General features: G+C 48.6%; 1 protein-coding gene across 1 annotated transcript; it reads left to right on the top strand.

Moving 5' to 3' along the window:
• Nucleotides 1–33,382: 33,382 nt before the first annotated feature.
• On the top strand, nucleotides 33,383–60,462 carry LOC147096255 (proline-rich transmembrane protein 1-like). Its single transcript, XM_085973801.1, has 4 exons — nucleotides 33,383–33,437; nucleotides 51,957–52,249; nucleotides 53,201–53,380; nucleotides 59,924–60,462. Exons 1-4 carry the CDS (start codon nucleotides 33,383–33,385, stop codon nucleotides 60,098–60,100), a joined length of 705 nt encoding a protein of 234 aa, XP_085829927.1. The 3' UTR covers nucleotides 60,101–60,462.
• Nucleotides 60,463–72,089: the final 11,627 nt, after the last annotated feature.

Here is a 72,089-nt window from a genome sequence, read left to right as displayed (position 1 = left end):
GTCATAGCTGAGAGGTTTCGGTTCCACAGGCGTAACCAGGAAGAAGGAGAAACAGTGAACATGTTTGTAGCTGCATTAAAAGACTATCAGAGCACTGTGTTTTTAATGACATGCTAAATGATACAATAAGAGACAGGCTAGTGTGTGATATGAGAACTGAAGCCATACGGAAGAGATTATTAACGAAGTGTAATCTGACTCTACAAAAGGCCACTGAAATCAGTATTTCCATGGAATTGGCAGCTAAGGAAGCTCAACAGTTGGGTGCAACAGAAAAAGTGCACAAAGAACAGAGAGCCAAGGGCCATGCTTCCGTTGTGGCAAAACGGGGCATTTTGCGTCTGCATGCTGGTGTGTGGACATGGATTGCCACAGCTGTGGGAAAAAGGGACATAGTCAGCGCGCATGCAGAAATAAAAAGGACACAGAGAAAACGTCAAAGACGGAAGGAAGAAAAAAAACATTCAGACAAAAGACAAAGAAGCATGTCTGCTCTGTAGAACAAGACAAAACAGAGGCAAGTGACACGTCAGAGGAGGAACTATCATTGAACATGCTGACTGTAGCTGGGGATTCGCATGGCTACTGGGTCTCACCCTTGCTAGAGGGGCAGCCTGTGCGAATGCAGATCGATACCGGGGCAGCAGTATCTCTGATACCAGAGACAGTCTACAAAAAGACATTAAAGCACCTTCCACTTCAGCCAGCTAACCTAGCGTTAAAGACATATACCGGTGAAAGAGTAACCGTGATAGGTATCACTGAGGTTGTGGCGGAGCCACCAGGGGGACTCTGATCTAATGTACCTAATTATCTTTAACAAATTATTAGCTACAGAATGAATCTGTATCTTTGTTCATATCATTGCATGTACATAGCGCGGTCCCTTTAAGAATGAGACCAAACGCGATGATGTCATCATGTTGATCACGTGATCCTCCAGCAGCGGGAAAACGTGATGATGTCACGACGTCAGGCTGGGGAGCCGCCCTAGCCAGTCCTCGTGGAGCCAGCATAGAGCACAGTCCTGTAATGTAGTTCTCCTGTGTTTTCATTTTAAACTCTGTTGATTAGTATTAAACATCGTTTGTTTGATAGACTGTTCATTAATAAATATACATTCTTATTATGAACACAGCTAGCTTTTGCTAGTTACTTTATTGAGCCATGTGGACTAGGTACAGCATCTTGTAGAGGCTTCCATCTTGACTGCTGCCTTGTGGGTAGCCTAGCCTCATGGGTAATGTAGTCTTAATACATACAGCTATATACAGCTCTACTGCTCCACCTAGTGTCCACCACAGAATGACATGTTATTGATCACTACATCCCCCTTTCTTTGGAGGTTTAACAAAATCAATATCACTCAACTTTCAAGAAAACAATAAAGATAATATCAGTAACACTTTTGTTAATGCTCTATAAACATAAACATTTTCCTTCACTCTTCATGCCATAATTCTCAATGTAGTCAATGCACTCTCGAAAAACTGCTGGCAGCTGGATCCCATCATACAGCATAGTCCTCTCAGCAGCCTCGGCTAATGGAACACCAAAGATTGGCCTGAGGGAAGAAGGAGTATCCACCGGAACTGCTTCCTGCTCTGGTGCAGGCTTCTTCTTTTTCTTTTTCTCTTTCCACTGCTTAACAACATCTGCTGCAGTTATATCTTTGGACTTTTTCTCCTTGTGTTTTTCCTCTTTGTGCTTTTCTTCCTTTGGCTTCTCTTTGACCTTAAAGTCTTTTTCTTTCTTCTTGGAGAAACTAGGCTTTTTGAAGACATGGATACCCTTTGGCCTTTTCATCCTTGATGGGCTCTCTGCTTCATCACCTGAGTCATCTGGTCTGCTTATGGCACAGTTTATACGGTAGACTCTCTTGACCAGTTCTAAGTCTTCACAAGCTTTGTCACCTAATAGTGAGTCAAGTCTTTCAGCCACAACAGAAAACATGAGATGATGCACTTTGTCTTTGACTGTCACTTTAAGTCTGCATACACCTAAGCTATCTATTTTCTGTCCATTATAGTCCTTCAGTAGTACTGACTTTTTCTGTATTTTTGGCTTTCCTTTCATATTGTTAATGTCACTCATACTGATTAAGTTTGCTTTTGCCCCAGTGTCCAGTTTCAATGTAACTAATGCTCCATTTATCTGCAGTGGGATCATCCATTTGTCCTCTTTTACTGCATTAACTTTATGTTCAGCATTGTCTATTTCTGAGGGCTGCACATTTTCTGTATCTTTTTTGATATCGTCACATGACAGCATTCCTACAAAAAATGTCTCGCTTAAATCAGTGTCCTCAATCACATTAACTTGTTGCCCTTTCGTTGTTTTTACTTTTGAAAAGCATTGTTTGGCAAAGTGATTCTTTCCATTACACTTTGTGCACATTTTTCCAAATGCTGGGCATTGTCTTAACTGGTGTTTGTAACTACAGCGTTTACAATTAAAAATTTCATCCTCCGATTGCTTTTCATTTCTGTTCTGCCCACGTTTCTTCCCCTTGTAGGACACAGCACCGACAGCAGCATTATCACTCATTACATTCGCATCATTATTGATTTCACTGAAAGTCTTCGCGTGATTTCGAGCTAGCTCGCTGGCTTGGCATATTTTCACCGCATTTTCCAAATTTAGTTCGGTTTCTCTCAACAGACGTTCCCTGACTTTTTTATCATGAATACCAAACACAATCTGGTCACGAATCTTGGATGCTTTGAGCTCAGAGAAATTACATGTCTGTGCTTTCAGTTTCAGATCAGTTATAAAGCTATCAAAAGTCTCATTTTGTTGCTGTGTCCGAGAACAGAAGATGTATCTTTCATAGGCCTCATTCTTTTTGGGAGAGCAATGTGCATCAAATTTTTTTAGCACATCTTCTAATTTTTCTCTGTTCTCCACTGGATTAAATACAACTGTATTAAATACCTCTATCACCTGTGGGCCTGCAACCATAAGCAGCAACGCTATCTTCCTTGCGTCTGGCTTCGTACCGAATCCGATGGCTGCAATGTAGAGTTCGAATTGCTGTTTAAAAGTCTGCCAGTTGTAGTCGATTTTTTCTGTGAGATTCAAACGCTCTGGTGGCTTCAAATTCTCCATGTCGCTTTTCACAATTTTCAGCAGATCTTCACCACCCTGGTACCATGTTATGTTCATTAATAAATATACATTCTTATTATGAACACAGCTAGCTTTTGCTAGTTACTTTATTGAGCCATGTGGACTAGGTACAGCATCTTGTAGAGGCTTCCATCTTGACTGCTGCCTTGTGGGTAGCCTAGCCTCATGGGTAATGTAGTCTTAATACATACAGCTATATACAGCTCTACTGCTCCACCTAGTGTCCACCACAGAATGACATGTTATTGATCACTACACCTCAGTCCTTTAGTTAGGAATCTAGCCATTCCTACAGTGGTGACCCCGAATTTTCGTGAACAATTTTTGCGGAAGAAGCGAAGCGCGACGAAACATGGAAGCGAACTCCGTGGCTTTGAAGCTCCCACAGTTTTAGAAACAACAGGCGACCTCCTGGTTCATCCAAGCAGAAGCACAATTCTATCTCCAAAACATCGTTGCAGATCAGACCCGTTACCTTTACGTGGTCTCCGCACTCAACAGCTCCACGGCCTCACGGATCATCAGCCTGCTCGAAAACCCCCTGGTTGACAGCAAGCATAATACTATTAAAGCGCGGTTAATACAGGTCTTCGGGCTCACGAAGGCGGAGCGTGCCCACCGGCTACTCGCTTTGCCCGGACTTGGCGATTCCAAGCCATCTGAGTTAATGAGCCAGATGCTCACGCTCCTTGGCTCAGAACCACAATGTTTCCTCTTTCGGGAGTTATTCCTGAGTCAACTATCTGAGCAGGTTCAGGCTGCCCTCGCCAGATCGGAAGCCACAGATTGCGCAGCACTTGCTGCAGAAGCAGATATGATTTATGCGGTCACGCAGCAATCCTGCGCCACCACGAGGCACTCCTCCCCCGCGAATGCCGCCCCGACGCCTTCATCCCCCGGCTTGTGTTTTTACCACGTCCGTTTCGGCGCAAAAGCCAGAGGCTGACGCCCTGCCTGCAGTTTCGCGCCTAAAAAAAACCCGACTTCAACACCAGCAGCAACTCCAGAAAAGGAGGACCGAGTCTGAGGGACGTTCTGCGGCCGCGATGGCGATTGGAAATTCCAGGAAACTCCTCTACATTACAGATTCCCTCTCAGGCCGGTGCTTTTTATGCGACACCGGGGCGCAGTGTAGCATCCTTCCTGCCTCAGCACTCGATATTCAGTCTGGGAGGCACGGCCTCTCCCTCGTGGCAGCTAATGGCAGGCCCATTCATTCCTTTGGCAAACGATGGGTCCAGGTGTGCTTCGGCGGGCAACGGTTTCAGTGGGAATTTATTACAGCCAAGGTTTCGCAAGCCATCCTCGGCGCGGATTTCTTATGCGCCAACAGCTTCTTGGTGGATGTAAGAAATTGTCGATTGGTCAACGCGGCCACCTTCCACTCCATCCCTTGCTTCTGCAGTTCCGCAACGTCACACACTGTCTCCTGCGCGTTGTCCTCGCCGGACGAGTTCACTCACCTATTAGGTGAATTCCTGGAGCTGACCAAGCCCACTTTCTCCTCCTCGGCCACTAAGCATGGTGTCGAACGCCACATTACTATGACTGGCTCTCCGGTTTACGCGCGAGCTCGGCGCCTGGAACCTGGCAGGCTCGCGGCTGCGAAGGCAGAGTTTGCCACGATGGAACGGCTGGGGATTATTCGCCGGTCGAATAGTCCCTGGTCCTCACCTCTCCACATCGTCCCAAAGCCCGGCGGTGGATGGCGGCCATGCGGGGACTACCGACGCCTTAATGACGCCACTACTCCCGATCGGTACCCGATCCCGCACATACAGGATTTCTCCGCCCATTTGGCGGGAAACTCAATCTTCTCCAAGGTCGACCTCGTCCGTGGCTACCACCAAGTTCCCGTACACCCGCAGGACGTCCAGAAAATGGCTGTCATCACTCCCTTTGGACTGTTCGAGTTTCTACGGATGCCATTTGGGCTCAAGAACGCCGCACAGGCTTTTCAATGACTAATGGACTCGGTCCTGCGGGATCTTCCCTTTTTATTTGTCTACCTTGACGACATCCTGATAGCCAGCTCTACCAAAGAGGAACACGTCTGCCATCTCCGCACCCTCTTTCGGCGCCTCAGCCAACATGGCCTCATAATCAACCCGGCCAAGTGTCAGTTCGGCCTCCAACAGATTGACTTCTTGGGCCACCGCATTACTTCGGAGGGCGCAATTCTGCTGCAGTTAAAGGTCAAAGCAATCACGGCATTCCCAAGGCCGCAGTCTACCAAGGCTCTTCAAGAATTCCTGGGCATGGTGAATTTCTACCACCGCTTTGTGCCCAAGGCAGCACGACTCATGCAGCCCCTCTATGAGGCCCTCAAAGGCAAGGCCAGAAAGGATACAATAGCCTGGACGGTCGAAATGGACAACGCTTTCGACAACACAAAAACCGCTCTAGCCAATGCAACTATGTTGGCGCACCCTCTGCCAGGTGCCACCATCGCCCTTACCACTGACGCTTCCGACTATGCCATAGGCGCTGTGCAGGAACAGTGGGTCAATGGGACGTGGCAACCACTGGCATTTTTCAGCCGCCAACTCCGGCGCAACGAACGCAAATACAGCACTTTCGACCGGGAGTTGCTGGCGTTGTTCCTGGCTATCCGCCATTGCCGTTTTTTGTTAGAAGGATGTCCCTTCACTGCGTTTGTAGATCACAAACCACTGACCTTTGCCATGGCCAGGACCGCCGAACCGTGGTCAGCTCGACAGCAGCGACAGCTAACTTTCATTTCAGAATTCATGACAGACGTCCAACACGTAGCTGGCAAGGACAACTTGGTAGCTGATTGCCTTTCTCGCGCAATCGTACGGGCGGTCCAGCTGGGCATCGATTATGCCCTCATGGCCACCGATCAGGCATCTGACCCTGAAACACAGGCATATCGCACTGACATCTCTAGCCTCCAACCGACCGACGTGCAATTCCACGCTGCAGGCACCTCGTTACTCTGCGATGTCTCCATGGGAGATCCCTGCCCGATCGTTCCAGTTGCCTGGCGCCGCAAAGTTTTCGACGCCATACATGGGCTTTCGCATCCTGGCGTGAAGGCATCTCAAAAATTAATGTCGGCTAAGTTCGTCTGGAGAGGAATGCGTAAGGATATCCACGACTGGGCTAACACCTGCGTCGTCTGTCAAACATCTAAGGTGCAATGTCACGTTAAGGCCCCATTGGCCACGTTCGCAGTACCAGAACGTCGATTCGACCATGTCAACGTGGACCTCGTCAGGCCGCTTCCACCGTCGCAGGGGTTCACACACATCCTCACCATGGTCGATCGTACTACTAGATGGCCAGAGGCAGTTCCTCTGGCGTCTACTACGTCCGCTGATGTCGCCAGAGCATTCCTCTCCTCGTGGGTCGCACGTTACGGCGTTCCGGCGGACATTTCTTCAGACCGCAGTCCACAGTTCTCTTCCGAGCTCTGGAACGCTGTGGCCCAGGGTCTCGGCACCAAGCTTCACCGCACCACGGCCTATCACCTGCAAGCAAATGGTTTGTGCAAACGTTTCCACAGATCGTTAAAGGCATCGCTGAGGGCCAGCCTCCAAGGCGCCGGATGGGTGGATAAGCTTCCGTGGGTCATGTTGGGTCTCCGCATGGCACCCAAAGAGGACCTGCAATCGTCCGCCGCAGAGCTCGTGTACAGCCAGCCACTCCGCGTACCGGGAGATTTCCTGCCGCTTCCAACTGAGCCGTGGTCCACAGCCGAACAACTCAGCAGCCACCGGGAAACAGCCAGGGCTTTTGCGCCTATCCCAACTTCGCATCATGGCCTTCCATCTTCACACGTACCAGCAGAGCTAAAGAATGCTGAATTTGTATTCATTCATCATGAAAAAGCGGGTAGTCAAAACTGCCCAACGCATTACCGGCACCCGGCTACTGACCATAGAACATATATATCAGAAACGCTGCCTATGGAGGGCACGGTCCATCATCAAAGACCCTACCCACCCCAGCCACAGTCTGTTCACCCTCCTACCATCTGGAAGACGCTACAGATGCATTCGCACCCGTACGACCAGATTTAGGAACAGCTTCTTTCCCAGGGCTGTCATCCTACTGAACTCCACAAATAAACACTAAAGCCTGCACATCTACCGATGCACTTTATTATGGTCATATTTATGCTAATATATATGTACAAATGTATGTTGAAATGTTTAAGTGTCCTAATCCAAATTGTACACTCTCGGGAGCCGCAAGCCTACATTTCATTGTACTGCACTGTGCACTAACAATGACAATAAAAGTTGATTTGATTTGATTTGATTTGATAGGGATCCACTCAAGGCCCTTTTCGCGTACTGGAGACAGGCGACAAGAGTTTCTCTGTAGACATCGGTGGTAAACCCGACCACATATCCATTGACCGTCTCAAACCGGCACACCTGGACATCAACCGGCCGGTAGAGACTGCACAGCCACCATGACGTGGTCGACCTCCCGCTGCATCCACGCCAGACCGAAGGCTTCCATCCGCCAGCCCACCCGCTGTTCAGCAACATCCACTCCAAGAATACAGGAGTCGCTCTGACAGGCTTGTCAGACCTCCTAGTCGATTGACTTTTACTGTTAAAGACAATTCTGGGGGGGCGCATGTGGCGGAGCCACCAGGGGGACTCTGATCTAATGTACATAATTATCTTTAACAAATTATTAGCTACAGAATGAATCTGTATCTTTGTTCATATCATTGCATGTACATAGCGCGGTCCCTTTAAGAATGAGACCAAACGTGATGACGTCATCACGTTGATCACGTGATCCTCCAGTGGCGGGAAAACGTGATGACGTCACGACGTCAGGCTGGGGAGCCGCCCTAGCCAGTCCTCATGGAGCCAGCATAGAGTACAGACCTGTAATGTAGTTCTCCTGTGAGTGAATGGGCAACGCCCATCGTACCAGTGCTCAAGAAAGGGGGTGGAGTTAGGATATGTGGAGATTTTAAAGTAACTGTTAACCCTGTATTGTCAGTGGAGCAATATCCGCTTCCCCATATTGATGATTTGTTTGCGGGACTTGCTGGGGGCCAGAAGTTTAGCACAATCGACCTCTGTCAAGCCTACCTGCAAATGCATGTGAATGAACAGTCATGAGAAATGCTGACTATTGTGACGCACAAGGGCCTATTTAGGTATCGTCGACTTCCTTTCGGAATTACATCAGCACCAGCGCTTTTCCAAAACTGAGATGAGGAGAAACTTCTTCACTCAGAGGGTAGTAAATCTATGGAATTTGCTACCCCAGAGAGCTGTGGAAGCTGCAACATTAAATACATTTAAAATGGAGATAGACAGTTTCCTAGCAGATAAGGGAATTAGGGGTTACGGGGAGAGGGCAGGGAAGTGGACGTGAGTCTAGATTCGGATCAGCCATGATCCTATTGAATGGCGGAGCAGGCCCGAGGGGCCGTATGGCCTACTCCTGCTCCTGCTTCTTATGTTCTTATGTGCTATGGACCAGATCCTTAGAGGATTGCCTGGAGTCCAGTGCTACTTAGATGATATCTTAGTTACTAGGTGTGATGACCAAGACCATCTGCGTAACTTGGACACAACGCTACAGAGACTGAGGGATTATGGACTCCGAGTTCGCAGGGATAAATGCAATTTTTTTCAGGCATCAGTTGAGTACCTCGGTCATGTGATCGATGCCACAGGCCTTCACAAGGCACCGTCCAAGACCAAGGCAATCGTGGATGCCCCAGCACCTGAAAATATCAGCCAGCTGCGTTCTTTTCTAGGGTTACTGAACTACTATGGACGGTTCATACCGAACCTAGCCTCGATGCTGAGGCCGCTGCATTGGTTGCTATGTAAAGACAAGAAGTGGGAATGGACTAACAAGTGCCAGGAGGCATTCATGACAGCAAAGGACACGCTCCTGAAGTCAGAGGCTTTGACGCATTTTAACCCTTCATTACCAATACAGTTAGCTTGTGATGCATCGTCATATGGTGTGGGAGCGGTCGGTTCTCATATCATGCCAAACGGAGAAGAGAAGCCGATAGCATTCGCATCTAGGACTTTGAACAGAGCTGAAACTAACTACGCCCAAATAGAACGAGAAGCACTGAGTTTTTGGCGTTCGCAAGTTTCACCATTATTTGTACGGGAGACAGTTCACCCTATGAACAGATCACCGCCCTCTCACGACCATCTTCGGGCCACATACAGGGATTCCGTCACTTACTGCGAGCAGAATGCAAAGGTGGGCGCTGCTGTTGTCTGCACACACCTTTGACATTAGATATCGCAAGTCTGACCTGCACGGCAACGCCGACGGTCTTTCCAGGTTGCCGCTGCCTGTCACCAAGCCTATGACGCGTAGCATGGACATCTGCTATTTTAGGCAGGTGGAGAATGCGCCAGTTACTTCAACACAGGTCCGACGAAACACCAGAAATGACTCAGTGTTGTCTGCAGTGCTGTACATTATCATCAGGGGCAAGCTTGACAGCGATGACCCAAACCTGAAACCATATCTCTTAAGGAGAAATGAACTGTCGGTGCAGTTTGGATGTTTGCTGTGGGGGAGGAGAGTGGTTATTCCACCATCGCTACAGAAACCAGTGTTACAGCAACTACACTCCGGACACTGCGGAATGGTTCGTATGAAAGAAATAGCGAGGAGCTACTTCTGGTGGCTGGGTATGAATGGACAGATTGAGGACAAAGCTAAAACCTGTTCCTCATGTCAGAGAGTTCGTAATGTGCCACAGCTTGCACCTCTTCACCTCTGGGACTTTCCGGAGGAAGCATGGCACCGCATTCATGCAGACTTTGCAGGTCCATTCGAGGAGAGAATGTTCCTGGTGGCTGTTGACGCGCACAGTAAGTGGCCAGAGGTTGTTATAATGATGTCCACCACCGCTGAGAAGACCATCGAGAAGTTAGGTGAGGTGTTCAGCCGATTTGGATCTCCGATGCAACTTGTCTCAGACAACGGTCCACAGTGGGTGTCACAAGAAATGGCTACATTCCTGCAGGTGAATGGCGTACAACATATCAGGGCTGCACAATACCACCCTGCGACCAATGGTCTAGCTGAGAGGTTTGTTCAGACCATGAAACACTCTCTAAAGGCATCGCAAGGCCAGGGAACGCTTCATCAGCACCTGAATAGTTTCCTGTTGAGTTACAGGAACACACCACATGCGACCACAAAAGCATCACCTGCCACTCTACTGCTCAAAAGAGAGCTATGAACCAACTTCGACCTGCTGAAACCGCCAAAGGTGAAAGACGTAGTACAGTATCAGCAGGACAAGCAGATCAAGCGACGTGAACAACGCTCCAAAGACAGAGTCTTCAGTCCAGGTTAACATGTGTTGGCACGGAACTACAGTGGTGGACCTAAGTGGGTTCCTGCTACTGTCATTGCACAGACTGGTCCAGTATCCTACACTGTACAGACACCCGAGGACATTGTCTGGAAGAGACACACCGATCAGCTTCTACAAAGTGCAGCAACACCCACTGAACCTCCAACAGCAGTTTATCTGCCATTGGGTGACGCTGTGGGTCATCCGCCTTCTACACCGAGAGGCTCACCTTCTGAGGAAGCAGCCACTTCAGCCCCTATCTCTGCAGCAAGGGAGACCTGTATACAGGCACCCCAGCCGCCTACACCTGTGGTGACGTCACCTGTGAGAGACAATGAACTGGAGAGCCAGGTTGACCGACGGTATCCTACCAGAGAGCGGCCGGCCCCTATACGTATGAACTTATAGTTCAGAGACTTACCCTTTGAGGAGGAGTCAGCCGAGGCATGTCCAGGCATGTACACAGTGGAATACAAACAGTGGTTTACCACACCCTTTATCTGGGGCAGAATAATCCCCATGGGTATAACAGGTTATTGTGTTTTAAAAATTGTGTGGTTCTATTGGGACATCTAATGTAAGAGGGGAGGAGATGTTGTGTATTTTGAATGTTGTATGTGAATTGTCCCACATAGCTTACCGTAGTTGTGATGTGCAATGCACTATGGGAAATAGAGTGCATCAAGTGAGAGATTCTTCTGGAAGTAAAGATGGCTGTTAACTGAACTCTGTCTTCTGCGTACTCTTTTAATTGTTATACAAGCAAGGTTATTAACCTCTTGAGATATAACAGTAATAATAGAATTTTTTTTCAATTATGAAGGGGTTTGATAGATTGAATAGAGAAAAAGTATTTATTCTGATTGGGGAATCTGTAATGAAGTATTTAAAATTGCCTTTAAAATAGTGAGGAGAGAGGTTAGGAGAAAGTTCTTTAATCAGAGGATTGTTGGAACATGGAATGGTTTGCCACTGGGAGTAGTTGCGGGAAAGACCATTGCATCTTCTGACGGGGAATTGGATAAATATTTGAAGCAGAGGTTGACACAGGGGAGAGCGTTGGATTGTGGGATTAGCTTTTGATTGCTCGCTAAGATTTGGCACAATGGGCCAAATGGCCTTCTTTTGTGCTGTAAACATCTACAGTCATTTTGCATGGCTAAACTACAGGCTTCATAGGAAGGCCGAGTGAAAACTGGTAGGTGTTGGCGTGCCGCAGTTTAATCATGAACAATCTAATGAAGATACATTGCATTTTGGAGATCACGCTGGGTACCGATCACTTCGTCCCGTCACTTTTGAAAATGCAAAATACCAGAATAATGCCTGCAATCTAGGCTAACAGTGCAGTACTGAGGGTGTGCTGCATTGTTGAATGTGCCGTCTTTCCGATGAGATGTTAAACTGAGGTTCCGTCTGCCCACTCAGGTGGACATAAAAGATCCCATTGCAATATTTTGAAGAAGAGCAGAGGAGGTCTTCCTGGTGTCTTGCCCAATATTTATCCATCTCCTGAGGCCGTGAAAGACTCTATATAAATACAAGTCTTTCTTTTCACAGGCTAAAATTAGCTGGTCAGATTTATTAAACTAACTGATCACCCTTGCCTTTGCACACAGAGCGTCAAGACTAAGTGTAACCTTCATGTGAAGCTGAGTTAGGGTTGTATTCCCTGGAATTTAGGAGGTTAAGGGGAGATTTTATCGATGTTTTCAAGGGGAAACTGAAAGGGTAGATAGAGAGAAACTATTTTCGCTGGTTGGGAAATCTAGGACTAGGCAACATAGCCTAAAAATTAGAGCCAGGCCATTCAGGAGTGAAGTTAGGAAACACTTCTACACGCGATAGAAGTTTGGAGCTCTCTTCCGCAAATGCTGGATCAATTGTTAATTTTAAATCTCAGATTGATAGATTTTTGTTAACCAAAGGTATTAAGGGATTGTGGAGCAAAGGCAGGTAGACGGAGTTAGGTCACAGATCAGCCATGATCTCATTGAATTGCTGAATGGCCTCCTCCTGTTCCTACGTCCCTAGAAGGTGTGGGATAATTGGACCTGGGCGTACAGACGTAATTCAGTCCCCTTTTGAAAGTTGTACATTCTGTCCTTATTATTATTTTTCTATTGTAAGTTTCCATCTCCCCATTTATAATGGAAAGAGCTTACATAAACGTATCGTGCTTAATACACCCTCCCACCAGTAGGCCAAGTTTACACAGACATATCCCGTTTTAAATAGGGATTTATAATGGAGGAACATTGAAATGATGTGCGTGTAGGTGTAAGGTTTTTAATGTATTATATTATAGATAACACCAGGAGTAGAATAGACAAGCAAGATACTAAAACGGTTCATCGAACAAACTTATACAACAGGATGATATTCAGCGTCTGCAGGGAGCATTGCCCAAACCAGCCAAGGCTTCTTTGACAGCACCTCCCAAACCCACAACCTCTACCACCTAGACGGGCAAGAGAAGCAGGCGCATGGGAACACCATCACCTCCAAATCGCTCACCATTCCGACTTAGAAATATATCGCCAATCCTTCATCGTCGCTGGGTCAGAATCCTGGAACTCCATCCGTAACAGCACTGTGGGAGTACCTTCACCACACGGACTGCAGCGGTTCAAGAAGGCAGCTCACCACCACCTTCTCAAGGGCAATTAGGGATGGGCAATAAATGCTGGCCTTGCCGGCGACGCCCACATCCCATGAACAAATTTTTTTAAATGGGACTTTGAGCGCCGGATGCCGGCGATTTTCCAAACATTAAAATGAACGTTTGGAAATTCAGTGCATGCTTGAGTTTCCGCTTTGCATGGCTGGTTAGGGAGCCTCGGCCACCAGTGCACAGATGGATTCCCATGCTCGCCGCCCGTGCAGTAACTTGGCGGAGCAAATGACCCGCCCGATATATAGAAGTGCCCGATTTTTGTTGTGTTTAAATCCGTGGGACTAAAATCAGGCGGGTTCTATAACGGGTGTTTTTCCCCAGATTACTGCACGGGTGGTGAAAGTGAAAAAACAACCCCATAAAATGAAACCGAGTCAATTCTTTAAAAACTGAAGAAACAAAATCCCGCGCAAGATATCACAGGTGCAAAGCCTCGGTCCTGCCACCTCAAAGGTCCATTTATTTAAAGGGATATTGTTGTAGTGTATGTACCTTTAAGGGGAGAACTACTTTTTACAGCTCCTGTATACTGTAGTACCGGCAGTGACCACACCTGTATATAAACCCTGAGTAGGGATCTGTACAGTTAGTTTTAGAGTAACCCTCATCTAGTAAACACCTGTTGATTGTTCCTTGCAGTCTCTTGTCTAATTATTGAAGGACACACAGCATCAAGATATACGGATCTAACATTGGCGACGAGAAGATTCAAACCTACCTGCAACTCTGCATCACCTCCCAGGGATTCGCTCCTGGAGAACAGTGAAAGAAGAAGGCCGAGTCCAGAAGAACGGGCGTCGACCATCCAGCGGAGACTTGAGCATCGCAAGGGAGGCTGTTGCGAGCTGGGCTTGGTTCTCCAGTCACGGTGGTCCAGCGAAACGGGCTGGCAACAGGTACGGCGCAGACCCTTCCCAGACAGCGGCGGCCAGAGCTGACCGACGGCACAGAAAAAGGCCGAGCAGCGTCGACGGGAGAAGAGAGAGGGTAGAGCGCACAGGGCGCAGCCGGTGTTCAGGACCGAGCGGCGTCAACGAGAGAGAGCAGAGCGTAGCCGGTGTTCAAGGGCCGAGCAGCGACAGCGGAGAAGAAAGGAAAGCATGGGAGACGCCATTGTGAGCCGCAGCGGAGAAGAAGGGAGAGCATGGGAGATGCCATTTTGAGCCACAGCGGAGAAGAAGGGAGTGCGCGGGAGACGCCATTTTGAGCTGCAGCGGAGAAGAAGGGAGAGCGCAGGAGGCGCCATTTTGAGCCACAGCGGAGAAGAAGGGAGAGCGCGGGAGACACCATTTTGAGCCAGTCTAACCACACCCAGGGATGCCGAAGAGTGGCAGTGTCACAGCATTCGACAATGAAGTCGAACATTGGACGACATATGTCGAACGCATAGAAGTGTACTGCAAGGCGAATGAAGTGCCAGATGACAGGAAAGCGCTGGTATTGTTGAATTCAATGGGTGCAAAAACGTATGGCTTACTACGAAACCTAGTAACCCCAGAGAAGCCAGTGGAAAAGGATTTTGAAAACATAGTGTCAATCCTACAGGACCACTTAAACCCCACACCGCTGCTGATAGCAGAAAGATTTAAGTTTCACAAAAGGAACCAGCATAAAGATGAAAGTAATGCTGAGTATTTAACGGAACTGCGCAAGCTATCGAAACACTGCCAGTTTGGAACGGGACTAGCAGATACTTTAAGGGACAAGTTTGTGTGTGGGCTTCAAAGTGAAGGAACCCAGAAACGGCTTCTATCAGAAAAGGATCTTACGCTGGACAAGGCTTTCAGCATGGCAGTATCACACGAAGCAGCCGCACGGGGCGCTGCAGAGATACAACGGAGACCGCAAGAATATGGCACATATGAAATGTCATACGGAACAGTGAAGTGCTATCGCTGCGGCAGAACAACACACGACCATAATGATTGCTGGTTCAAGGACAAAGTGTGCAGACAGTGTGGAAAAGTCGGACACATAGCAAGAGTCTGCAGGTCGGGAAAGAAAACCAGCAGCAAGGAATCTCCACAGGAGAAGTACAAGAAGGTACATAAGGTGATGGAGAGTAGTTCAGACGAACAGAAAAGTGATACAGACTCCGGAAGCAAGGAGCTGGGTTGTCTGAAACTAAATAAGGTGATCCAAACGGAGGATCACCAAACTATCTGGGTCACGCTCAAGATAGCTGGAGTCCAAGTGAAAATGGAATTGGACACAGGATCAGCCCTAACAGTCATAAACCGAAGGGACTACAAGCGGCTATTCTCACATATACCCTTGAGAGATACAGAGATTGTCTTGAAGACATACACGGGGCAAAAAGTCTACCCCAAAGGAAAAATAAGGGTGAACGTTATATATAACGGCAAGGAAACACCAAAAATGGACCTATATGTATTGCCAGATGGGGGACCACCACTGCTAGGACGTGAATGGATCCGGAAGATACAGCTAGATTGGCATTCCATACAAGCACTGACTGTAGATGCCAAAAAGGATGACGATGTCACACCTGGACGACTGTCAAAAATGCTAACTGATGCACAAGAAGTGTTCCAGGAGGGACTCGGAACACTAAAAGGCATAACAGCGACGATCAAAATAGAGGAAAATGCAAGCCCAAAGTTTTTAAGGCCAGACCGGTGCCTTATGCGATCCGCCCAGCCGTCGAAGCAGAGCTGGAAGGTTTGGAACGTTCAGGAGTACTGTCCAAAGTGGACTGGAGTGAGTGGGCTACACCCATCGTTCCTGTAATGAAGAGGTCGTTGAGTAATACGCCTGGGGAACCAAAGAAGGTTCGCATCTGTGGGGACTTTAAGGTGACAGTGAACCCAGTCCTTCACACGGTACAATATCCGCTTCCGCGGATTGAAGACATTTTCGCCTCGCTATCTGGAGGGAAATGCTTCACTAAGATTGATCTGGCCCAGGCGTACCTGCAAATGGAGGTAGAAGAAGCCTCAAAACAGTACCTCACGATCAACACTCATAAAGGTCTCTACCAATACAACCGGCTGGTGTTCGGGGTAGCATCAGCTCCGGCTATTTGGCAAAGGGCAATGGATCAAGTCCTGCAAGGGATTCCAGGGACCCAGTGTTATTTGGACGACATCCTGGTCACGGGCGAAAATGACAGTGATCACCTCGCCAACCTGGAGCAGGTGCTCACTAGATTGAAGGAATATGGGCTCCGAGCTAATTACCACAAATGCGAGTTTTTCCAGAAGCAGATCTCGTATTGTGGCCATGTTATTGATGAAGAGGGGTTACCTAAGTCCCCTGAAAAGATTGAGGCAGTAGTCAAGGCTCCAGCACCGGAAAATGTGTCACAACTGAGGTCGTTCCTTGGGCTGGTGAACTACTACCATAAGTTCTTGTCGAATTTGTCTACAGTACTACACCCACTGAACACCCTACTGCAAACGGGGGTACCATGGAAGTGGAATGATGAATGTAAACGAGCTTTCCAGAAGTGCAAAGAATTGATCACATCAAAAGAGGTGTTGGCTCATTTCAACCCAGCACTACCAATTCGGTTGGCGTGTGACGCATCACCCTATGGCATTGGAGCGGTGCTGTCGCACAAATTCCCGGACGGCTCGGAGAGGCCAGTAGCCTTTGCGTCTCGGTCACTAACCTCAGCCGAGCGTAACTACGCCCAGATTGACAGGGAGGCCCTCAGCCTAGTGTGGGAGTGAAAAAGTTCAACTACTATCTGCACGGGCAGAAGTTCACCTTGCTGACTGACCACCAACCACTTGTCTCCATCTTTAATCCAAAGAAGGGCGTTCCGGTGATGACTGCGCAACGGCTACAAAGATGGTCCCTTTTTCTAGGGGCTAACCAATATGAAATCGAGTATTGGAAACAGCATGGAAATGCCGATGGGCTATCACGCCTGCCACTGCCTACTGCGGAGGAAGCACCAGCAGTGGACCCTGTCGAAATATTTTATTCGACTATAATTGAACGCTTGCCAGTAACTATCGCTGATATAGAGAAGGAGACCCGAAATGACCCGACACTGTCTCGGGTATATGACTTGACGGTGAAGGGATGGCCAACACATGGCGATTCACTGTCGCCAGCATTCTCATCCAGAAGAGAACAGCTGTCAGTATGCCAGGTGTTAAGTCTGTGTGTTATAGTGAGAATTACTACACAGACCACAAGAGTAAATTCAACAGGTCTTTACTGGTTGGAGGTCGGACTATACTGAATACAATATTATTACACTGTGCTTATATACCGGTGTGGTCACCACCGGTATTACGTATACAGCAGCCGAAGAAAGTAGTACCTTTCTTAAGGTGGACCAGGCTTAAGTTCTCTTAAGGTGGAACAGGTTACATACACCACAATCCTCCCTTTTTAGCTTAACAGTCATATCCCCAAATAAACATAACATATATACATATATAACTTCAGGTATAACAGTTCAAAGGTTCAGTCTCTCAGGAGGCTTTCTGATTCGGCTTGGATAACGCCTTTCAGTGGTCTCTGATTCTTGTTGTTGAGGTGCCTCCTCTAGTTGGTTGCCAATGTATTGGGTGTCATCATCATCAAGTACATTCTCGGCCGAGGTAGATGCTTCAGGTTCATGAACGTCTTCCACAGCTGTCTCTGTCACAACCATGGGTTCGACCCTTGCTCTCGACTCTACCAGTTGATCCGCATGACGCCTTATCACATTATGACCAATATCTACGGTGTACATCAGAGGTCCTTGTCTGGCCCGGATTGTTCCGGACTGCCATTTTTCGTTTCCATAGCCCCTTGCCATCACTGGTTGTCCTACGTCAAAAGTTCGAGTGGTCTTGCTGTTAATATGCCGAAACTATTTGTTTTCCACTTCCCTCCGCACATTTGGTTTTAACAAGTCCAACTTGGACCGCAACCTCCTGTTATAAAACATCATAGCAGGACTTTGGTTAGTCACGACATGATCGGCGTTTCTATATGACATCAGGAACTTATCGACCTTGTGTTGCAGCGGAATCTGATCATCATTCATGGCCTTAATAGCCTTTTTGAATGTCTGGACAAATCTTTCAGCCAACCCGTTTGTCGCCGGATGATATGGGGCAGAGGTATAATGTTTAACTCCATTCTTCTTTAAGAATTGTTGGAAGTCTTCCGATACAAACTGTGGTACGTTGTCCGAACAGATCTGTTCTGGCAATCCGTTCCTTGCGAATATTGTTCTTAACACCGCAATTGTCTTTTCTGAAGTAGTGGTATTCATCTTGATGACTTCTGGCCATTTGGAATGTGCGTCCACCGCGATTAGGAACATGGAGTCCATGAATGGACCAGCAAAGTCAATGTGTACGCGTTGCCATGGGGCTGAAGGCCATTCCCATGGGTGTAGCGGTGCTATCGGAGGTGCATTTTGCACTTTTTGACACCCAGCGCAGCTTTTCGTTAACTCCTCAATCTGTTGGTCAATACCCGGCCACCATACGTAAGCCCTAGCAAGACTTTTCATTTTAACTCCCCCCAGATGACCTTCATGTAGTTCTTTTAAAACTCTTTCCCTTAACTTGGGAGGAATAATCACTCTTGTCCCGTACATCAAAGTACCATGGCAGACGGACAGCTGGTCTCGCCTTGCCGAGAATGCCGGTAACGGAGGATCACCCCGTGTTGGCCATCCTTTCACTGTCACCTCGTAGACTCTGGACAGTGTCGGGTCGTTCCTGGTTTCTCTTTCAATACTTGCATTGGTGACAGGTAAACACTCGATAATGGTCGAATGAAATAACTCAACAGGGTCAACTTCCGTCGTGTCTTCATCTCCAGGTAGTGGCAGGCGCGACAGGCCATCAGCATTGCCATGCTGTTTCGTACCTTTGAATTCTATCTGATATTGATGTGCCCCTAAGAAAAGAGACCATCTCTGGAGACGCTGTGCTGTCATCACCGAAACACCCTTCTTAGGGTTAAAAATGGACACCAACGGTTGATGGTCCATCAGAAGTGTGAATTTTTGGCCCTGTAGGTAATGATTAAACTTCTTCACTCCCCATACAAGGCTAAGGGCCTCCCTATCGATCTGCGCATAGTTGCGCTCAGCGGAGGTCAATGATCTGGATGCAAACGCGACTGGCCTTTCCGTGCCATTTGGCAATTTATGTGAGAGTACTGCCCCAATACCATATGGAGAAGCATCACAAGCCAACCGAATAGGCAGTGTCGGGTTGAAGTGAGCCAACACTTCCTCTGAGGTGATCAATTCTTTGCTTTTGCGAAATGCCTTCTTACAGTTTTCGCCCCAGTCCCATGGTACCCCTTTCTGTAAAAGAGCGTTCAACGGATGCAGTACCGTGGATAGATTTGGCAGAAATTTATGGTAATAGTTAATTAATCCTAGAAACGACCTCAACTGAGAGACATTCTCCGGAGCGGGAGCCTTTACAACTGCCTCTATCTTGTCAAGAGACTTATGAAGCCCCTCCCGGTCAATGGCATGACCACAGTACGAGATCCGCTTCTGGAAGAACTCACATTTCTGCCGATTTACTCTAAGTCCATACTCTTTCAGTCTGTTGAGCACCAGTTCCAAGTTAGCGAGATGTTGTTCATCACCATCACCTGTGATCAGAATGTCGTCCAGGTAACATTGTGTGCCTGGAATTCCCTGTAATACCTGCTCCATGGCCCTCTGCCAAATTGCTGGAGCCGATGCCACACCAAAAACCAGCCTATTGTACCGGTACAACCCTCGATGCGTGTTGATCGTGAGGTATTGGCGTGACTCTTCTTCAACCTCCATCTGCAAGTACGCCTGCGCCAGGTCTATCTTGGTGAAGTGTTTCCCACCAGACAGTGAAGCGAAAATATCCTCAATCCGTGGAAGCGGATACTGCACCGTGTGAAGCACCGGATTAACGGTGATTTTGAAATCTCCACAGATGCGAACCTTCCCTGGATCTCCTGGCTTATTGTTCGCAGGACGTTTCATAACGGGAACAATGGGCGTAGCCCACTCACTCCAATCTACTTTAGACAGTACACCTGAACGTTCTAGTGCTTCCAGCTCCGCTTCAACCACAGGTCGTATTGCATAGGGTACCGGTCTGGCTTTAAAAAATTTTGGTTGTGCATGTTCATCAATCTTGATGTTTGCCGTAATTCCTCTCAGTGTTCCCAGTCCCGGCTGGAACACCTCTTTAGCCTCATCCAATATTCTGGACAATCGTTTAGGTTTGACAGCTGTTTCCCCGGAATCTACCGTTAGTGCTTTCAAGGAGTGCCAGTCCATATTCATTTTCCTAATCCACTCCCATCCTAGTAGTGGTGGACCTCCTTCAGGTAGCACATATAAGTCCATTACTTGGCTTCCTTCACCCCTGTGGACCACTTCTACCTCTATTTTTCCGATGGGGTACACTCTTTGCCCCGTGTACGTTTTCAATATAATCTCCGTATCCTGTAAGGGAATATGTTGGAATAACCTTCTGTAATCTTTCTTATTCATGACCGTCAATGCCGATCCAGTGTCCAATTCCATTTTTACTTGGACTCCTGCTATCTTAAGAGTGACCCAAATTGTCTGGAGGTCTGTATCCTTACCAACGTTGTGTATTCTTAAGCTATCCAGTTCATTACTGCTAGCGTCTGAATCTGACTTCTGTTCGGTCAAACTGTTCTTTGTCACCTTGTGTACCTTTGCATATTTTCCTTGCGGTGACTTTTTGTTGCTGGTCTTCCTTCCTGACCGGCATACTTTAGCTATGTGGCCAAGCCTGCCACACGTTCTGCATTCTTGGTTTTTAAACCAACACTGGTTCTGATCGTGCATTGTCTTTCCACAACGATAACATTTGACAGAACTCAAACCCAATTTGTTTGTACCGAGTTCCGGTGGCCGTAGCTGCATTACTGCCGTGCCTCTCGCTGCAGCCTCGTGTGCTGCTGCCATAGTGACCGCCTTATCGAGAGACAGCTCATTCTCCTCGAGCAGCCGCCTTTGTGTATCCTGTTTAAATAAACCACACACAAATCTATCTCGAAGTGCCTCTGTCAGTCCCGTTCCAAACTGACAATATTTTGCTAGCTTACGTAATTCCATCAAATATTCAGCATTGCTTTCATTTTGCAGCTGTCTTCTATCGTAAAATTTAAATCGTTCCGCTAGCATCAGCGGCGTGGGGTTAAGATGATTTTTTAGGACAGTAACAATCTGTTCGAACGTCTTATCCGCCGGTTCATCTGGTGATAACAGGTGTTTCAATTGCCCGTATGTCTTCGCACCCATTAAGTTTAGTAATGTTAGTGCTTTATCTGCCTCAGGAATTTTATTTGCCTTACAATAGTTTTGTATGCGTTCTACATACATAGCCCAGTCTTCTATATCACTGTCGAAGGCATTAATGTTCCCATGTTTAGGCATCGTAGCAATTTATCGTATTTTTAATGTTATCTAAGATGGCAGCTTCCCGCTCTTGCCGTCGTCCTCCGCCCACAAAATGGCGGTTTTCCCACGCTTGGCTGTCTTCACCCGTCCCCCGATGCTGTCTCCGCTTCACCGCGGCTCTCGCGCCTTCAGTTTCCCCAGACGCTGCGCCTTTAGCCCGAATGCGGCCCTTATCTCCGGTCGCGATCGATGTCCCGCGCTGCGCCTCTCGCTCGAAAGCGGCCCGGCCCTTATCTCTGGTCGCGATCGACCTCACCGCCCTTATTCCTCCGTCTTCCCAGCCCCGTCTGTACAGCCAACGCGGTTGACTTTCTGTCGCGTCGCTGCCCGGCTTACCCACCACGAGGTAGTAGAAGAAGCTGACAGTCGCTGATGGAGGCGGCTTCGAGGTCAGGATGTCTTCTGCACTCCGGTTGCTCGATGCCTGCCGCTCGACGTGTCTTCCCGTAGGTGATGAGGGTGGAAACCTCTCTTCGACGTCCTGTCTGTGGACGAAGTCGCCGTGGAAATTACTGCAGCAGGGTAAGAATCGGACTCGTCGCCACTGTTAAGTCTGTGTGTTATAGTGAGAATTACTACACAGACCACAAGAGTAAATTCAACAGGTCTTTACTGGTTGGAGGTCGGACTATACTGAATACAATATTATTACACTGTGCTTATATACCGGTGTGGTCACCACCGGTATTACGTATACAGCAGCCGAAGAAAGTAGTACCTTTCTTAAGGTGGACCAGGCTTAAGTTCTCTTAAGGTGGAACAGGTTACATACACCACACCAGGGGACCTTGATGTGTGGATCCCGAGTGGTAATTCCACCCAAGTTAAGGGAGAGAGTGCTCAATGAGCTTCACGAAGGCCATCTGGGAGGGGTGAAAATGAAAAGCCTTGCTAGGGCTTATGTGTGGTGGCCAGGGATCGATCAGCAAATCGAGGACCTGACAAAGAGCAGCTCAGGATGCCAGAAGGTCCAAAATGCACCACCACATGCCCCTCTACACCCATGGGAGTGGCCCTCCTCTCCATGGCAACGGGTGCATATTGATTTTGCTGGTCCATTCGTGGACTCAGTGTTTTTAATAGCCGTGGATGCGCACTCGAAATGGCCTGAGGTGATCAAAATGTCCTCCACCACCACGGAGAAAACTATTGCAGTCCTACAGACCATATTTGCCAGGACCGGCTTGCCAAAGCAGATTTGCTCTGATAACGGACCACTGTTTGTGTCCGAAGATTTTCGAAGATTCATGAAAAGGAATGGGGTAAGGCATTACACATCCGCCCTGTATCATCCAGCCACAAATGGATTGGCTAAGAGGTTCGTACAAACCTTTAAAAAAGCAGTAAGCACCATGTGCGATGGCGACATTCCACTGCAGCATAAGGTGGACAATTTCCTGTTAGCCTACAGAAATGCGACACATGCAGTCACCAACCAGACCCCGGCCATGATGTTCTTTAACCGAAGGTTGAGATCTCGTCTGGATTTGCTCAGACCAAATCTATGAAGAGATGTTGAGAGTAAGCAATTCCAGCACATCAATGAGAAGCCGACAAGGAGCTTCAATGTAGGGCAACCAGTCTTGGCCCGCGACTACCGAACAGAGAAATGGCAACCAGGAACGATATGCACACGGCAGGGGCCACTAATGTACACAGTGGATGTTGGGGAGAACATTGTGAGATGCCATGTTGACCAGATCCTAGAGTCACAGGAACGAGTCAACCCCATGTCTCGCGTACCTGGTGATGAACCCGACATACAGGTAGCATCTACCCCAGAAACCGTGGCATCGGAAGCTGATGAACCAACTGACGACAGGGGGCCAGAATCGCCTCCGCACCAAGAGCAAGACACTCAGGAAAGGCGCTATCCAGAAAGGATCAGGAAGCCGCCCCAAAGACTGAATTTATAAATAGACTATTTTCAGTTAATGTTGCATGTTAAAAGTGTTAATTGTAATTCGTTGATATTTAATTGTTAAATGAATGTATGGTACTGTTAATCTAAAAGTGGAGGAATTGTAGTGTATGTACCTTTAAGGGGAGAACTACTTTTTACAGCTCCTGTATACTGTAGTACCGGCAGTGACCACACCTGTATATAAGCCCTGAGTAGGGATCTGTATAGTTAGTTTTAGAGTAACCCTCATCCAGTAAACACCTGTTGATTGTTCCCTGCAGTCTCTTGCCTAATTATTGAAGGACACACAGCATCAACATACACGGATCTAACAATTGTCACTGCCTTTGGAGAGTTTTCAGACTTAAGCCTTCTAATGGCCATCAGGAAATGTTCTGCTGAAAGACCACCTCTGAATTTAAATGACAGAAAGCCATCAGTGATGCTTATCGTACGCATGCAACATGTTGCTGCAAACCTTCTCGTCACTGATAGCAGAGGCGTGTGTACTTCGGGGCTGGGCTTGAACTTGCCATATCGAGGCAGTGTGAGGCGTCAATCAGCGAAGGAAATAGGATGCTGGGTTACATTGCAAATTAGGTGTCAGCTGTGGCTCAGTGGGTAGCGCTCTCATCTCAGTCAGAAGGTCGTGGGTGCAAGTCCCACTCCAGAGACTTGAGCACATAACCTTGGCTGACACTCTTAGTGCCAGTACCGAGGGAGTGCTGAACTGTTGGAGGTGCCGTCTTTCAGATGAGACATTAAACCAAAGCTCTCTCAGGTGGATGTAAAAGATCCCATGACACTATTTCAAAGAGCTGGAGAGTTTTCTCCAGTGTCCTGGCCAATATTTATCCCTTAGCTGACATCAATAAAACAGATAATCTGGTCATTATCACATTGTCATTAGTGGGAGCTTGCTGTGCGCAAGTTAGTTGCCATGTTTCTTACATTACAACTGTGACTACACTCCAGAAGTAATCCATTGGCTGTAGAATGCTTTGGGAAGTCATGAGGTTGTGAAAGGCGTTGTAGGAAATGCACGTTCTTTCTTTTTAAGTAGACTTCAGATCCTCTGAGGGTCATGCTGAAATTGTACAGTGACTTGACCGGACTGTATCTGGAAAACTGCGTACAGTTCTGGTTTCTGCAACACACAGCAGGCATCCGGGGGCAGTACAGAGGAGCGCTACAATGTTGGCCACTGGCTTCAACAGGAGCAGCTCTGAGGAAGGACTTTGATAGGCATGGGCACTGTACCCAGAATAGATACGTTGTAGGAATTGCCAAATTCCTATCTAAGAACTGAGGTCGACTCAGGCGATCAAACAAACAAGTTTTAATGCAGAACTAACGAGTTTAAACAGTTTGTCGAGATCGATACAGGAGAACCACGAAAACAGGTCTTTGCTGGTCAGAGGCTCCACGAGGACTGCCAGGGCGGTCCCGTGGATGGCGTCATCACGTCATCACGTTTTTCCCGCGCTTGGGTGGTCACGTGATTAGCGGCATGACATCATCGCGTTTACCCGCGCTTTGCCGCAGTCTTAAAGGGACCGCGCCCCGTGCATGCAAACAATATGTACAAACACAGAAAACACTAACAGACTGGTACAGGCTTAGGTTGGAGTAAAACCTTGTTAAAGGGAATTATATACAGTTGCTCAAAGTCCCTCGGTGGTTCTGCCACATGCGCCCCCCCCCCCAGAATTCTCTTTAACGGAAAAAGTCAAACGGTGAGGGGGTCTGACAAGCCTGTCAGAACGACTCCTGTACTCCCAAAGCGGAGGCTGCTGGACAGCTGGCGGTCAAGCGGGCAATTGCACTTGATCCAGTGTGACGACGATGGGTGGCCGACCTCGTCTTGGCGGCTGTGCTGTCTCGACGGGGCGGTCGAGGTCCAAGTGTGCCGGCTTTAAACGGTCGACTAAGATGTGGTCCGGTTTACCACCGACATCGACCTTGAAGGTTTTGTCTCCTGCCTCTATCACCCGGAAAGGACCAGTATACGGGGCCTTGAGCGGATCCCGATGCGCATCGTGGCGGATGAAAACGTATTCAGCCTTTGTAAGCTCTGTGGGCATGTGCGATCACTGAAGCCCATGGGGACCGGCGCGAAACATCTGGCCGCCTCCTGGTGACTGTTAAGCTGGCCTGACGCGGACCATGGCTCCGTCGGCGTTGGCAGGAAATCCCCTGGGACTCGCAGTGGCTGACCATAAACAAACTCTGCAGAGGAAGAGTGAAGGTCTTCTTTGGGAGCCGTGCGAAGGCCCAACAGAACCCACGGTAGCTTGTCCGCCCATCCAGCGTCCTGGAGGCTGGCCCACAGTGCGGCTTTCAGTGATCTGTGAAAACGTTCACAGAGGCCATTCGCTTGAGGGTGGTAGGCTGTAGTGCGGTGCAACTTGACGCCGAGTCCCTGAGCCACTGCGTTCCAGAGTTCGGAGGAAAACTGCGGTCCTCGATCCGAAGAAATGTCAGCGGGCACTCCAAAACGGGCGACCCAGGAAGAAATTAACGCCCTGGCCACGTCCGCCGAAGTAGTAGATGACAGGGGCACCGCTTCTGGCCATCTGGTGGTGCGGTCTACCATGGTCAGAATGTGAGAAAAACCATGGGAAGGTGGAAGTGGTCCTACCAGGTCCACATTGACATGGTCAAAACGCCGCTCCGGAACCGTGAAGGTGGCCAATGGGGCCTTGATGTGGTGCTGTACCTTGGCCTTTTGGCAGACGACGCAGGTTTTGGCCCAGTCACGGACATCCTTATGCATGCCGTGCCAAACGAATTTAACCGACATGAGCTTCTGCGAGGCCTTCATCCCTGGGTGCGACAACCCATGTATGGCATTGAAAACCTTGCAGCGCCAGGCGACTGGCACGACAGGGCGAGGGTCCCGTACGGAGACGTCGCACAGCAGCGTGGTACCTGCCGAATGGAACTCGACGTCGGCTAACTGGAGACTAGTGATGTTGGCTCGGTACGCCTGAACTTCTGGGTCCGAGACTTGGTCCACCGCCATGAGGGCGTAGTCGATGCCCAGATGGACTGCATTGACAGTCGTGTGGGAGAGGCAGTCTGCCACCAGGTTGTCCTTACCGGCCACGTGCTGGATATCCATAGTAAATTCGGATATGTAAGTCAGCTGACACTGCTGTCGGGATGACCACGGTTCGGCGGTCTTGGCCATGGCAAAGGTGAGTGGCTTGTGGTCCACAAAAGCGGTGAAAGGATGTCTTTCCAGCAGGAACCGAAAATGGCGGATGGCCAGAAAAAGGGCTAGCAACTCCTGGTCGAAAGTGCTATAGGATCTTTCGTTCTGTCTAAGTTGTCAGCTGAAGAATGCCAACGGCTGCCACGTCCCATTCACCCATTGCTCCTGTACGGCGCTGATTGCGTAGTCTGACGCGTCGGTGGTGAGGGCGATGGTGGCTCCTGGTAATGGGTGTGCAAGCATGGTCGCGCTGGCTAAGGCGCCATTGGTGTCGGCGAACGCTCAGTCCATTTCAACCGACCAGTCTACCGGGTCCTTGCCAGTCCTGCCCTTGAGGGCCTCGTACAGGGGCTGCATGAGCAGTGCTGCCTTAGGCATGAAACGGTGATAAAAGTTTACCATGCCTAGGAATTCCTGCAGGGCCTTTATGTTCTGCGGGCGTGGAAAGGAAGTCACCGCCTCCACCTTCGCTTGCAAAGGAACCGCTCCCTCTGCGGTGATGCGATGCCCCAGGAAATCGATTTGTTGCAGGCCAAACTGGCACTTAGCCAGGTTGATAATCAGGCCGTGTTGGCTGAGGCGTTGAAACAGGGTGCGAAGGTGACAGAGATGTTCCTCTTTGGTGGAGCTGGCAATCAGAATGTCATCTAGATAGATGAAGATGAAGTTGAGGTCCCGCAGCACGGAATCCATCAGGCGCTGGAAAGCCTGGGCGGCGTTCTTTAAGCCAAAGGCATGCGCAGAAATTCGAAGAGGCCGAATGGGGTGATGACCGCGGTCTTCTGGACATCCTGTGGGTGCACTGGGACCTGGTGGTAGCCCCGGACGAGGTTGACTTTGGAGAAGAAGTTGCTTCCTGCCAAATGGGCAGAGAACTCTTGGATGTGGGGGATCAGGTACCGATCCGGAGTGGTGGCGTCGTTCAGGCGTCGATAGTCACCGCAAGGTTGCCATCCGCCGCCAGGCTTCGGAACGATATGAAGGGATGAAGACCAGGGACTATTCAACCGGCGAATAATCCCTAAACGTTCCATGGTGGTGAACTCCGCCTTTGCAACCGCCAGCTTGCCAGGATCCAGGCGCCAAGCTCGCGCGTAGACCGGGGGACCATTGCTGGTGATGTGGTATTCCACACCGTGTTTTGTGGCTGTGGAGGAGAACGTGGGTCTCGTCAGGTCGGGAAATTCTGCGAGCAGACGGGCGAACTCGTCGGGAGTCGGGAAAGCACAGGCGACCGTGCGTGACGTAGTGTTACTGCGGTAACAGGGGATGGAATTGAAGGTTGCCGCGTTGATCAACCGCCAGTTTTTCACGTCGACCAGGAGGCTGTTGGCGCACAGGAAATCCGCGCCGAGAATGTGTTGAGAAACCTTGGCCGTAACGAACTCCCAATGAAAATGTTGCCCCCCGAAGCAAACCTCCACACGCCGTCTGCCGAACGTCCGAGTCGCTCCGCCATTTGCCGCTTGAAGGGTGAGGCTGTGCTTCCCTGCCTGAACATCGAGGGGGGAAGCTGGCAATATGCTGCACTGCGCTCCGGTGTCACACAGAAAACATCGGCCGGAGACCGTGTCGATAATGAAAAGCAGCTTGCCCGCGTTGCCGATCGCCATGGCGGCCGCAGGGCGCCCGTTAGACCTATTCCTCATTATTCGCAGTTGTTTTTTGGGGGGGAAAGCTGCAGGGAGGACGGCACCGTCGTGCCTTTGCGCCGAACTGCGCGTGGTAGAAACACAGCCCTGTTGACTGACGAGCTATGGCGGTGTCTGTGGGGGAGGGGCGCCTCGTGGCGGCTTCCGCGGGGAATGGGCGCCTCGTGGCAGTGCAGTACTGCTGCGTGACCGCGAATATTTTGTCCGCCTCTGCCGCGAGTGCCGCGCATTCTTCTACCTCGGATCTGGCCAGGGCAGCTTGCACCTGCTCAGGCAGCTGGCTGAGGAATAGTTCCCGGAAAAGGAAGCATTCCAGTTCAGAGCCCAGGAGTGTGACCATTTGGCTCATCAATTCCGAAGGCTTGGAGTCCCCCAGCCCGGGCATGGCAAGCAATCGACGTGCGCGCTCTGATTTAGTGAGCCCGAATACTTGCAGCAACCGCGCCTTGATGGTATCATACTTGCCCTCCGTCGGAGGGTTCCCAAGGAGGCTGATGATCTGCGAGACGGTGGAGCTTTCGATTGCCGAGACCACGTAGAGGTATTTAGTTTGATCTGCAACGATGCCTCTCAGAGTGAACTGGGCTTCGACTTGGATGAACCACAAGGTCGCCTGCTGCTCCCAGAACTGCGATAGCTTCAACAAAACGGCATTGGCCTCCATGTAGTGTTCTTTTCGCGAAAAACGTTCTCAAAAGACGGGGTCACCAATGTGGGAATTGCCAAATTCCTATCTAAGAACTGAGGTCGACTCAAGCGATCAAACAAACACGTTTTAATGCAGAACTAACGAGTTTAAACAGTTTGTCGAGATCGATGGAGGAGAACCACGAAAACAGGTCTTTGCTGGTCAGAGGCTCCACGAGGACTGCCAGGCGGTCCCGTGGATGGCGTCATGACGGCATCATGTTTTTCCCGCGCTTGGGTGGTCACGTGATTAGCGGCATGACGTCATCGCGTTCACCCGCGCTTTATGCAGTCTTAAAGGGACCGCGCCCCGTGCATGCAAACAGTATGCACAAACACAGAAAACACTAACAGACTGGTACAGGCTTAGGTTGGGGTAAAACCTCGTTAAAGGGAATTATGTACAGATGCTCAAAGTCCCTCAGTGGTTCTGCCACAACGTCACAGAAGGGGGAACCTTCTAAAAGGTACGTCGATCCTTAACAGGAGAGAGAAAGTGCTTTCAAATACGGCAATGAAAATCGGGCGGTCTCTGTAACAGTCGGCAAGTTGAAAATCCGCCCCCACCTCTTTGCACTTGTTAGCTCACGCTGGTTTGGGGGCTTCCTGTCACGGCTGGATTAACCACTATAGTACCTGTAGGGAATTGTGGGTGAGGGGGATGGATAAGTGTAGTTCCGGTTCTGAGGACCCCTTCAACGTGTAACCGGCGACATCATTGGCGGATTGATGTCGTTGAGCAGCACAGTGTTCGATGGCAAAAGGCTTCTGATGTGCCTCAATGAATCCGAGACTCAACGTTAACGGAGCAAAGCAAGGCTTTTATTAACTCAGAAAGTAATACACAGTGGAGAAGTGTCTCTCATCCAGAGATCTGCTGTACTGCCTGTGAGACACGCTGGGGCCTGCTTAAGTAGGGGCCAGGTATGGGCAGAGCCCTACACACAATACAATACAGGTAAGGAAATGAAACTGAAACTAAACTCCCCTGCTTGTCACAGTCACAGGCACAAGCAAACACAGAGAATACAGAGTGCCTGATGAATGGCATATTTCATCACAGCTTCTTTCTCAATTAAAAAAAGCACAATAACATAAACATCAGTAATTTGAGTGTGCGTGGTGTCTTTGTCTACAACTTATGTGCAGTAAAAAGCAATAAATGAAAAAAAATTTCAGAATCTGCTTAATTGTTCAATTATATTCTAGATTAGATGTCCTTTTCTTTGAGCATTTCCCTAATTGAATCTATTTCTCATTTTCCTGTCAGCTCAGTTTTATATTTTTCGATGTTTTCTATTCCAGCTGCAATACTTTCTTCCTCCATATTCCTCAGAAACCCCCTCCGCCGATGCTGAAAAAGAGACTAGAGATAACTTGCTTACATCTCTTTTCCCCCTCAGCTGCGGTACTGTCGGTGTGAGTTGCTCGTCTTCTTAGGCAGTCCCTCGGAACTGAGGATGACTTGCTTCCACATTAAAAATGAGTTCTCAGGTGACTGATGAGTCCAATGTGGGACCTACAGTCTCTGTCACAGGTGGGGCAGACGGTGGTTGAAGGGGCGGGTGGGTGGGGTCCTTGGGTTGACGTGCTCTCCTTGCACTGCCTGCGCTTGGCTTCCGCTTGCTCCCGGCGAAGAGACTCGCGGTGTTCGGCGCCTTCCCGAATGCTTCTCCTCCACTTTGTGCGGTCTTGGGCCAGGGATTCCCAGGTGTTGGTGGGGATATTACACTTTTTCAAGGAGGCTTTGAGGGTGTCCTTGAAGCATTTCCTCTGCCCACCTGAGGCTCTCTTGCCATGCCGGAGCTCCGAGTAGAGCGCTTGTTTTGGGAGTCTCGTATCGGGCATGCGGACAATGTGACCCGTCCAACGGAGCTGATTGAGCGTGGTCAAAGCTTCGCTGCTGGGGATGTTGACCTGAGCAAGAACACTGACATTGGTGCGCCTATCCTGCCAATGGATTTGCAGGATCTTGCGGAGGCAGCATTGGTGGTACCTCCCCAGTGCTTTGAGGTGCCTGCTGTACGTGGTCCATATCTCTGAGGCATACAGCAGGGCGGGTATCACTGCTGCTCTGTAGACCATGAGCTTGGTGCCGGGTTTGAGGTCCTGGTCTTCAAACACTCTCTTCCTCAGTCGACCGAAGGCTGCACTGGCACACTGAAGGCGGTGTTGGACTTCGTCGTTGACGTCTGCCCTTGTTGACAGTAGGCTCCTGAGGTATGGAAAGTGGTCCACGTTGTCCAAGGCCTTGTCGTGGATTTTGATAATCGGGGGGCAGTACTGTGTGGCGGGGGCAGGTTGGTAGAGGACCTTTGTCTTACGGATGTTTAGTGTAAGGCCCATGCTCTCGTATGCTTCGGTGAAGGTATTGACGATGGTTTGGAGTTCGACCTCCGAGTGAGTGCAGACACAAGCGTCGTCTGCATACTGTAATTCGACACTGTAATACTGTAGTTGCTCTGCTGATATAGTCTGCCCCTGATGACTCAAAGTTGAATCTTGGAATACAAAAATGTGAATTATCTAGTGATTTGACCTTAGACAACAATAACATCAACAACTTGCATTCATATTGCGCCTTTAATATAGAAAAACATCCCAAGGCGTTTCACAGGAGCATTACCAGACAAAACTTGCCATTGAGGAGATATTAGGACAGATGACCAAAAGCTTGGTCAAAGAGGTAGGTTTTAAGGAGCGTCTTAAAGGAGAAGAGAGAGAAGCGGAGAGGTTGAGGGAGGGAATACTGGATCTTGGGGCCCAGGCAGCTGAGGGCACAGCCGCCAATGGTGGAGCGATGGAAATCGGGGATGTGCAAGAGGCCAGAATTAGAGGAGTGCAGAGATCTCGGAGGGTTCTAGTGCTGGAGGCGGTTACATAGATAGGGAGGGGGCGAGGCCAAGGAGGGATTTGAACATAAAGATGAGAATTTTAAAATCGAGGCATTGTGGAAACATAGGAGATAGGAGCAGGAGTAGGCCATTCGGCCCCTCGAGCCTGCTCTGCCATTCAATGAGATCATGGCTGATCATCCAAATTCAGTACCCTGTTCCTGCCTTCTCTCCATATCCCTTGATCCCTTTAGTCTTAAGAAATATATCCAATTCCTTCTTGAATATATTTAATGAATTGGCCTCTACTGCCTTCTTTGGTAGAGAATTCCACAGGTTCACCACTCTCTGGGTGATGAAATTCCTTCTCATCTCTGTCCTAAATGGCCTACCCCTTATCCTTAGACTGTGACCCCTGGTTCTGGACTCCCCGACCATCGGGAACATCCTTCCAGCATCTAGTCTGTCTAGTCCTGTTAGAATTTTATAAGTTTTGATGAGATCCCCTCTCATTCTTCTAAACTCCAGCGAGTACAAGCCCAATCGACCCAATCTCTCCTCATACGTCATTCCTGCCATCCCAGGTATCAGTCTGGTGAATCTTCGCTGTACTCCCTCCATGGCAAGAACATCCTTCCTCAGATAAGGTGACCAAAACTGCACACAATACTCAAGGTGTGGCCTCACCAAGGCCCTGTACAACTGCAGCAAGACATCCTTGTTCCTGTGCTCGAATCCTCTCGCTACGAAGGCCAACATACCATTTGCCTTCTTAACCGCCTGCTGCACCTGCTGAACCGGGAACCAATGTAGGTCAGCGAGCACAGGGGGGGATGGATGAACGGGACTTGGTGCGAGTTAGGGTACAGGCAGCAGAGTTTTGGATGGGCTCGAATTACGGGGCTCATTGCGAAGTAGAAATTGAGGGACTAATTTTAACGTAACTCTTAAAATGATGAGGCACATTGAGGTCAAGAGGGGAATTATATTTCAAGGTAGTTTTTTGAGCCTTTATATCATGCCTCCGATTACTTGGCTAGTGATTTGTGAATACTGCACAGAAGCAGTAAGCAGAGCAAGCTCTGGAAGAATCTAGAACTCGGGGGTCACAGTCTGAGAATAAGGGGTCGGCCATTTAGGACTGAGAGGAGCAGAAATTTCTTCACTCAAAGGTTTGTGAATCTTTGGAATTCTCTACCCCAGAGAGCTGTGGATGCTCAGCCGTTGAGTATATTCAAGACAGAGGTCGATAAAGTTTTGGGAACGAAGGGAATCAAGGGATATGGAGATAGGGCGGGAAGGTGGAGTTGAGGTAGAAGATCAGCCATGATCTTGTTGAATGGCGGAGCAGGCTCGAAGGGCCAAATGGCCTACTCCTGCTCTTACTTCGTATGTTTTTATGACAGACCAGTGGTGGCTACGCTGAACCGCAGGGCCAATCTGTTTATTTTGAACAGAGCCTGTTTAAATAAAGCACAGAGCCACACTGTACAAACCAGTTCGGGACTGTCTGCCATTATCGTCAATGGTCATTTCTGGGCTCACGTCCTACTGGGCTGGAGTCAAACCCAAGGTGAAAGGTCACTCTGTGTGTGTGTGTAGGATTTAAACATTGGCCCAGAATTCGCTGTCAAAATAAATTGCTGGCACTTCCAGCAACCTACAGAGCAAAACCTTTTCGGGCTGAAGGGTGAGGGAAGGAGTGTAACCAACGGGGTATGCGAGATGCACCCCCCGCCCCCACCCCCACCCAGCAAATTCTGGGCCGATGTCTAGATTCTTAAAATGCTAATACTTCCTTAAGGGAGATGGTCACCCAATGGGAGATACAATGGGAGCCAACTGTTACTTCATTTTCAGAAGCAAAATACTGCGGATGCTGGAAATTTGAAATAAAAACAGAAAATGCTGGAAATACTCAGGCAGCATCTGTGGAGAGAGAAACAGAGTTAACGTTTCAGGTCGATGACCTTTCATCAGAACTAGAAGAAGTTAGAGACGTAACAGATTTTAAGCAAGTGCAGGGGCAGGGAAAGGGGGGAGGGGAGGAAAGAACAAAAGGGAAGGTCTGTGATAGGGTGGAAGGCAGGAGAGATTAAAAGACAAAAGAGAATATAAGGAGAGGGTAATGGGACAAGTAAAGAAACAAAAGATGAGTCCAGAAGAGGTGTCAATGGGAATAGCAGAATCATCAACAGCTGCCATGTGAAAATATAGGGGCAAAGGTTATGGTCTGAAATTGTTGAACTCTATGTTGAGTCCAGAAGGCTGTAAAGTGCCTAATCGGAAGATGAGGTGCTGTTCCTCGAACTTACATTGAGCTTCGTTGGAACAGTGTAAGAGGCCGAGGATGGAGAGGTCAGAGTGGGAGTGGTGCGGAGAATTTTAGTAGATTCCAGGTGTACCTTATCTGATCACCACCAATGGTGTAGGGTTAATTTGTGCCTGCAGTCACCTTTTAACATAAACCTTTCTTTGCTTGCATTGTGCAGCGTGCGATCATTTTCTTCTAACACCTGTCAGATGCAAGTGATTGTAGTTCCCCCTGGAAGGATGGTGTAATTAAAATCACATGAGCAGGCAGTGCAGAGAGAGAGAGACAGACTGATTTCACACCCACTTACTTTGAAGTGGTTCATCCTGTCCTGAATGTCTCTCCAAGGAGAAGGATGTCACGTTGGAGTGAAATCCTCTTACAGAACCGCTTTTCAATTATTGTCAGTTTTTTTTTGTGTGTGGCAAATTTAAAGTGACAATAACAAGGCACCCTGCGGTGGTCCATTCAGTGGAGTGATGCGCTGTGTCATACAGCGGCAGGAAGTTAGAGCTGGCGTATTCCGAAGTGTAGAGTGGGAATATTAGGAAGTGTGGAGTGGAAACATTAGGAAGTGTAGAATGGGAATATTAGGAAGTGTAGAATGGGAATATTAGGAAGTATAGATTGGGAATATTAGGAAGTGTAGAGTGGGAATGTTAGGAAGTGTAGAGTGGGAATGTTAGGAAGTTAGAGCTGGAATATTAGGAAATGTAGAGTGGCAATGTTAGGAAGTGTGGAGTGAGAATATTAAGAAGTTAGATCTGGAATATTATGAGGTGTAGAGTGGGAATATTAGGAAGTGTAGAGTGGGAATATTATGAGGTGTAGAGTGGGAATATTATGAGGTGTAGAGTGGGAATATTAGGAAGTGTAGAGTGGTAATACTGGGAAGATAGTTTTGGAATATTTGGAAGTGGGGTCTGGTAGGTTGAATTGGTACTGCTCTGAGCTCTGAGCCAGGAGGATTGGTACTGCTCCGAGCTCTGAGCCAGGAGGATTGGTACTGCTCTGAGCTCTGAGCCAGGAGAATTGGTACTGCTCTTCACTCTGAGCCAGGAGAATTGGTACTGCTCTGAGCTCTGAGCCAGGAGAATTGGTACTGCTCTGAGCTCTGAGCCAGGAGAATTGGTACTGCTCCGAGCTCTGAGCCAGGAGAATTGGTACTGCTCTGAGCTCTGAGCCAGGAGAATTGGTACTGCTCTTCGCTCTGAGCCAGGAGAATTGGTACTGCTCTGAGCTCTGAGCCAGGAGGATTGGTACTGCTCTGAGCTCTGAGCCAGGAGGATTGGTACTGTTCTGAGCTCTGAGCCAGGAGAATTGGTACTGCTCTGTGCTCTAAGCCAGGAGAATTGGTACTGCTCTGAGCTCTGAGCCAGGAGGATTGGTACTGCTCTGAGCTCTAAGCCAGGAGAATTGGTACTGCTCTGAGCTCTGAGCCAGGAGGATTGGTACTGCTCTGAGCTCTAAGCCAGGAGAATTGGTACTGCTCTGAGCTCTGAGCCAGGAGAATTGGTACTGCTCTGAGCTCTGAGCCAGGAGAATTGGTACAGCTCTGAGCTCTGAGCCAGGAGGTTGTGGGTTCAAGGCCCTCTCCAGTACTTGAACTCCCATATATAATCCAAATTGGCAGTTCAGCGCAGTACCGAGGGTGGCCGTCTTTCCGATGAGATGTTAAACCAAGGCCCTGTCTGCCTGTCCGGATGGATGTAAAAGAATCCATAGCCCTCTTGAAGAAGAGCAGGGTGTTTCTCTGGTGTCCTGACCAAGATTCATCCCCCATCCTTTCCGTGTGCAAACAAAGACCGCACTTTACAAAAATAATTCATAGGCTGCGAAGCATGTTGGGACGTGAAATGCACTGTATACATGCAAGTACTTCTTTATGACACATTCTGTACATCTGTAAATGCCTGTGTGGGTGTGTGTCTGGTTATCTTCAATGTACATTTGTATAAACATGTCCCTGTCCATCTACCTCCGTTTGTCTCACTGTTTATATATGTGTTAGTCAATGTATGTCTCGCAGGCTGTCTCTGTCCATCTGTCTATCTCCTATGTATATCTGTGCGTCCCTGTCGAACTATCTGTCTTTGTCTGTCTGCCTGTCTCTGACCGTCTATCTCTGCCTGTTCCTATCTATAGTTGTATCATTTCCATTTGAACAGTGTGTAAATTTCCCTCCTGCAGTTGGCTAACTGTTATGTGAATAACGAGAGAGCCAGTTGCTGACTGCGTGATGTGGCCCCAAGAAAATTGCATTAAAGCACATCAGCAAAGGACCACAATGGATGCAACAATCGTTTAAAACCAGAGACCGACTTATTCTGCAGCCATGATCAGAACCTACTCACAAAGATAATCTGCAGTGTCCGTGTGTAGATAAAGACACTGAAGACAGGAGTTGGTTCATAGGTATTTACTAAGCAAGTCTGGGGGGGGTTTCTAAAGGATATACACAATACACAGGCTTATATAGCCCAAGTGGCAATTACCGGCATTACGCACACCTGGGGCTCTTAAAGGCACACACACCATAATTGCTCTTAAAGGCACATACACCACAATTCCTCCCCTTCTAGCTAACTAGTACATCATATTTTAAGTAATTATTAATTACATGTTATATGCAAAATAATATACATTGCTGTATTAATTAATTATAAGTTAGTCTCTCAGGAGGCTTCCTGACTCGGTCCGGATAACGCCTTGGGGGTGTAGTAGTTTTTGGTGGTGTAGTAGGTTCTTCTGGCAAGGCTGATTCGGCTTGAAGGCCAGTGTCGGGTTCATCGGGCTCCAGTGTCACCGGATCGGAGGTAGATATGGGTATCTCTACTTCATCGTTAGATGTATAGAGTGGTGGTGTAGGTTGTCCCTTTTCGGATGACTTGATGATTTGGTCAGCATGGCGCCTTATTATGCTGTCTCCGATGTCCACGGTATACATCAGTGGTCCTAATCGTGTGCAGATAGTTCCAGGCTGCCATTTCTCGGTACGGTAGTCCCGGGCCAAAACCGGTTGGCCTATCTGGAAGGCCCTAGTTGGCCTTTCATTCATGCCCTGAAACTGCCGGTTCTCCACGTCCCTTCGGATGTTGGGCTTGACCAAATCCAGCCGGCATCTTAGGTTTCTATTGTAGAACATCATGGCGGGAGTTTGGTTAGTAACCATATGCGTTGCATTCCTATATGCAAATAAGAAGTTATCCACCTTGTGCTGAAGTTTTATGTCTTCATTGCCCATGGCCTTGATGGCCTTCTTGAAGGTCTGGACAAACCTTTCAGCCAATCCATTGGTGGCGGGATGGTATGGGGCGGACGTGTAGTGCTTTACCCCATTGTTCTTTAAGAACTTTCTGAATTCTTCGGACACAAATTGCGGTCCATTATCAGAACATATCTGTTCCGGCAGCCCATTCCTGGCAAATATGGTCCTTAATACTGTGATGGTTTTTTCTGTGGTGGTGGAGGACATCTTTATTACCTCCGGCCACTTGGAGTGTGCATCAACTGCGATTAAGAACATTGAGTCCATAAATGGACCAGCAAAGTCGATGTGCACCCTTTGCCAGGGAGATGAGGGCCACTCCCATGGATGTAGAGGGGCCTGTGGCGGAGCATTTTGGACCTTCTGGCATCCTAGGCAGCTCTTGGTCATGTCTTCGATGTCTCCATCGATACCTGGCCACCGTACAAACGCCCTAGCTAGGTTCTTCATTTTCACTCCACCCAGATGCCCCTCGTCTGCTGCTGATCCCTGGAATGAGCCTGAGGCAAAAAAGTTGAGTGCGGTGGTGACTTTGACGGCGACTGGTAATGCTTGTCCACCTGGTCCTCTGGGCTCCAGGTCTTGTTGCAGCATTGCGCAGATGTCACCCACTACCTCTCGTGAAAGTCGGAGCCGCCTTTGGCACTGCTGCTAAGACATGTTGAGGTAGCTGACCCTGTGTCTGTAGACCCTGTTTGGGGGGTATCTCCTGCGCCGACGGGCTTCCATGCGCTGGCCCCTTCTGGCCTGTGCAGCTTCAGGTGGGTGAGCAGCAGCTTGGCGCTCCTGTTGTTGCTGCTGCTGTTGCTCCTGGTTCTGCTGGTGCCGCGGCTGGTCTTCGTCCTCATCTGATGTCCAGAAGGGAAGGAAATAAATGGCTCCCATGCTTCTGGTATATGCCTCAGTTGAGGAAGCGCTCAGTGAAGGTGGCGAGAGGGGTTTCCCAGGAGGTCACACTGGAGATGGGTGTCAGGCTCCAAACTTCCACAGCTGTGGTTATGCCTTCCAAAAGTTCCCCCAGGCCTGAGACAACAAAGTCCTGCCACCTGCAAATGATGGCTGATCAAATCTCCTATTTAATGGTTGAGCTGCAGCTGATAGTCAGCAATCCAATTGTGCTCCCGCCAGGTTTCACCGTCGTGTTTCACACCAGGTGTGTTTCACGTGGGAAAAGGGTTAAAATCACAAAGGCCTATCAAAATGGCATTATAGAGGCAATTTAGTGCTTGTTAAGGGCCTTAACGGCCTATCCTGCCTTTTGGCGGCGGGAGGGAGACGGGACCAGTAGACACGATTTAATGAAAATTGCTTGGAGGCGGGATGGAGGCGGGGTTGGGTCCGCCCGCCAGTTTTTGCAATGTTAACCCCCACACGCCTCCAATCCCGCCTCCACGGCCCGATGAAATTCGAGCCCAAGTTCTTTCCTTTCATTCTTGGCTCCCACCATCTATTTTGGAGGTGGGAGTAAAGTTTTTTTTAAGAAGAGTTTTCATTGGCTGATTGAAAGAGCAGCTGCTGAAGACTGACCAACTTCACCTTGTACTGTTAAAAACAGGGAGCTGCTTTGCCAATGACTAACTGTGTTGGCAATCCTTGGGTTTAGGGTTTATAGGTGTCAGCTGTGGTTCAGTGGGTAACTCTCACACCTCTGAATCAGAATGTTGTGGGTTCAAGTCCCACTCCAGAGACTTGAGAGCACATAGTGCAGGCTGACAATCCAGTGCAGTACTAAGGGATTGCTGCACTGTCAGAGGTGCCATCTTTCAGATGAGATGTTAAACTGAGGCCCCGTCTGCCCTCTCCCATGGCTCTATTTTGAAGCAAGCGTTCTCCCCGGTGTCTTGAAGAATATTTATCCCTCAACCAACATCACTCAAACAGATTATCTGGTCATTATCTCATTGCTGTTTGTGGGAGCTTGCTATGTGCAAAATTAGCTGCCGTGTGTCCTGCATTATACCAGTGACTACACTTCAATAATACTTTATTGGCTGCAAAGCATTTTGGGACATCCTGAAGTCCTTAAAGGCGCTATATAAATGCAAGTTCTTTCTTTCACTAACTCCTCCCAGACGGTACCCTCTGTTCCTGAATGCAAGTGTACTGATGATAATCCAGCTTGCTCTCACGATCAAGCTCAATCACTCCACCCAGCCAGCGTCCTCTGTTACTGGCTGTATCTGTACTGATGTTAACCCAGCTTGCTCCCATTATCAAGCTCAATTAAAGCAGAAAATGCTGGAAATACTCAGCAGGTCAGGCAGCATCTGTGGAGAGGGAAACAGAGTTAACGTTTCAGGTCGATGACCCTTCGTCAGAACTGGAAAAAGTTGGAGATGTAACAGGTTTTTAAGCAAGTGTAGGGGCGGGGAAAGGGGGGAGGGGAGGAAAGAACAAAAGGGAAGGTGTGTGATGGTATGGAAGGCAGGAGAGATTAAGAGAGATCAAGAGATGGTGCAAGGCAAAAGGAGATGTAATGGGACAAGTAAAGAAACAAAAGATGACTCTAGATGAAGTGTAAATGGCAGAATGATCGACAACTGCCATGTGAGAGAGAGAACATTTTTTTTTTAAATGATAGGGACCGAGGTTATGGTCTGAAATTGTTGAACTCGATGTTGAGTCCAGAAGGCTGTAAAGTGCCTAATCGAAAGATGAGGTGCTGTTCCTCGAGCTTAAATTGAGCTTCATTGGAACAGTGCAAGAGGCCGAGGACGGAGAGCGGAGAATTAAATTGACAGGCGACCAGAAGCTCGGGGTCATTCTTACGGACTGAATGGAGGTGTTCCGTAAAGCGGTCACCCAATCTGCGTTTGGTCTCTCCAATGTAGAGGAGATCGCATCGTGAGCAGCGAATACAGTATACTATATTGCAAGAAGTAAGTAAATCGCTGTTTCACCTGGAAGGGGTGTTTGGGGCCCTGGACAATGGGAAGGGTGGAGGTAAAAGAGCAGGTGTTGCATCTCCTGCACTTGCATGTGAAGGTGCAGGATGAAGTGGAAGGGGTGTTGGGGTGTGTGATATCCGAGTGGTAAGGTCAGAAACTGAGATAAGCGAGATCTTAGGAACAAAACCCAACTGTTTATTACACGGTGTAGCAGAGAGACATAGCTCTTACAGCTGGAAGCAAAGCACACAATTTCTTACTGCACGATGGCAAGATGGAGAATTCACCTCTGAGTCATACCCATAATGCAATGCCACATTACCTTAATAACTGGTGTACCAGGACATTGAGTACATGACCCATTACCTTAAATACTGGTGAATGTGAAACCTTACCCTTTGGCTCCACTTAAACATTACATCCCAGATTACTATATCCCTCCCCTCTTAAGTTGAACATTAATTTCTTAACAACATTCTTAAAAAGTCCCATAAGGAATCTCCTTTAACGATACTGACCAAATCTAGCAGGTCGTTATCAATCTCTCTGGCAGCTTGTGAGGCCTTCGTGAACATCTTACAGTCAAGTCCCTGCTTGGTTGTGGTAGAGCCACCTGCTGCTCCTGAGCAGTACTCAGAGTATCTGACTCTGCAACGATGGTTTCCTCTTGACGAAGGGGTCCAGGTGGAACTGGCTCTGTTTGTGGTGGTGGTACCACCGATGCATTTGGATAACTGGGGGCCAACTTGTCCTCCGACATCTCCTCTGGAACCTCCATTTTGATTTCCCTTTGTCTGGTCAGTATCTGATCTACATGTCTACGTACTACCTGACCAGTTCCCACCATGACCGTATATGATACTGGACCAGTCATTGAGTCTATGACGCCAGGAATCCATTTTGGACCATAACTGAAATTCCTGGTAAGGACCGCATCTCCTTCTCCAAAACTGCGGCTCTTTGTCCTTCTGTCATGGTTCTCCTTTTGCTTGATTTGTCAGTTTTCCACCTTCCTTTTTAGATCTGGATGAACCAGGTCAAGAGTGGAGCATAGTCGACGTCCTAACAACAGCTCAGCAGGAGATAGTCCTGTGGTAGATTGAGGTGTTATTCTGTAGCTGAACAGAACTCGTGACACCTATGGTTGCCAAACTCCCTTCCGCACTTTTTTCCATCATCTCCTTAAATGTTTGTACGGCTCTCTCCGCAAGTCCATTTGAAGACGGATGATATGGAGCTGAGGTCACATGCACTATGCCATTGTTTCTCATGAACTCTTTTGTTTCTGTACTCACAAAACACGTGGCATTGTCACTTACTACGATCTCCGGTAGCCCTTGATTACTAAAACTCCTACGCAGGCAGTCTATAGTAACAGTAGATGAAGCAGGATTTACAGGATACACATCCATCCATTTGGAATGTGCATCAATGATTATGAGGAACATCTTTCCCATGAATGGACCCACATAATCTACATGTAATCTTCTCCACGGTTTATCCGGCCACTCCCAAGGGTGGAGAGGAGCCGCTGCTGGTGCCTTCCTGTGTACTTGACAAGTGCTGCATGTCTTGACTAGATGTTCTATCTCCTCATCTAGCTTTGGCCACCACAAGTAACTCCTTGCCAAGGCTTTCATATGCAAAACTCCAGGATGACACTGATGTAGTTGCCCTAGGATAGACTGTCGTGCTGGCTGTGGAATAATCACTCGTGCTCCCCACAACACGCAACCATCCTGCGCACTCAGCTCTGCCTTCCTAACACTGTAAGGTGTGAAATCAGTCCCTTCCGGATGCTGTGGCCAACCCCTCAGCACATATTCTCGGACTCTAGACAGTACTGGATCTTTACCAGTCCATGTCCTTACTTGTTCTGCAGTCACAATTGCCGTGTCCATGTCCTCCAACATCAAAACTCTGTCCTCTGGAGCTGCACGGATAGGTGTACCTGGCAGTGGAAGATGGCTCAAGGCATCTGCGTTCCCATGGTACTTGCCCGCCTTGTAAACGATGACATACTCATATGCCCTCAACGTCACTGCCCACCTCTGGATCTGGGGTGACACCATCTGTGGTACTGCTTTCATTTCATTAAAAAGAGATAGAAGAGGTTTATGATCGGTGCATATGGTGAATTTCCTGCCATATATGTACTTGTGAAACCTCTGTAACCCAAACATTACTGCTAACCCCTCTTTATCTAACTGGGAATAGTTTTTTTCCGCTGCTGTCAGAGTTCGAGACATAAACCCTATTGGTCTTTCTGTTCCATCTTCCAAGCTGTGTGAAAGAACCACCCCCACCCCGTAAGGTGAAGCATCACAAGAGAGAATGATGTCTTTCTCTGCATTGTAGTGAACCTGCACATCCGACGACAGCATCAGTTTCTTGGACTATTCAAATGAAACCCTCTGTTCCTCTTCCTACTGCCACTGTGTCTCCTTACGCAGAAGTTTGTGAAGAGGTGCTAACACTGTTGCCAAGTTTGGTAAAAATCTGTTATAATAGTTTAGCAGTCCCAGGTAAGCTTTTAACTCAGTCACATTGGTAGGAGCTGGGGCCTCCTGCAGTGCTTGTACCTTCTCCTTGATTGGATGGAGCCCGGTGGCGTCCACTCTGTGTCCCAGGAACACAGCCTCATTCCCCAGGAAAGTGCACTTACTCCTCTTGAGCCGTAACCCAGCCTTATCCAATCTTTGTAGTACCTCTCTCAGAGTGCTCAGATGCTCCTGGTCGGTTCTTCCCGTCACCAGAATGTCATCCAGATAGATTGAAACATGTGGGATCCCTTGCAGTACACCCTCGATAGTCCTCTGGAAAATAGCTGGACTAGATGAGACACCGAATGGTAAGCGGTTATAGGTAAACAAACCCTTCTGTGTATTTATGGTTACATACTGATGCGCCATCAATTACTCAAAAGACTGAGGTTGAGCGAGTAACAACCAGGCTTTTATTAACTAAAGAATGAAGGTCTAGTCTCGAGTGGTCGACCCGTCCAGAATACTAAGGGACTGGGAGGTAGTCACTTATATACCTGGAATAGTGGGAGGAGTCAGTCGAGGCATGTCCAGACCTGTACCTAGTGGAATACACATACACATACAGACAGGTATAACAGTGGTTTACCACATTCACCCCTTGTTTAAAAATGAGTCCGGCGGGGTGAAGTGTATTTAAAAGTTCGTGTATTGGAGTCTCTCCGGAGGTCTTGTCTGCCGCTGTGATCGACATGGCGACGGCAGGGGTGGTGGAGCTTCCGGCGTCGCGTCCCGTGTAGGCTGGGGCACTGGAGTGTAGTCCTCGTGGGTAACGGTCCAAGGCGAGCTGGCTGCTGGGGTTGGATATTGGGTCGTGGGGGGAGTTGGTAATGGGTAGTGGGTTACAGCGGTCCCCGAGGGTGTCGTGGGGGGGTGGTAATGGGTAGTGGGTTACAGCGGTCCCCGAGGGTGCGAGGTCTCGTATGGAGACTGTGTCCTCCCGCCCGTCCGGGTACGCAATGTAAGCGCACTGGGGGTTGGCGTGGAGGAGGTCGACCCTCTCGACCAGCGGGTCCGTTTTTTTGGTCCTCACGTGTCTTCTCAGTAGTACCGGCCCTGGGGACGTCAGCCATGGCGGTAACGCTGTCCCCGATGTGGACTTCCTTGGGAAGACAAACATTTTCTCGTGAGGGGTGGCATTGGTGGCAGTGCAGAGCAGTGACCGAATCGAGTGGAGCGCATCGGGGAGCACCTCCTGCCAGCGGGAGGTCGGAAGGCCCCTAGACTTTAAGGCTAGTAGGGCGGCCTTCCAAACTGTTGCATTCTCTCTTTCCACCTGTCCGTTCCCCCGGGGGTTGTAACTGGTGGTCCTGCTTGTGGCTATACCCCTAGCGAGCAGGTACTGGCGGAGTTCGTCGCTCATAAACGATGGATATAGCTGGGGAAACCGAACAGGGTGAAGAGGCTGTTCAGACATTTAATGACCGTGGCACTGGTCATGTCCGGGCAGGGGATAGCGAATGGGAAACGGGAGTACTCGTCAATGATGTTGAGGAAGTACACATTGCGGTCGGAGGAGGGGAGAGGCCCTTTAAAATCGACGCTCAGGCGTTCGAAAGGGCGAGTGGCTTTTATCAGGTGGGCTCTGTCTGGTCTATAAAAGTGCGGTTTGCACTCAGCGCAGACTTGGCAGTTCTTGGTCATGGTCCTGACCTCCTCGATGGAGTAAGGCAGGTTGCGGGCCTTGATGAAGTGGAAGAACCTGGTGACCCCCGGGTGGCAGAGGTCATTGTGGAGGGCCCTCAGCCTATCGATCTGCGTGCTGGCGCAGGTGCCACGCGATAGGGCATCTGGGGGTTCATTGAGCTTCCCAGGCCGGTACAAGATCTCGTAATTGTAGGTGGAAAGTTTGATTCTCCACCTCAAGATCTTGTCATTTTTGATTTTGCCCCTCTGCTTGTTGTTGAACATAAAAGCAACTGAACGCTGGTCAGTGAGCAGGGTAAATCGTTTTCCGGCCAGGTAGTGCCTCCAATGACGCACAGCCTCCACAATAGCCTGGGCCTCCTTCTCGACCGCAGAGTGTCTGGTCTCCGGGCCCTGGAGGGTTCGTGAGAAGAATGCCACCGGTCTCCCCGCCTGATTAAGGGTGGCGGCCAGAGCGAAGTCGGACGCATCGCTTTCCACCTGGAAGGGGATGGATTCGTCCACTGCATGCATGGTGGCTTTGGCAATGTCCTCCTTGATACGGTGGAAGGCCGAGCGGGCCTCTGCCATCAGGGGAAAAGAGGTGGATTTGATCAGCGGACGGGCTTTGTCTGCATAGTAGGGGACCCACTGGGCGTAGTAGGAAAAAAACCCTAGGCACCTCTTCAGAGCTTTTAGGCAGTGGGGCAGTGGGAGTTCCATAAGGGGACGCATCCAGTCCGGGTCGGGACCGATGACCCCGTGTTCCACAACACAGCCAAGGATGGCGAGGCGGTCTGTGCGGAATATGCACTTCTCCTTGTTATATGTCAGGTTCAGGAGTTGGGCGGTGCGGAGGAATTTCTCGAGGTTTGCGTCATGGTCCTGCAAGTCATGGCCGCAGATGGTCACATTGTCTAGGTAAGGGAAAGTGGCCTGCAGCGCGTTTTGATCGACCATCCGGTCCATCTCCCTTTGGAAGGCGGAGACCCCGTTGGTAACGCCAAAGGGAACACTAAGGAAGTGATAGAGGCGGCCGTTTGCCTCAAAAGCAGTATACTGGCGGTCTTCGGGGTGGATGGGGAGCTGGTGGTACGCTGATTTCAGGTCAATGGTTGAAAAGACGCGGTACTGCGCGACCTGGTTGACCATGTCAGCTATGCGGGGGAGTGGGTAGGCGTCCAGCAGGGTGTAGCGGTTTATTGTTTGGCTGTAGTCGATGACCAGGCGTTGTTTCTCGCCGGTCTTAACAACCACAACCTGGGCTCGCCAGGGGCTGGAGCTGCCCTCAATAATCCCCTCCTTCAGGAGCCGCTCCACTTCGGTTTTGATGAAAACCCTGTCCCCGGCACTGTATCGCCTGCTCTTTGTGGCGATGGGCTTACAGTCGGGGGTGAGGTTAGCAAACAGTGGGGGGGGTGGGACTCTGAGTGTGGAGAGGTTGCATCTGGTGCGTGGTGGGCAATTTGGAGGCTGCTGGCTGCGGACTGTGAGTGGGGGGAGGGGGCCACCGTACGCCATCGTAACGCTTTTGAGGTGGCACTGGAAATCCAACCCCAGTAGAACGGCAGCGCAAAGTTGGGGCAGGACCAGGAGTTTAAAATTATTGAACACAGTCCCGTCTACTACTAGTGTCACCACGCAGTAGCCGCCAATGTCCGCTGACTGGGACTCGGCAGCCATAGAAATCCGCTGGTGCGCAGGCAGGACTGGGAGAGAGCAACGCCGCACCGTGTCGGGGTGGATGAAGCTCTCTGTGCTCCCGGAGTCAAAAAGGCAGTTTATTGCATGGCCGTTTACCTTAACGTCCATTTTGGACCGAGCTAGTTGGTGCGGTCTCGTTTGGTCCAGCGTAACAGAGGCCAGCGTAGGGGTCGGTGTGTCGCTGCAGGTATCAGATGGGGGGGGTTGGCGGCCTGCTGCGTCCCGGCTGGTGTCCAAGATGGCGGCGTCCATGATTCCCATGTGGCTGGAGTCGTCCAAGATGGCTGCTGCTGCGGTGGTTCGCACATGGCTGGGGGGGCCCAAGATGGCGGCCCGCACGGCCCACACGCGGCGCTGTTGGGGGCCCAAGATGGCGGCTCGCACGGCCCACACGCGCGCTGCTGGCGTTCAGGGTGGCTTTGGCCTTGCAGACGCTAGCGTAGTGTCCCTTTTTCCCGCAGCCCGAGCAGGTCGCATTCTTCGCCGGGCAGCACGCTCTGGGGTGTTTGGCCTGGCCACAGAAGTAGCATTTCTGGCCTTGGGATACTGCTGTCTGGCTTTGGGACACTGCTGCGGTGGTTGGGCCGTTTTTGGGCTGTGGCTGGGGTGGCACGGTGCTATGGGGCTGTCCTACCGTGTCCCAGGTTGTCGTTCCCCGCGGCGTCCACGGTGCAGAGGAGTAGGCATCCATGCCCCGGTAGGCTGCGTCCAGCGTTAGTGCGATTTCGGAGGCTTTGTCGAGGGTGAGGTCACTCTGCTCCAGCAGTCGCTGTCGGGTGTAGTTGGACCTGTGGCCCGCTACGAAGGCATCCCGGATCAGTTCCTCCGTGTACTTAGTGGGCGTTACCGCCTTACACCCACAGGCCCGGCCAAGCACAGACAGTGCTTGGAGGTATTCCTCAGTCGATTCCCCAGGTTGTTGCTTGCGACTCCCCAGGAGGTGCCTGGCGTAAACTTCGTTCACAGGGCGCGTGTACTGGGTCTTGAGGAGCTGGAGGGCGGCTGTGTACGAGGTCGCGTCCCGGATGACTGAGTACACTCGGTGGTTCACCTTGGAGATCAGGACAGACAGTTTGTTCGCATCTGTTACGACCGCAGTGGAGGCAGTCAGGAATGCCTCGAAGCACATGAGCCAGTGAGCAAACTTGGTGGAAGCGTCCGCTTCCCGACTGTCCAGGTCCAGGCATGCTGGTGTGAGGATCTTCTCCATTATAAAAAATTTAGTTCATAAAATTGATGCGCCATCAATTACTCAAAAGACTGAGGTTAAGCGAGTAACAACCAAGCTTTTATTAACTAAAGAATGAAGGTCTAGTCTCGAGTGGTCGACCCGTCCAGAATACTAAGGGACTGGGAGGTAGTCACTTATATACCTGGAATAGTGGGAGGAGTCAGCCAAGGCATGTCCAGACCTGTACCTAGTGGAATACACATACACATACATTCAGGTATAACAGTGGTTTACCACACATACTTCTTGGATTCCTCATCTAGTGTAATCTGCAAGTATGCATGACTCATATGCAGCTTTGTGAATTTCTTCCCTCCAGCCAGGCTTGCAAAGAGATCCTCTGTTTTGGGAATAGGATACTGTTCTAGTTTAGACACCCTATTTACTGTCAATTTATAATCTCCACAGAGTCTTACCGAATTGTCCGGTTTTAAAACAGGTACAATGGGAGCTGCCCATTCTGAACATTTCACGGGTTCCAGAATGTTCTCTCTCAAAAGACGGTCAAGCTCAGCCTCTACCTTCGGTTTCATGGCATACGGCACAGGTCGTTGTTTAAAAAACCTTGGCAGTGCCTCCTTGTCTACATAAATCTTAGCTGGGGGGCCATTAAATGTGCCAAGTTCTTCCTTGAACACGTTCTCATGTTCAATCAACACTTCTTGCAAAGACAACTGTTTGCCTCCCTCTATTTGATTTATTGCTCCCCAATCTAATTTAAGTTCTTGTATCCATCCCCGACCTAACAAGTTTCGGCCGGAACCCGATACTACAACTACAGGTAGCTGTTCCACAGTGTCCCTGTGTTGCACAGTTACAGTAGCTGTACCCAATGTCGCCACTCGTTCACCGGTATATGTTTTAAGCTGCATAGAGCAAGACTTTAACTCTGGAACTTTTGCACGGTTCCACAATTTTGAGTACTCCTCCCTGTTCATTATGGTTATGCCGCATCCTGTATCCACTTCAAAGTTGACCTTCGAGTCATTTACTGTCAGTTGCAAAGTGATAGGATCCACTTTTGGAATGTTCTCTACCATACTATGCATTATGAACATATCGTCTTCTTTCTCAGCTTCTCCGCTAATGTGATGTGCTCCCTGTTTTTTCACTTCTCTTCCTAAGTTTTGCTTTCCTCCCCCTTTTGGTTTGTATTCCTCCACGGTTGCTTTTGCCCTGCATGCACGTTTTATATGTCCTTTTTTCCCACACTTGTGGCACTTTTCCTCCAGAAACCTGCATTCCCTCACCAGGTGATTGCCATTGCAACTATAACATGCCTTCACATGATCATGTTGTGGTTTCTGACGCATATTTAACTTGTGCACATTAACCTGACCTCCAACTTGCTTTGTAGTAGCCCAGTCTGAACCTTGTATTTCTTTTACATCTCGGTTCACTGTCTCTATGGCTTGAGCAAGTTCCAATGCCTTTTCATACGTAAGCCCAGTCTCAGACAATAATCTCCGCTGCATTCGATCATCCATTATCCCGCAAACTAGCCTATCTCTCAGCATGTCTTTCAGGTTGTTCCTGTAATTGCAATCATGTGCCAATTTTCTCAACACCGCTACATAATCCAATACAGTCTCTCCCGGTTTCCGGTTCCGTGAATTAAATTTGAAACGCTGTACAATCTCACTCGGCCTGGAATTGAAATGGTTCTTCAGCAAGGCCGCTAAGTTAGCAAATGTTATGTCTCCAGGCTTTTCAGGACTGCATAAGTTTCTCATTAAACTATACATCTGACTTCCCACGGAAGTGAGCAAAATAGCTCTCCTTTTTCCGACATCATCTATATCATTTGCTTCAAAGAAATGCATCAGCACCTCGCAGTACTCATCCCAGGTCTGTGTCTGAACATCAAAAGCAGAGATCTTTCCTACCGTAGCAGCCATGATCCTCTATTCAGTGCTTTTTTTTTTTTCCGTCACGATGTGATCTGTTGATCTTCATCACCAATATGTGATATCCGAGTGGTAAGGTCAGAAACTGAGATAAGCGAGATCTTAGGAACAAAACCCAACTGTTTATTACATGGTGTAGCAGAGAGACATAGCTCTTACAGCTGGAAGCAAAGCACACAATTTCTTACTGCACGATGGCAAGATGGAGGATTCACCTCTAAGTCATACCCATAATGCAATGCCACATTACCTTAATAACTGGTGTACCAGGACATTGAGTACATGACCCATTACCTTAAATACTGGTGAATGCGAAACCTTACTCTTTGGCTCCATCTGGTGGATAACTTAAACATTACATCCCAGATTACTATAGGGTGATAGAGGAGTGGACCAGGGTGTCACGGAGGGAGCAGTCCCTTCGGAATGCTGAAAGGGGAGGGGAGGGGAAGATGTGTTTGGTGGTGGGATCATGCTGGAGGTGGCGGAAATGGCGGAGGATGATCCGTTGAATGTGGAGGCTGGTGGGGTGAAAGGTGAGGACAAGGGGAACCCTATTGTGGTTCTGGGAGTGAGGGGAAAGGGTGAGAGCAGAAGTGCGGGAAATTTAATGGACACTGTCAAGGGCCGTGTCAACCACTGTAGAGGGGCATCCTCAGTTGAGGAAAAAGGAAGACATGTCGGAAGCACTGGTAAGGAAGGTGTCATCGTCAGAGCAGATGCAGTGGAGATGGAGAAACTGGGAGAATGGAATAGAGTCCTTACAGCAAGCGGGTGGGAAGAAGTGTAGTCCAGGTAGCTGTGGGAGTCAGTGGGCTTATAGTGAATGTTTGTCAATAGCCTATCCCCAGAGATGGAGACAGAGAAGTCGAGGAAGGGAAGGGAAGAGTCGGAGATGGACAATGTGAAGGTAAAGGAAGGGTGGAAATTGGAAGCAAAGTGAATGAAATTTTCTAGTTCAGGGCGAGAGTTGGAAATGGTACCAATATAGTCATCAATGTACCAGAAAAAGAGGTGAGGGAGGGGACCTGAGTAGGACTGCAACAAAGAGTGTTCCACATATCCCATGAAAAGGCAGGCATAGCTAGGACCCATGTGGGTTCCCATAGCAACACTCTTAATTTGGAGGAAGTGAGTGGAGTCAAAGGAGAAGTTTTTCAACGTGAACAAGTTCAGCCAGGCGAAGGAGGGTGGTGGTGGAAGGGGAATGGTTGGGCCTGGTTCCCCTTGTCTTCACCTTTCACCCCACCAGCTTCCACATCCTGCGCCATTTCTGCCACCTCCAGCATGATCCCACCACCAAACACATCTTCCCCTCACCTCCCCTTTCAGCATTCCGAAGGGACCGCTCCCTCCGCGACACCCTAGTCCACTCCTCTATCACCCCCAACACCTCTTCCCCTTCGCCCGGCACCTACATGTGCAAGCACAGGAGATGCAACACATGCCCGTTTACCTCCTCCCTTCCCACTGTCCAGGCCCCCAAACACCCCTTCCAGGTGAAACAGCGATTTACTTGTACTTCTTGCAATTTAGTATACTGTATTCGCTGCTCACGATGTGGTCTCCTCTACATTGGGGAGACCAAACGCAGATTGGGTGACCACTTTGCGGAACACCTCCGTTCAGTCCGTAAGGGTGACCCCGAGCTTCCGGTCGCCTGTCACTTTAATTCACCACCGCTTCACTCCCACTCTGATCTCTCTGTCCTCGGCCTCTTACACTGTTCCCACGAAGCTCAATGTAAGCTCGAGGAACAGCACCTCATCTTTCGATTAGGCACTTTACAGCCTTCTGGACTCAACATCGAGTTCAACAATTTCAGACTATAACCTCGGCCCCATGTTTTTTTTCATTTTTTTCATTTTTTTTCTCTCACATGGCAGCTGTTGATGATTCTGCCTTTGCCATGTACACTTCATCTAGAATCATCTTTTGTTTCTTAACTTGTCCCAATACCATCTCCGTTTGCCTTGCACCATCATCCCTTTTGTCTCTCAATCTCTCCTGACTTCCACCCTATCACAGACCTTCCCTTTTGTTCTTTCCTCCCCTCCCCCCTTTCCCTGCCGCTTACACTTGCTTAATAACCCGTTACATCTCCAGCTTTTTCCAGTTCTGATGAAGGGTCATCAACCTGAAACGTTAACTCTGTTTCCCTCTCCACAGATGCTGCCTGCTGAGTATTTTCAGCATTTTCTGTTTTTATTTCAGATTTCCAGCATCCGCAGTATTTTGCTTTTGTATCAAGCTCAATGACCCCACCCAGCCAGCGTCCTCTGTTACTGACTGTATCTGTACTTATGTTAATCCAGCTTGCTTCCACTATCAGGCTCAGTAACTCCTCCCAGCCAACACCCTGTGTTGCTGAATGAAGTCAAAAAGTATGGACACCCCTGGTCTAGTCTAACACATGAAGAATGTCCAATTGAACAAGGTGCACACACACCTATAGCCACCTATGGGAAAGGGAGGGAGAAAAGGAAAGAACTCTGAACGAAAAAAGGAATATCAGTATCCGTGATATTAAAGGGATGGTCGCGTCTAGTGTGATGTTAATGAACAGCAGAATTTCCCTGTACCCGGTCTATCAACTCTAACCTTGTTTTCTCCTAAAGCCTTACAGGATGGAGGGCACCAAGCACCAATGTCACCTCCACCCTACCCGATGCAGGAGGCCTCAGCAAACGGCACATTGCCAGGCTACTCGATGCCAATGCACCCTTCCACGATGACACTGGGCACAGACGGCTTCGTCCAGGAGACTCAGTTTAACGGCTCATCTGAAAGCTATGTCATACCCGCAAATCACCCCGCGGGGCCAATGGGGTCGGCAGGGTACGGGCACCAAGGCTACGCCATGCAGTACCAGCCCTGTGCAGCTTACGTGCAGGTCTATCCCATGGCAAATGTGAGTAAGACTCTTGTATGAAGGGTAACACAGTGGGGCGAGGCAAAGCCCCCAGGTACTGGCTGTGTAAGATCAATGAGGTTAGTGTTGTCTTCATATCTTCCCACGGTGAACAGTGTGCAGTTGTGGAAGGATTCACAGGCTGACATGCCACGACGTGAACACCACTTCCATTGCCATAACCATCTTTCCGCCAGACAGGTGGGGGGTGGGTGGGGGCCAGTCCTATAGGGTGGGAGGGTTTAATGGGCTCGCACAACCCATACGATGATGGGGGAGGCCTCCCAAACCCACCGGGCATGTGTATCCTGCTGGATGTTTGCCAGCCGGAGCTCCAGTCTCCTCTCGCCGGGAATGCCCAGAGCGGGATTTGAACCCAGCGCTTTCTGACTCAGAGGTGGGAACACTACTACTAAGCCAAAGGCTCACTCTGCCAATAAGGGGAGGGGAACATGAGTAACCACCCCTCCATGGCGACAAGTGGCGAATTTTCCAGCCACATGGGGAGGGCGGGCACCAGAGGTGTATCCGTACTGCCGGTGGTGTCCTATTGTCCATGGAAATTAGATGCATTCCCACTGACCCCGCCAACTCCAGAAGGGCAGGTGTTGGAGGGAACTGATGGGCGCGATCTCAACCTTACTGCCAGGATTGCACCCGGAGGAATTTCAGTGCTCCTGTCTGTACAGTGATCCGAATCACCAGTTACTCAATGGGGAAAAGGTTGGGAATTTCCTGGCTCTTGTTATTAAAGAGAATCAAATTGCCAGTGACTCATTGGGAAAGAGGTCAGTAATTTCCTGGCTCCCGTCCTTACAGTGATTAGAATCACCAGTTACTCAATGGGAAACAGGTCGGGAATTTCAGGGCTTCCTGCGCTGTTCCTCTAACTCAGGACTAACTGCATCAAGTTATGCTAACAATCCGAAACTGAGCTTCTCTTCTCCTCAGAATGTGGGGCCGTATCTCCCGGGAAACAACGGGATTACGTCAGGTGGGCAGCAGATGCCATCTTCCATCGCAATGATGAACCCTCCACGACCCCCTCACGATTACCTACCCATCGCAGTGTTGACTACAGTGTGCTGTTTCTTGCCAACTGGGATTTTTGCCATATTCAAAGCTGTACAGGTGAGTGTCCGTGCTGCCTTGTCTCTTGTCCTGGACAGCCTGTCGCCAGGAGTTCCAGAAATGTACACAGGAAACGCAGACTCGGGTCTGATTTTAGATTCATTTTCACACTTAGGAGTTTTGTCATTGTTGTCCCGGTGTGAAGAAGCAGGTTCACCATCAGTGTGCCTTTTAAGGAGGGAGTCTCACTATTGGCACCTCTCTTAAAGGGAAAGTCACATAGTCAACACTCGATGGCGTGCAATATTCAAAACTAATTCTCTGATTTAATCACTGGTTCAGTTTGATATTGGTTGGGGTTATTGTAAATGTCACATCATACCTCCCGCGCCGTTACATCAAGCAGGTTTCACCTCGCCAAAGGATTGTGAACATCTTAAAAATGCCACCACAAAGTTTGGTCAGGTGCACACCAACAATTGTGTGTATGCGTTGGTGCGTAAGCGTGTGTGTAGGTATATGTGTGTAGGTGTATGTGTTTACGTGTACGTGGACACACATGTGCACCAGTGTTCCCGCTAAGCTGCGCGGCCGTGCGGCGCTCTGGAGGCCCTGCGCAGGCCGCTCACCGGCTTTTCAATGCAAGAAACCGCGCATTCGCGAAAATCTGACTGGGCCGTGCAGCCCATTAAAGGGACCGCACACCAAAAGAAAAATTACAGGGAACATTGGCGTGCACGTGTATTCATGTGGGTGTGTGTGAGCATTCATGTGCATGAGGGCATGTTTGTATGTGCAGGTGTACGCATGTGCTTGTATGTGGGTGTGCATGTATATAAAAGGTGTGTGTGTTGATATGCAGGTAAGTGTATCTGGGTCGTGTGTATGTGTATGTGGGTGTGTGTGTGTGTTTTATGCGTGTAGACATGTAGTTAGGTGTATGTGTATGGTGGGTGTGTATGAGTATATGGTATGTGTGTGTAGAAATGTAGGTAAGTGTATGTGTGTGGTGTTTATGTGTATATAAGTGTGTATGTGTAGACATGTAAGTAGGTGTATGTGTATACTGGTGTGTGTGTAGGTATGTGGGTAAGTGTTTGTGTGTGGTGTGGGTGTGTAGATATGTGGGTAAGTGTGTGTGTGTATATGGTGTGTGTGTGTGTATATAGGTGTGTGTATATGGGGTGTGTATATGGGTGTGTGTGTGTATATATGGGTGTGTGAATATGGGTGCGTGTATATGGGTGTGTGTGTGTATATGGGTGTGTGTATGGGGTGTGAGCGTATATGTGTGTGTGTGTATATATGGGTGTGTGTATATGGGGGTGTTTGTGCATATGGGTGTGTGTATATGGGTTTGTGTATGGGGTGTGAGCGTAAATGTGTGTGTGTATATATGGGTGTGTGTATGGGGTGTGAGCGTATATGTGTGTGTGTGTGTGTATATATGGGTGTGTGTATATGGGGGTGTTTGTGTATATGGGTGTGTGTATGGGGTGTGAGTGTATATGTGTGTGTGTGTATAGATGGGTTTGTGTATATGGGGGTGTGTATATGGCTATTGGTGTGTGTGTGTATATGGGTGTGTGTATATGGGTGTGTGTATATGGGTGTGCACGTATATGAGTGTTTGTTTGTGGTGTGTGTGTATATGGGTGTGTGTATATGGGGTGTGAGCTTATATGTGTGTGTGGGTGTGTGTATATGGGGGTGTGTATATGGGTTTGTGTATATGGGGGTGTGTATACAGGTATGGGTGTGTGTGTGTATATGGGTGTGTGTATATGGGGGTGTGTATACGGGTATGGGTGTGTGTGTGTATATGTATAGGGGGGTGTGTATACGGGTATGGGTGTGTGTGTGTATATGGGTGTGTGTATATGGGTGTGTGTATATGGGTATGGGTGTGTGTGTGTATATGGGTGTGTGTATATGGGGGTGTGTATACGGGTATGGGTGTGTGTGTGTATATGTATAGGGGGGTGTGTATACGGGTATGGGTGTGTGTGTGTATATGGGTGTGTGTATATGGGTGTGTGTATATGGGTATGGGTGTGTGTGTGTATATGGGTGTGTGTATATGGGTGTGTGTATATGGATGTGTGTATACGGGTATGGGTGTGTGTGTGTGTATATGGGTGTGTGTATACGGGTATGGGTGTGTGTGTGTGTATATGGGGTGTGTGTGTATATGTGTAGATATGTAGGTAAGTGTGTGCATGTGGTGTGTATGCAAACCATCTGGTCCATCAAGCCCTCCCCCATTTAGATATTGTGCAGCCAGTACACTATTCACAGCCCCAACTCCCTAAGGCAATCAAACAAAGCGTGTGGGTGTGTTCAGAGGGTGTACAAGTGTGTGCACTTGTGAACTTTCTTCCTCTCTCCCTCCCCCCACGGGCTGTTCCACACCTCTGAACTACACTGGCTGATGATGAAGGCTGCAGCTTGCCTGCCAAGCCTCTGCTGTCCCGGCAGCCGTGTATTCTCCTGGCAGAGGCCAAAAAAACAAAGAAAAAACCCAGAGCCAATAAGGGAAAAAGGGTAAAATTCCTCTCCGACCCCCTCAGTTTAACTCCAATACGCTGTGTGACCCAGTTTTTTTAATTGACTTTGGCCCTCTCGGCATTTTAAAGCTGACATTATTTGGTTCTCTCCTCCCTCCATGTGCCCAGATGGCGTCGTCCAAACCATGACCATCTGCTCCCTGAGTTAAAGGGTTGCCTGCCAGCGTTATTTCACAAAATAAAAATATTGTTCCTCTCGACCTCCAATTTTCAGGGACCCTGGAGTTGGTAGAGGAGTCGCTCCGTTGTAGCCTCACACACCTCCTAGTGAGGCAGAGCGAGAGGTTAATGGCTGCACAGTGGATAACAGATGGACCAGCACTGGTGGCCCCAATGGGCTGTGCCAGAGAGCAGTGGGACACTAATCGGCCGCCAGCAATCCCTAAATGGTAAAATGGCTGATCTTTGCTGTCCCATCAAGAGGTAAGCAGAGGGCAGCCTCTTCTTCTCGGCTCGCAAGTCAGACGAGGAGCTAAACAAGTGAGCACCTGGTGGTGGATGAGGAGCAATATTTTTATTTTGTGAAATAACGCTGGCAGACAACCCTTTAACTCAGAGCTCCAGCAACAAAGGGTTAACCCCGTGTTCCAGAGCCTTCACTGATTCACACGATCTGGGCAGTGACCATGAGTCACACGGCTGAAGGTTTAAATTGGTCTCTGGACAGAATTTCACAGCTTTAACCAAGGCCGTGTTGGGGTCTTGAGTAGAGCAGGAACTCTCAGAGGTCACGGCCACTGAAATGACTTAAAGAAACAAGACAGTGTCCATCGTAAAAAGGCACTTTTGATATAGAAGAATTCTGATTAACTTTAACAGCCATTCTTGTGCGTGTTTTCATGGGTCATTTTCATTTTAAAAATGGGAATTGTTTTAAAATGGCACTGACTGCATAAATACTGTGCCCCAAAATGTTATTTCCTGAAAGAAATCTATTTAACTTGCATTTCAATGAATCAATCATAACTGCACCCATCGTCTCCCTCGGGAGTCTGTTGCATAGATTGTCCACCCGCTCACTGAAATATTGATTCCGCAGATTTGTTTTGAATTTACCCCCCTTCAAGCCCAGACAGTGTCTTCTGGTTCCACCGTTCCGGACAAGGTGAAACAGCTAGTCCTGGTCTACATTATCCAACCCCTTTAAAAACAGCAATCACATCAGCTCGCATCCTGCTCTTTTCCAGTGAGAACATGCCCAATTTATGTAATCGCTCCTCATAAGAAAATCCCTCCATCCCCTCAATCATTCTGGATGCTCTCTGTCCATAGCTGCAACTCCCAAGGCCTCACTTCCCACAGCCTCACTTCCCACAGCCTCACTTCCCACAGCCTCACTTCCCAAGGCCTCACTTCCCACAGTCTCACTTCCCACAGTCTCACTTCCCACAGTCTCACTTCCCACAGCCTCACTTACCACAGCCTCACTTCCCACAGCCTCACTTCCCACAGTCTCACTTCCCACAGTCTCACTTCCCACAGTCTCACTTCCCACAGCCTCACTTCCCACAGCCTCACTTCCCACAGTCTCACTTCCCACAGTCTCACTTCCCACAGTCTCACTTCCCACAGCCTCACTTCCCACAGTCTCACTTCCCACAGCCTCACTTCCCACAGTCTCACTTCCCACAGCCTCACTTCCCACAGCCTCACTTCCCACAGTCTCACTTCCCACAGTCTCACTTCCCACAGTCTCACTTCCCACAGCCTCACTTCCCACAGCCTCACTTCCCACAGTCTCACTTCCCACAGTCTCACTTCCCACAGTCTCACTTCCCACAGTCTCACTTCCCACAGTCTCACTTCCCATAGACTCACTTCCCACAGTCTCACTTCCCACAGTCTCACTTCCCACAGTCTCACTTCCCATAGACTCACTTCCCACAGTCTCACTTCCCACAGTCTCACTTCCCACAGCCTCACTTCCCACAGTCTCACTTCCCACAGTCTCACTTCCCACAGTCTCACTTCCCACAGTCTCACTTCCCATAGACTCACTTCCCACAGTCTCACTTCCCACAGTCTCACTTCCCACAGTCTCACTTCCCATAGACTCACTTCCCACAGTCTCACTTCCCACAGTCTCACTTCCCACAGTCTCACTTCCCATAGACTCACTTCCCACAGCCTCACTTCCCACAGTCTCACTTCCCACAGCCTCACTTCCCACAGTCTCACTTCCCAGTCTTACTTCCTACAGCCTCACTTCCCACAGCCTCACTTCCCACAGCCTCACTTCCCAGGGCTTCACTTCCCACAGCCTCACTTCCCACAGCCTCACTTCCCACAGCCTCACTTCCCACAGTTACACTTCCCACAGCCTCACTTCCCACAGCCTCACTTCCCACAGTTACACTTCCCACAGCCTCATTTCCCACAGTTACACTTCCCACAGCCTCACTTCCCAAATCGCACTTCCCACAGTTACACTTCCCAAGGCCTCATTTCCCACAGACTCACTTCCCACATCTGCACTATCCTATTTGCTCCGCAGCGACCAGATCTGGACTTAATATTCTAATTGAAGCCTAACAAATTGTTCTGGCTAAGTTTAGCCTTACCTCAATGCCTCTATTTATAAAACCTTTGGCCCCATATGTAATTTTTTACAGCTTAATCAACTTCCCTCTTTTCTAATCCAGATCTGAAATCAAATCTTATTCTAAATTCAATTCTGAACTTGTAGTTTGAACTCCTTCCACGCCCTTAATTCTACTTTTCCCTTTCACTGGGTGCGAAATTGGGGAAATATTCAATTTCCTGGACAGCTTCCTCGCTCAAATAAAGGGTGAAGTTCAAGAAAGTAAGGGGCCATGAGAAATGAGACAAATCACAGAGTGGCACAGGCTGAGAAACGTCGGCCGTTTCACGTCGAAATTACAGCACAGGAACAGACCATTCGGCCCAGCAGGTCTGTGCTCCCCACGAACCTCCTCCCACCCTACTTCATCCCACCCTATCAACAAATCCTTTTATTCCTTTCTCCCTCATGTGTTTATCTAGCCTCCCCTTGAATGCATCTGTGATATTCGTCTCAACCACTCCCTGTGTTAGCGAGTTCCACATTCTCCCCACTCCCTGGGTAAAGAGGTTTTTCCTGAATTCCCGACTGGATTTATAGGTGACTATCTTATGGTTATGGCGCCTAGTTTTGGATTCCCCCACTTTCCCAGATTCCACATGGGTTGGGACGTTCCGCGTCAGTACTCCGGGTGCGTGCTGGGAAAGCCTACCGGGAAATTCTGACGGGTGGAATTTCCCAGCCTGCACCGACCGGGAGCTCGGAAAGGAAGAATTTCTGGCCTCGTTCTCCTGACGTGAGAGCTAGGGTGTTGCCATCCCTCCAGGATTGTCCTGGAGCCTCCAGGAGTTGAAGATTAATCTCCAGGATGCTGCTCCGAGCGGAACCCAGGGAGAAAAATCATAGGGGGTGTCATGAATCTTATCATTCATGAAGAAATGACTCATGAAATAACACTGGGCGGCCAGCTGGTGGCGCCGTCCAAGGAGTATAAATACTCGGGCGTGGGCCCAGCTTGCTCAGGACGTTTTTGTAACCAGGAACTAGTGATGTAACTAGAATCTCATGGGTGTGAAACAGTTGATTAAAGCCTTGTTTTATATTAAATCAAGTGCTTAGTAGTTTTCTTATGTCAGGGGGCATTAACAAAAATTGTGGGCTTATTTTTCTCATTTTCTTTGCACACTTTTGTTTAATAGTTTCGAAAATATTGGAGTTGGAGTTGGTCACGAATCATCCAATTAAGTCATAACGAGTCTGTTCGCTTTCCAATTGGCTGTGGGAAGGCGAGGATGAAGGTGCTGGGTGACCAATGGCAGGAGCCTGGGGTGGGGCAGTGGGAGGTGGGACATCAGGTAATGAATCCTCCAGGAATACGCCCAACTGGAGTTGGAAACCCTAGTGAGTGCATCCCCCCCTGACCCCCGACCCCCACTGAGTTTATCTTTAGCGGCGAGGTTTCGGCACGTTGACTAAGCAGCATGGCTAACATCCGCGCCTTTCTCCGTGAAACAGGTGCGGGCTGCCATCGCGCGCGGGGACATGGTGTCGGCAACGATCGCCTCCCGCGAAGCCCGGAACTTCTCCTTCATCAGCCTCGCCGTGGGGATCGCCTCCATGGTCCTGTGTGCCATCCTGACAGTGGTGGTCGTCATAGCGACCCAGCAGCACGACGACGAGTGGGATCCTTAACTCGCCGCCAACAGGCGCAGCGGCTCAGCAGGCCCGAGGCCTTTTCGACACTTCAGGTGTTACCACGCAGGAATTCCTCGACAAAGCATCACAGTCCCACCCCCCATCTCTCAACGCCCCGCTCCTCCCCACTCGACCCCCCCACCCCCAGTCTCCAGATCTGATTACACTCCTGGTTTGCAGACATTACGCATCTACCCAAAACCACTGACGCGATGAACAGTTAATCCGTTTTGCCAAAATAATAGCCTTGTATTTACCTCCGTTGGTTCTTGGCTTCGATAAAGGGACTGAGAATGTTTTGTCCAATTGATTAAATGTGTTTCGTTTAAATACAGACAGATGCTGTTAGTACAAAGCTATTGGCCTGGGCACTGACCTGCGTAGATGCTTTTGCTGGTGAGGTGGGTGGGGCGAAGGGAGGACGGGGGTCGGTGTGGGGGGGCGGGGGGTGATTGTGTACTTGGAGTTTGCCACCTTTTGGCAAGTCTGGATTCAGGTAAGAAGTAGAGGTGGGACTGGGCAAGGGGCTGGCATTGTGGCTTTTGAGTCTACTTTGGTGGATAAAAGTTCATTAAAACCTTAATTAATGACTCCCACAACGTAAAGATCTAGAAAAACAAGGGAGCCAATTCATTCAGATTTACCGAGGTTGTGAGGAAAATATTCTGTTATGATGGGAGGATTGACACCACATCAGAGAGCCCCCCCCCCCCCCGCCAGACCCTGGGAAAGAAAGAAAGACTTGTATTTACATAGAGCCGTCCAGGGCCTCAGGACGTCCCAAAGCGCTTTACAGCCTTTAAAGTATTTTTGAAGTGTAGTCACTATCGTAATGTAGGAAATGGAAACTCTAAGCACAAAAAGCTTTCTTTAAAGAATACAGCTGGAAATTTCTCAGCTAACTTGCAGACTTGAGGGCTTCCGTCTTTAGCGCACGGAACTTCTGCTGCAGTTAGTCTCTCAGTGAACTGTTCAAATGAAGGCCAGTCAGACAACCAGCACGACTGGCAAAGCGGACAATCCCATCGCACCGGGATCTGTCAAGTTGAAAAGGTGATTTTGGTGTGGCCGGTAAGTTGCATCTTATCTGCAGCCGCAGTGTGTGACAAAGAGAGACGCCGGAGGCTACAATGGATCATAACTGTCTGGGCGACTTAACTCAGCAGAACTTAAGTGCGTGAAAGCTGCAATCAAGTTATCTGAGGGATGTCCAGTTGGATTGCTTGAAAGAAAGCTTTTCTTGCTTAAAGCAACAAATTGTGAGCATTCCGTCGCCAACGCAGAGGCTGCGCCTTCTCTGATTGGCTGAACCGTTGCATTTGCTTAAAATTTCAAGCCCTATCCGCCTGATCAAAATGCATCTTTAAGCTCTGGTGCACGTACATGTTGAGATGCTGAGAGCTATTTCCCCTGGCTGAAGAGTCCAGAACCAGGGGTCACAGTTTCAGGATAAGGGGTCGGCCATTTAGGACTGAGATGAGGAATTTCTTCACTCAGAGGGTGGTGAGTCTTTGGAATTCTCTACCCCAGAGAACTGTGGTGGCTCAGTCGTTGAGTATATTCAAGACAGATCGATAGATTTTTGGATATTAAGGGAATCAAGGGATATGGGGATAGGGCGGAGAAGTGGAGTTGAGGTAGAAGATCAGTCATGATCTTACTGAATGGCGGAGCAGGCTCGAGAGACCATATGGCCGACTCCTGCTCCTAATTCTTATGTTCTTATGTTCTACATCTGTAGGCTTTATGTGTGACCTTTGTGCTTTTGTACACTCACTGGGAGTCATTTTAACTTTGGCCAATCGTGTAAAACGGATGATATCGGATCGGCCGCCCATTACAGATCGCTCCTGATTTTCCTTGCTATTGGAGTCAGTGGATCTGATCCGATATTGTCCTTTTTACACTATCGGCCACAGTTAAAATTGCCCCCACTATCTCTGACCCCGTGGTGTACTCTGATCACAGTTTGGAAACAAGGTCCTTGCTCTGTTACAAATTTGCTTTAAAAAATGTCCAAACCCTCCATTTTTCATGTCCCTTTAAGGGGATGGGCGTAGAGGCTGATACTTTAATTATTTGGCCAATCAAAAACGTTATTGTGTTGGCGTAGAACCGTTTCACCTCCCAACAGCAGGGGGTGCTGTTGCACTTTATAATAATTCCTGAATAGATCAGAACAAAAGCTGAGCGGGCGTCAGCAATAGCTGAACTCCCTTGGAGCAAATATGGCCCTGAATTTCCTCAATCGGCGTAACCAGCAAATTATGCCGAAATTTATTCCGCTCCTGCCATCGGCAATTTACGCTGAAATTTCCTGACATTCTTATTAACATACACTGGCACGTAAAAATCTGGCGTAAAACAGGCGTAAACAATTGGAGCTCGAGAAACTTAAGCATAGTCACTGAAGGTAAGCATGCAGGTGTAGCAGGCGGTTAAGAAGGCAAATGGTATGTTGGCCTTCATAGCGAGAGGATTCGAGTACAGGAGCAAGGATGTCTTGCTGCAGTTGTACAGGGCCTTGGTGAGACCACAGCTTGAGTATTGTGTGCAGTTTTGGTCACCTTATCTGAGGAAGGATGTTCTTGCCATGGAAGGAGTGCAGCGAAGATTCACCAGACTGATACCTGGGATGGCAGGAATAACGTATGAAGAGAGATTGGGTCGATTGGGCTTGTATTCGCTAGAGTTTAGAAGAATGAGAGGGGATCTCATTGAAACTTATAAAATTCTAACAGGAGTAGACAGACTAGATGCAGGAAGGATGTCCCCGATGGCGGGGGTGTCCAGAACCAGGGGTCACAGTCTAAGGATAAGGGGTAAGCCATTTAGGACTGAGATGAGGAGGAATTTCTTCACCCAGAGAGTGGTAAACCTGTGGAATTTTCTACCACACAAGGTAGTTGAGACCAATTCATTAAATATATTCAAGAAGGAGTTAGATATATTTCTTAAGGCTAAAGGGATCAAGGGATATGGGGAGAAAGCAGGGACAGGGTACTGAATTTGGATGAGCAGCCATGATCTCATTAAATGGCGGAACAGGCTCGAGGGGCCAAGTGGCCTACTCCTGCTCCTATCTTCTATGTTTCTATGTTCTAATTCTTTCTCTTATGTGTGAAAATTAAATGTTTGAAACTATCAAACCATCCTTTATGCACATTCGGCAAACGTTTAAAAAAATGCATTCATGGAAGCTGTTCAATTTTTAGTGTAACTCATTCTAATGCCATAAAAATGCATTCAAATATTGCGAAAATACAATGTAGGTCTCAGTGAGGAGAAATAAAAATAAATCACTTAACAAACCTACCGTAAAACTCTAGAAATATGTCTTTGGGCCCCGTTCAGAACGGTGTAAATGCAGGAATCTCGCGATCTCTAGTCTTTTACAAGGGGGCAGGGCTATGTTAATGAGGGGCAGTCGGTATCGGCAGAAAAAGGTCCAGGAAATTCGAGTGTAAAAACGGACACCCAAATTTCCTCAACGTTTTGCGCTGAAATTCGGCATTACACCGTAATTGCGCCATTACCTATGGTGTATGTTTTTCAGGAAATTCCGGAGCCTCTCTTTATTTCTCAGTGAGACTTATCTACAGTCCCCATAAGATTTTATTTTTACACAGATGCCTGGGGCCCAGCTCTTGATAGGCTACCATGATGGTGAACAGTGGTCAACGGAGGGTCAGCAGAGTGCTAATCTACACAGCAATAAACCTAGGTACAGAAAATAATCAAAAAGGCTAATGGAATGTTGGCCTTTATATCTAGAGGACTAGAATACAAGGGGGTAGAAGTTATGCTGCAGTTAGACTGCACCTGGAGTACTGTGAGCAGTTCTGGGCACCACACTGTCGGAAGGATATATTGGCCTTGGAGGGAGAGCAGCGTAGGTTTACCAGAATGATACCTGGACTTCAAGGGCTAAGTTACGAGGAGAGATTACACAAACTAGGGTTGTATTCCCTGGAATTTAGAAGGTTAAGGGGTGATTTGATCGAAGTTATCAGGATATTAAGGGGAACAGATAGGGTAGATAGAGAGAAACTGTATCCATTGGTTTGGGGAGTCTAGGACTAGGGGGCAGAGTCTAAAAATTAGAGCCAGACCTTTCAGGAGTGAAGTTAGGAAACACTTCTACACACAAAGGGTGGTACAAGGCTGGATGTGGTGTATTTGGACTTCCAAAAGGCATCTGACAAGGTGCCACACAAAAGATTACTGCACAAGATAAAAAATCACAGGATTGGGGGTAATATACTGGCATGGGTGGAAGATTGGCTATCTAACAGAAAACAGAGAGTTGGGATAAATGGTTCATTCTCGGGTTGGCAATCAGTAACTAGTGGTGTTCCGCAGGGGTCAGTGCTGGGACCCCAACTCTTTACAATCTATATTAACGATTTGGAGGAGGGGACCAAGTGCAACATATCCAAGTTTGCCGACAATACAAAGATGGGAGGGAAAGCAGTGAGTGAGGAGGACATAAAAAACCTGCAAAAGGACATAGACAGGCTAAGTGAGTGGGCAGAAATTTGGCAGATGGAATATAATGTTGGAAAGTGTGAGGTTATGCACTTTGGCAGAAAAAATCAAAGAGCAAGTTATTATCTAAATGGAGAGAAACTGCAAAGTGCTACAGTACAAAGGGATCTGGGGGTCCTGGTGCATGAAGCACAGAAGGTTAGTATGCAGGTACAGCAGATGATCAGGAAGGCCAATGGAATCTTGTCTTTTATTGCAAGGGGGATGGAGTATAAAAGCAGGGAAGTCTTGCTTCAGTTATACAGGGTACTGGTGAGGCTACACCTGGAATATTGCGTACAGTTTTGGTTTCCATATTTAAGAAAAGATATACTTGCTCTCGAGGCAGTTCAGAGAAGGTTCACTCAGTTGATTCCGGAGATGAGGGGGTTGACGTATGAGGAAAGGTTGAGTAGGTTGGGACTCTACTCATTGGAATTCAGAAGAATGAGAGGCGATCTTATCGAAACATATAAGATTGTGAGGGGGCTTGATCGGGTGGATGCGGTGAGGATGTTTCCACTGATGGGTGAGACTAGAACTAGGGGGCATAATCTTAGAATAAGGGGCTGCCGTTTCAAAACTGAAATGAGGAGAAACTTCTTCACTCAGAGGGTAATAAATCTATGGAATTTGCTACCCCAGAGAGCTGTGGAAGCTGCAACATTAAATAAATTTAAAACGGAAATAGACAGTTTCCTAGCTGATAAGGGAGTTAGGGGTTACGGGGAGAGGGTAGGGAAGTGGACGTGAGTCTAGGTTCGGATCAGCCATGATCCTATTGAATGGCGGAGCAGGCCCGAGGGGCCGTATGGCCTACTCCTGCTCCTACTTCTTATGTTCTTATTATACAAGTTTGGAACTCTCTTCCGCAAACAGCAATTGATGCTAGATCAATTGTTAATTTTAAATCTGAGATTGATAGATTTTTATATTAAGGGATATGGGGCAAAGGCGGGTATATGGAGTTAGGTCACAGATAAGCCATGATCTCATTGAATGGCGGAACAGGCTCGAGGGGCTGAATGGCCTCCTCCTGTTCCTATGTTCTTATGTATTGCACCAGAGGACATTTCCCTCCCTGGTATGTTTTAGAGTCACTGGTTCTGAAGAAGGAAAGGCTTTAATCCGTTATACTCTACGTGGGGTATCTCCATGGGGACGTCCCCTGCCGTACATCACTGAGCTTTGTTGCCATTAAAGTAGGGTTGCCAACTTTGGTAGGACATATTCCTGGAGGATTCACCACGTGAACACCCACATCCTACCGCCCCATCTGGTCAAACAGTCTTTTTTCCCCCCCTCCGCAAGATATTTGCAACTAATAGACAAAAGTGTTCAAAGAAAATGGGAAAAAAAACACACACACAGTTCCCCAATGATTTTTCTCCAAGGTTGTTTGCTCGCAACAGTGCCCAGGAGATTAACGTTTCATTCCTGGAGACTCCAGGGCAATCCTGGAGGGTTGGCAACCCTGCATTAAAAGGGGATATAACTTAAAGCTCACCAGACAAGATTTATTTGTTCCCTAGTTTTCTTCATTTTTTTTTTCCTGAAGATGCTGACTGACTCACGCTCTAGTATGGTCCCGCAGGCACCCTCTGACACCCTGCCGAACATAAGGGCAGGAGGGCGGAAGGAGGGAGGGGGTGGCATTACACCTCAGGTCCATCCCGTCCTCATGTGACATCCATACACGTTTCATGTTCCTTGTCTGATTTCCACCCATCCAACCCAGGGGCACTGAGACTGAGAAAGTGGAGTTGAGGTAGAAGATCAGCCATGATCTTATTGAATGGCAGAGCAGGCTCGAGGGATCGTATGGCCGACTTCCGCTCCTGCCCCTCTGAAACTGTTTCCAAGGGCTGAAGGGTCGATAAGCAGAGGGCACAGATTTAAGGTGATTGGCAAAAGTACCAGAGGCGACATGAGGAAAAAACCTTTTTACGCAACGAGTGGTTAGGATTTGGAATGCGCTGCCTGATAGGGCGGTGGATACCGATTCAATAGTAGCCTTCAAAAGGGAATTGGATAAATACTGGAAGAAGAAAACATTGCAGGGATATGGGGAAAGAGCGGGGGAGCGGGACTAACTGGATTGCTCTTCGAACGAGCCGGAGCAGACTCGATGGGCCGAATGGCCTCCTTCTGTGCTGTACTATTCCATGATTCTATTTTTTGTATTCTTATGTATCTGCTCCAAGTGAGACCAAGTAATTTAGTACAGATTGGGGATCGAATCTAGGGTTTCCCCACTCTTCAGGCTCAGTATCGCATTATATGGTGCACTTTTAACTATCAAAGGAGTCTTTCAGCATGCTATAGGGTCGGTCTGTTAGAAATCTATGGCTGGGAGGATGCATTGACAGCAGAAAAGGCTGAACTCAATTATTTAGCCCCACCTTTAATCGACCCCTTTAACTGAGCTTCTACTGACGGTATCTGTCTGTATTTATTTCTTGGCATTACTGCATACATTATTAATAATGTCATTATTTGTGTTGTCTCTTTAAGTGATCAAGCATGCCCAGTTGACACAGTGCCTTGTAGGTGCTCAAAGCCCGTGCCTGCAGTGCCCAGAATGAGTGGGCATGCGGACGTAGGTTCCTGTCATTCGCTGAGGGGGCGGGGTGGGGTGGGGGGCAGGCATGGCGTGACTAGCCTTCTGGCTACGCGCTAAAGAAAATGGCCACGGTCAGTTGCCAAACCCCGCTTTAACCCTTTGAGTGCCGAATCTCCCTCCCGGTGGAATAACCTAACCAGGAAACCTAACTGGTTTCCTATTGAAGTATACAAGAGGTAATTGAATTAGTTAATTCTCTGTCAGTGGCCCGTCTAATGTCCGATTACAGTAACAGATGGAACACTCTCTCCCTTCCCAGTGACTGCCAACTAACCTGAATCGATCAGCTCCTTCCATTTTTAACAACCCACGCAAAAGCCCCACAGCAGTTCTCAAAGGGTTAAAGGGCACAGGTCATCACAAATTGTCGGCTTGCAATCAACAAATTCTCTTTTATTCTTTTGGTAAGCAAAAAAGCGACATCAAAAATGCCGGTGACGGAATCTTTTTGAATCTGTTGCGAAACTTTGCAATAAATGATTCGTTTGAAAATACTTTTTTCTCAGCGAAATAAACCCTGCCAGCTGAAAGTTCCACTTTTGTTTTTAAATTATGGGACTTCACACACCTTCTTTAAAAATTCATTCTTGGGATGCGGGCGTCGCTGGCAAGGCCGGCATTTATTGCCCATCCCATAGTTGCCCAGAGAAGGTGCTTTCCAGCAGTTGAACACAACGATGTAACTTGCTAGTACACTTCAGAGGGCAACCACGTTGGTGTGGGACTGGAGTCGCATGTAGGCCAGACCGGGTAAAGATGGCAGGTTTCCTTCCCTAAAGGGACATTAGTGAACCAGCTGGGTTTTTATGACAATCTGACAGCTTCATGGTCACTTCTACCAGATTTTTAAAAAGCTGAATTAAAATTCTCAAACGTCATATGTGGGATTTGAACTCGCATTCTCTGGATTATTAGTCCACACGTCTGCATTACTAGTACAGTAACATAACCACTGCACTACCATACCCCACACTGCAAAGGTGGTTGGTGGTTTAACTTCCATTCAATTAGCTTCTTTCATTTGCATAGCTTTGAAGAATGAGATTTAGGATCAAAAAGAGCGAGTCTGACCATCGGAACGTGAGTAGGCCATTCAGCCCCTCGAACCTGTACCACCATTCAATTAGATCATGGCTGATCTGTATCTTAACTCCATCTACCCACCTTGGTTTCCGTAACCCTTAATACCCTTGCCTAATAACCCCATTTAAAGGTGAGGATCTAGATTTATTTTTAAGAGTGAAGTGCATAGAAACAGGTGCCGCTTTTAACATCAGACAGATTGAAACGATTCAGACAGGAATTGGACTTGAACGGGTTAACCCACATCCTAGAAGTAGCACGCAGAGGAAATTATGGGGTGCATTTTCCACTTGTGTGACAAGAACGACTTGAAAGAAAGAACTTGCATTTCTATAGCGCCTTTCACGACCTCAGGATGCCCCAAAGCGCTTTACAGCCAATGAAGTACTTTTTGAAGTGTAGTCACTGTTGTAATGTAGGAAACGCGGCAGCCAATTTGCACACAGCAAGGTCCCACAGACAGCAATGGGATAATGACCAGATAATTTGTTTTTTTAGTGATGTTGGTTGAGGGATAAGTATTGGCCCAGGACCCCGGGGAGAACTCCCCTGCTCTTCTTTGAAATAGTAGCCCTGGGGTCTTTACCTGACAGCAGGCGGGGGCCTCGGGTTAACGTCACATCCGAAAGACAGATGTGCGTTCCCGGTGCAGAGCCTTGCTTGGTGGGAATTTCATACTGGGAAAAGGTGGTACCAGCTCAATTTCCTGATGCATGCTCCTCAGGAGCGAGGCTCCACACCTGGAGCATACACATGCACCCCAAGCTCCCCAATGAATGAGACTTGGTTCCACGGGTTTATAAGTGTCTACCTGCAGTGCCAAGTGCCAGATGTTGTGGTGCAGTGATGGCGGATTTGCGAAGGTTCGAGCAGTCGCCACCTGGCTCTTAATGCACTGGTGACTGAAAAAACTGGCAGCCCCGTCTGGCGAAGCACCTTGGGACGTTTTAGTATGTCAAAGGCGCTGTTTAAATGCAGGTTGTTGGTGATGACGACAGACCTCTTGTTTTATTTCTCTCCGGTTTTCTTCTTTGCTTTTCTCCCTTTAACACTCCACGGTGGGGGCGGGAAATTCAACTTGGGCTGGGGCTCAAAATAGGCGTCAGCAGATTGAGCCGCCCGTTATACACCCCGCCAAAGTTGAATATCACCCCCCTCCCCTCTCTCTCCTGAAGTCTTATGCCAGGTGCTGTTCTACATTGTCAGAAACCCTCAGGTATCCTGTCAAACTGGCCAGCCTTTATGCAGTAGCCTTAACAATGAGGGTGGCCAGGTTATTGTATTATATAAGGAGGTGGGGGGGGGGGCGGGGGGATGGCGGTGGTGGTGGGATGTGTGGGGGGGGGGGGGCATCACATCCGAGCCTGATCCTATCTGCATTTTACAGCAGGGGGTCACCAGATAGCAATCAGAAGTGGGAATCCTGACTATTATTCCCCGCTCCACTAGCTCAGGGACGTGGCGGCTAATTGTAGCGCCCTCACCACTGGCCCTGCTCAACGAGGGGTTGGAACCAAGAATTCCCCAGTCTGTTCAGCTCAATGCCTTTACGTCCCTGGTCTGATGGCACTGCCTAAGTCAGTCAGACGAGCAGTTGGGAGATTCACTCCTAACCTCCGCTAGGTTTATGGCTATGGCAGTGTGGTGGCCTTGGTCCTAGACTAGCAAGGCAGAGAGGTTAAACTGTGAGGACAGGTTGCGTAGACTAGGATTGCATTCTCTCAAGTATAGAAGATTAAAGAGTGATATAATTCAGGTGTTTCAGATGATTAAAGGAGTTGAGAGGGTAGGTAGAGAGAAAATATTTCCTCTGGTGGGGGGAGTCCAGAACAAGGGGGCAGAACCTTAAAATGAAAGCCAGGCCATTAAATGGAGCTAAGATACAGATCAGCCGTGATCTAATTGAATGGTGGAACAGGCTGGAGAAGCTGAAAAGCACACTCCTGCTCCTATGTTCCTATGATCCTATGTTTCTATGATCCTATGTTTCTATGATCCTATGTTCCTATGATCCTATGTTCCTATGATCCTATGTTCCTATGCTTCTACGATCTTATGTTCCTATGATCCTATGCTCTATGTTCCTATGCTCCTTTGATCCTATGTTCCTATGATCCTATGCTCTATGATCCTATGATCCTATGTTCCTATGCTCCTATGTTCCTATGCTTCTACGATCTTATGTTCCTATGATCCTATGCTCTATGTTCCTATGCTCCTTTGGTCCTATGTTCCTATGATCCTATGCTCTATGTTCCTATGATCCTATGATCCTATGTTCCTATGCTCCTATGTTCCTATGATCCTATGTTCCCATGTTCCTTTGATCCTATGTTCCTATGATCCTATGTTCCTATGCTCCTATGATCCTATGTTCCTATGATCCTATGTTCCTATGATCCTATGATCCTATGCTTCTATGCTTCTATGTAGGTCGAGTTCAAATCCCACCATGGCCTGTTGTGCACTTTCCTGCTCTGAATCAGCTTGGCTTTCGGCCCATTACTAGCTTGAGGTGCCTGAAAGCAGGTGTTGAAGGAGCTGACTTGAAAATCCACAATTTTGGAGTGGGAACATTCAGCTCATTTATATTGAATTCATTCTTTAAGAAAGGAGCACACTTTAAAATAAAAATGGGTTAGCTAAGAGAGGGTATTATCACCAGTGCTTCAAGTGCGCACACACCAATACTCACAGAGCCACATTACGAGTCACAAGTGCGGTTCCCAATCAACGCTGGGGAAGTGGGGCCGGGATTGGTGGGGGCTGGGGGTGGTGGAAGGAGCGGAAATAACAATCAGGCCCAGAGGCTCTGTGCTGGGGTGGAGAAGGGGAAACAAAGATCAGCCAGGGTTCCCGCTCCTGATTACTATCCAGCGATCTCTGCTAGAAAGTGAGTCCATGTGTCTGGGCATTGGGTGAGACCAGGGTGGGATTCAGCTGTGATGCCCCACAGGTTTGAATAATCTACTCACACTCACTGGCAAAAGCAAACAGCTTCAGAATAGGAAATTAAAAACAATCAGAGGTGGGGAACAAAACAAACTAGAAGCTGAACGAGAACACAACGGGGAGGAATATGGAAACCAGTCTGGGGTTTGTGGAGCCTGGAAACATAACCGCCGATCTCAGCTCTCTATTGCTCACAACCAGTTAAAATGCCATTTGGGTGAGGATTTGCTGAGAAAATCTCTCCTCGTGCCCTCAGTATTTGAGATGCGACAGCACTCAATTTTTCCATCACCCGTGCCCCACCCCCTACCCACTCAGTGCCAGTTATCCTCCCAACTTTGGGGCAGGTTTTCCTGGCCCTTTGGGACTATCGGATCACCTGGGCGCAGCCAATACAGAAAGATTGAGCGCACAGCACGCCTGCTCGATTAGTTAGCTGGAAAATTGGTGGACTCCTGCTTAGAGCGAGCGCACCTTCCAGCCTGATTTTCCAGCATTCACTCTGCCCGGGTGATCCAATAAACACCAGCACAGGAACGGGCAAAATCTGCGTCCTAGTTTTTCTTGGTTAGTTCTTTTGGGCCTCCCTTGTAACTATCACAGCACCCCCTGTCTGTCTGTGTGTGTATGTATGTGTGTGTGTGTGTGTGTGTGTGTGTGTGTGTGTGTGTGTGTGTGTGTGCACACGCGTGTATGTGTCTGATCCTGAGAATGAGACAAGTGGTATTTGGTGAATGGACAGATGAATACAAGTAAAGACACAGTGTTGAATTTCAGTGGATTCTGATTTCAGGAACAGTC

The sequence above is a fragment of the Somniosus microcephalus genome, unplaced genomic scaffold, assembly GCF_052327205.1.
Source record: "Somniosus microcephalus isolate GS21.2 unplaced genomic scaffold, FLI_Smic_1.0 unresolved_chr1, whole genome shotgun sequence".
Classification (NCBI taxonomy): domain Eukaryota; kingdom Metazoa; phylum Chordata; class Chondrichthyes; order Squaliformes; family Somniosidae; genus Somniosus; species Somniosus microcephalus.
Note: the sequence above shows the minus strand (reverse complement) of the source record. Positions and strands in the feature narration are given on the sequence as shown.

What these genes read in the sequence shown, in the direction of transcription:
- LOC147096255 (XM_085973801.1), top strand. Translation starts at nt 33,383, where the DNA reads ATGGTCATTTCTGGGCTCACGTCCTACTGGGCTGGAGTCAAACCCAAG. An exon ending in AGGTCTATCCCATGGCAAAT is followed by an intron (nt 52,250 to 53,200) that starts GTGAGTAAGACT and finishes TCTTCTCCTCAG; the next exon opens with AATGTGGGGCCGTATCTCCC. An exon ending in CCATATTCAAAGCTGTACAG is followed by an intron (nt 53,381 to 59,923) that starts GTGAGTGTCCGT and finishes TCCGTGAAACAG; the next exon opens with GTGCGGGCTGCCATCGCGCG.